Here is a 72,089-nt window from a genome sequence, read left to right as displayed (position 1 = left end):
TATGACAGTAAAATTAAAATAGATTGTCAAAACATCAAAATACAGACACTTCTGAATCACTGGAACAATTATCTGCTTTGTGCCTGATAAACAACTTCAAAAGAGAAGCCCAGTCACACACAGTGAGGAACATAGGAAGAGAGAAAATAGTCTGGTTAAAATTCTTTGCATGCTTGAAATGACCACCCAGAGAATCAATGTACTTCAGGAACTTATAATGAAAAATGTTGGTGTCATTAATTTTTAAGAGAGAAAGATGGGAAAAAAAATAAAGAAAACTAAAGAAGGTAACACTAACTAAGCTGGTAGTTCATGTGGCTTTAAAATAGTCTGCGGCTCTAGAAGGAAAAAGAAAAAAAACTGCACAGCTAGAACACTGACAAAATAGTGTAATTTGAATCTTAAAATGATGATTAAGAAATAGGAGAATATGCTTTTTCAAATACTCAAATAAAAGGCTAAAAAATAGATGTTTTCTTGTCCTTGTGCACTTGATAAAGCAGGTGGTTTATATTCTAAATTCATATTTACCAAGCTTGAAATAGATCTAGAATCACAGAATAAAGTAGAATGGGCAGGATCTCTGGAGGTGATATGATCCAAATTCTGCTCTAAGTAGACTGAAGCCACCTTGTTCGAGGCACTGTCCATTAATTTCATGAGTGAACATTGGTTCCACAGGTACTCTGGGCACTAGTCCCAGTGTCTGACTACCCTCATTAGGAATATTTGTTCATAGTATGTGGTTGGATCTTCCCTTGATTTAACTTGAGTCTGCTGCCTCTCATCTTGTTATTGTGCACAGTGGCTCCATATATGCCACCATAGCTACCTGGTGGCAGAGAATAAAGAAGTAAAACTTAATAAAATATTTTTTACTGTGAATAGGATTTATTACTGGAGTACGTTTACTATAGAGGCTGTGGAGTCTCCATCCATGGGGGCATTCAAAAACCCAGCTGGTCACGTCCCTGAACAGCTTCCATAGTTGATCTCCAGAGTGCCTTCTGCCCTGAGTGAGTCTGTGATTTTAAAATCAGTGTGCTGTAGTAAAAAGAAATTTGGCAGTTAGAGGAATCTGATAGTGATTGTCAACTAGGAGAAGAAGATCAAATTTTCTCACTTGTGTTCATCCTGTGGGAAACCACTAATGGAGATGATCTCTCCTCGTGTTTCTAACTGTGTTTAATTTTCTAAGACTTAAAAGCCTGGACTAAGGTTTTTCGAATTATGTGCCTCAGGCAACTTATTTTGTGCAATTCAAACAAGCATACTTAAATAATTAGGAAACTAAAACTTCACAAATTCATGCAGTGATGCAGCTGAGATATATACTGAAGTCTGGTTCAGAATTGGCTCTGATTGCAAATGTATCACTGTTATATTACCCTGGTTTGTGCCATGTGGAAAATAGTAATTGCCCTTGACAGCCTAAAGCTTAGAAAATGTTTTGGTTATGCTTAACAGAAGTTCACTGAGAACTTAAGTTTAGCAGATGTGTGTCATGTAACGATACACGTAATTAATACAGGTGTCTTTTCTGCTGAATCTGCTCAGGCCAAAGGCTTGGGTGGGTTATAAAGAAAACACTTTGAAACTTGATGCTACAGACTGAAGTGGCACATGTGCAAATAAACTGAGTTAGAATAATATTCCTGTTGTCCTTTCCATACCTTCATTTAGAAAATCTGGAGGAGGAGGAAGCAGCAGCCTGATAGAGACTACATTATTCCTTCTGCCTAGCTAGCAGGACAGTTCTGTTAGTTTTCATTATTTCTCCGGAACCTGTTATTTCACAGTAAGGAATATCTTCCTTGAGGTAAAGGTTTCTCTCTGCCATTTCTTCAGCTACAGCTCCTATAGTATCATCAGATTTTCATAGATCATTTCCAAAACTGCAGTTTTTTGTCCTCTTCATCCTAAGGGGGTGAAACCATAGCAGGAAACCTGATTACTTTATTAAAACTGCTAGAGCCGTTCAAACCTGCTCCAGCAAAGCTGAAGGCATTTTTTCCACATAGTACAAAAATTCCATGTCCCTTTATTGTTCATGAGAAACTCCATGCTAGAACTCACAGTTCGTATTAGAATGTGGTAAATACCTGGGTACACTCTTCTGAGGTCCTTGTCCACTCTTCTGTGGGTCTACAAATGAGTACAGTATTCAGAGTACTTGGGAAACTGATCTCTTTTCTGAACATAATTTCTGATGTTAAAATCCTCAAGCTGTCTATTCACCCATTTTCCTTCCACATCCATTAACTTGGCAGAGACAAAGTACAGAGACAAACCTGCCCTATAAGGTTTAGCTTTCTTCTCACTAAAATTGTGATATTACATCCTGGTTCTCCATACTTTGTTGCCCAGAGGTACATCATTTTCACTGTGACTCCCAGTTTCTTCCTGAAATTTCAGATGTGTTTAATTTTCTGTAAGTTTTTTATTTCATTACCTATGCCAATTATTTGACAGTTCTTGATGGTGAATATTGCACCTGTTTTCCTATTCTTTACAGATAATTCATCTTTGTATTTTCAACACAGATTTTATATTAATGTGTTAAAACATCTCTCAGCATTTCCAAGAGTTACTGGGTAAGATTATCACAACTGAGGAATGCTAAAACTAGATCTCTGTCATTTATCCCCAGGATATCGATCTCATTCAGCAGCAATAAAATGTAGTAGTTGATTATAAGGTAAAAACTATGTGTATATAGAAAAGGTGAATTAAAATTCAAACATTTTCTAGCTTCTGAGAAACTGACTGTAATATGTGTGTGACAGGAAGACACATGATATGAAGGTAAAAATAAAACACTGAGGCTTGAGACCCTGAGTTTGGAGTGTGACTGGCTTCTTGCACCCACATAGAGTTTTTTTAATTTTATTAAGATTTTTTTGTAACACACAACTCTGTAGACTTTATCATTTTCAAAACGTGGGGGATTATTTTCTACTTCCAAAGTGTGGCTCACTTTCTACTTCTGAATTTTGTTTGTGTGAACCAGACAGGTGTGGATACTTTTAAACCACAACATCAAAGTTTAATTTTCAGAATTCATTGTATGTTTCCTCATTGTAAGATCTTGGTTCATTTATTCATCTCCTTGTCCTGGAAATTCCATAATGATTAAGATGTTTTCCTAAACCTAATTTTTCCTTAGACTCCTTGAAGTACTTCCTCATCATTTTCTCTTTGAATTTCAGAAGCGCTTTCTCATTCCTAACATTCCATAAAGTACCTAGACAGAGAAGAAGACTCGTCAAATATATTTCAGTTTGTTTTTCATCTTAGTGCTCACTATTAATCATAAGTGATTTCCTTGGTCTTTTATATTTCTTGCATTTTATGATACACAGAGCTGTGTTATATCAACTCAAGAAAGTCATCATAATGATACATTTATCTACATTGAACTGTCTTTGCTGTCTATTAATCTTTTAAATGCACAGACTTCCTTTCCATTATTTACTGTTAAACATTGTCTCCATTTGACTAGCATAGTGCTTGTTCTTTTGTTGTCTTCTAACCTTCAGTTTTTGGAACAAATCTATGAGTGTACTTTAAATATTATTGTGTAAGTTATAAGCATTCATTTCAGATAGGAAATCCAGTTTTCAAAAACTTTAGTATCATGTGCAATTGGATCGGTTTGGGTTTTCCTTTGTTCTCTGGCTGTAGTTAAGAACATGATCAATGATAAGAAGATTGAAAAATGGGTGCTGATATTAATTTATATTTTGCAGCACCCTAGCAAGGTCTGCCTTTTATCTTTTTAAGGGAATTTATTTGGAACATGCATTTATTGAGTATATCTTTGAAAGTATTTTATGGAGAAAATGTGTAGTACTCTTTTGCCGAAAAAGAAAAGCAAGTAGAAAGGTTACTTCTTCAACAGACAGTCCCTATCAATTTTTAGTTTGTTCAGAAATTTAATTCATATATCAAGGCTGGTTCCTTTAGGATCTGTATTTATGCACCCAATAACAAGAAGAGGAATTTCATTCTGATACATCTACCAGATGAAGTAAAATGCTGCAGATTACCATTCAAGGCAGTCATGGTTTTCTGCATAGAAGGTAAACTGAATGTATTAATGCCAATATTACCTACCTACAATTAAGACTTAATCAGAAATAAAATCAAAGGATTATGAAATAAGTTAAGCAGTGACTTTCTCTGTGAGCAAAAGACTTAATGTCTGATGTAGTTATCAAAAGTGGCTGGAAGTAATACTACTGGAGAAGGAGCCCTGGCTTAGGGGCAACCGCAAGTTCAGACAGCAAATGAAGAAGCAGCAGCAGCAAGGCAGTAGCTCTTACACCATTCCCAGCTGCTGCCCAGTTACCAGCAACACTGGAGGGAATATGCCTCATCTTCACACAATAAACAGCAACAGCCCTTGGAGAGCATGTCCGGGCTGAGAAAATACGACCGCCTAATAAAGATGAATGAAAGCCTGGGCAATGATCTCATAACTTCAGTAGCTGTCTTGGGAAAATAAAAGCAACTGTAGCTTGCTTCCTTGTAGAGCAGTGATTACACTGCCCTTCTCACAAAAAAAAAAAAAGAAAAAAAAAATTATCTTTTCCTCACTCATATTTGTAACCTATAAGTCAGTTCCCTAAAAAATAAAAAGTAAAATTAGGTTTCCATGTAATAATATCAAGCTAACCTTTAACTTTTACTGTTTGAATCATTGGGCTGTCTTACACGTCCCATAGTACTTCAGCGATGGTAAAAGTATTTCAGTAAAACTGTTTGCTGGATAGGGTAACCATTGCTGCCTAACACAACAGAATTTAAATTTAATGCATTGGTACTTTTTGAAAGAGGATCCCTTAAGATAGGTATTCCTTAGTTACAATTCACAATGATTCCTGAGCATCTTTAGCAGGGAGATACATTGAACTATATTTGAATTAAACATTGAAATAAAAATATCTGATATTCCGTAATATTTTAGGAACTCTGAACTGCTCTGCTGACTCTTTACTAAATTTATATATGTATATATATACATATACACACATTGTGTATTTAGTTCAATATGTATACAGTTGAATTTAGAAATGCAGAAGTGCTGACCAGATGTTTTCAGATAGCATTTCAGATAAACTCCTGTATGCAAATTTTTGTCTTATGGAACAGAAGATGCAGAGCAGCTGATGTAAATACATCATTTGGTTCCACAGAGTATTGATCTCAAAAAAGAGATAGCAAGAACATTTGGTTTTCCTGCTCTCTCTAAGTTTCTACAATTCTTGCCATTTTTTCCAAGTGAATAAATGTGCAGAAAGAAGAAACCACATCATCAAACTATCTGGCTGGATAATTTTCACTATGTTTATATTTTAAAATAAATTGTGAGACAAACTGTCCATTGTTTTCTGTTATACACACAGCTTTATTGCAGTAGTTTATTTTTCAAAGCATATTGACTATTTGATGAGTTTCAAGTTATTTTGTGCGCAAGACTAGACAAATGATTTTTCTTAGTCACTCTGCTCTAATTAGTGCATTAGGAAGTGATGTTGTCGGGGTTATGAACATTGTAACATAGAAACAATGGCTACTGACACAGTGCCTAAATGCATATATTGCAAATGTTCTTGAGTTGCTGTCCTCTAATTAAATACAGTCTTCAGGTCCTAAGATGATTAGTTATCAAGTGACAATCTAAGAGGCTAAAAGTACATGCCTGTAGTGAAACTGGAGTTCATTACTGTTATTTGTAGTGCATCAACACAGTGCTATTGATGACTTTTTGACAAGACTTTTGCTACAAATCTACATTGTTGCTGTATATAATGTCAGAAATTTCATAATGCAGACTTAGCATGTCATAAATTTATTTTTGGTTTATTTAAATAGGAAATCTCACATAAATGCAAGCATTTCTAAAGGACTCACAGAGAAAACAAGAAATGATAGGAAAAGGAAAAGTAAAATTACCAGGAACCATTGGAAGAGGTGTTGTTTTGCTATGCCATGCCATTGTTGAACTTGATGGAAACAGGAAAAAAATAAAATCTCTAAGAAAGTCATACATCTTGGTTTGTGGGGTTTTGGTTTCTTTTTCCTTTTCTTTTAAGAAGTGCTTTTGTTAGAAAGAATACTATGATGCTAATTTTATGCAGAACAAAGATACTTATGTACTCAGAGTGACATTTTCAGTGAGAAGAATCCATTGCATGCACCAAGTTTAACCAGGCTGATATTTAGAGTGCAGTATTAAAATAGATTATACGCTTTAATGAAAATATATGTCAGAAAAAGAGAAACTGATCCCTCAACACTTGTTTCTACAGATTATGTAGAATTCAGGCATTAACAAGAATACACAAAAACGTTCCACACAGAAAAATTTCACCGCTTGAAATGCTTTACCAGTATTGCAGGATTGATCAAGACCAAAGAGATGAAAAATATGTTTTCCTCTGACCTGCAGGAGTATATGCTTTACTAGTTTTCTGCACATCATGAAAAGAATATATTGAATAATTACTAATGGATAGTTCTTACAGAGTTTTTAAAATAACACTCCATAGATTTTTTAAAACCAATCAGAATTGGTCAAGAATACAGAACTTGACATCCAAAGTGTTTTTTGTAACTTCACCCTGAAAGTAAAGGATGAGCTCCTACATCCAGCTGAACCCATTCCAATTTATAGGTTAAAATAATGAGGTAACATCTTCAAATTATATAGACATGAAATGCAAAACCAGTAGCTTCATGAGAACAATTGTGTTGCATATAGCCAAGGATTCTTATATGAAATTTATTTACATGTTCAAGACCATAAATTCAATAGAAAAAAAATATATCTGAAGCCTTCATAATGTTATATGAGAAGTATTATAGATTGTTTCCATTCTAAATCTTGTGACCTTGTGGACAAATTTGTTACTGGTAGAGGAGAGGCTGTGAATGGCAGTGTTTCCAAGACCTCATGTCTCTGCCATTGTTCCCTCATCAAGGCTGTGAAACTTTGCCCTCAGGGTAAGAACTGCTGTGCAGAGCAGAATTTGGGCACCCACCTCTGTTTACTACATCCCCACTGCTCATGAGTACCCCTAAACCCCCATTGTCATGCACACACATGAATGCACACACGTGCACACACACACAGCATAGCTGTCCCTCTTCACGCACCCTGAAGAGGACAGGGAGGAACAGCAGGATACAGATCCACTGCCCCATTTCCTCTCCACTCCCGTTCCTCAGAGTGGCCTTACTCTTACCTTGAGAGAAGGAAAGGCATTAAGGGTGGAGGGACATGAAGAGACTCTGCCAAGCAAAGAAAATAAGTTATGAAGTACAGACTACGCCAAAGAGGCATAAGCACTCACAGTTTTTTACATGGCTATGATTACATTCATTTATTATTATAATACTCATGGTACTAGACCACTATTTACCAATAAGCCACCGAAAATTTAAAATGAAACTCAAATCTAGAACAATTTATTCTACATTATTCCCTTAAAGCTTTATACATACGGAAAAAAAAATAATATAGGATTTACTTCTTTAATACTTGGACTGGGTAATCATGAGAGGAGCTGTTGACAGTTCTGATAAAGATTTTAAGCTAGGCATGAAAATGCTTTTTCATCAATGTTCCTTTAAATTTACACTTTTTTTTTTTTTTTTAAAGTACAAAGACCCTGGTCTGTGAAGGAGAGGAGCCTAACACATTTGTATCCTGTGATGGGATATTAAATGGGGTTATTTGTCCATTCCAGATGTAGCTATTTTCCCCTTTTTAGAGTTGATCTCTCCATTATCTGTGAAATCTTTCAGTCTGAATGAACTTAATGTGCTTCCATACGCCAGGAGCTGTTTAGCAGATTCAGGACTACAATATCAGCTGAATAACCTTCTCGCTTTACTGAGGACAAGATGATACATATTTGTTTTCCCCAAGGATATTCTCTGATCTCTTGCTTGAGTCCATCTCTAAAAGGTGTTTACAGCAGAGAAAGGGCACTCAGCCTCATACCAGAAATGATGCTGTGACTGTACTGTCACATCCGCAGGCTTAGCTGACGAGGGCAGGAGGGATCTTCTTCACATTAGGAGTGAGAAGTGTGGCAAGAAGGGTGTTTAAAAAATCAATGATGTTTTACAGCAGTTAGATGTGTGTCCTATATTTGTAGAAAGTTACTTTGCAAAACCCAGTTCAGGTTCCAGCTTACCCAAAACTCAGGGCTTGGACTGTGCCTAGAGGGTTTTCGAACAGTTTTCAATCTTGTTTTTCATTTGTAGCTGTAGAAATTATCTGTGCCAAGGAATTATTTTGTTCATGTATTCTGCAAGCCATAGAGAAATTTTTATTCATTCCATGTAATAATGATTGCATCTTCAATTAATTTATGAATCTGTATTTTACATATATATGCAAGCAGAGATAAAATAATCTTTGAAAGATTAAAGAGACAAGGAGGGTAGAGAGATGAGATAATGTATTATTTACCACACTGGGTAAACTTGTAGAATAGGAACTGAAGCCTTAGTACTTCATAGTGACATATTATTCAATGGTATTTCTAGACAGAAAAGGGTAATCTAAAACCTGTGAGGCTGAAACAAGCAGTAATATTTCACAGTTACAACCCACTACATCCTTGCTTTATGTGCCTTTTTAGACCTGTATGTATCAGCTTGCTGGATATGAGTGGGATTCTGAATGTCACTGAAGAATAATAAATAGTTCAACAATGTATCTGATAAATAATCATATATCAAGATTTCATACAGTCCTAATTAAAACTACAACTCACCTTTTATATATGGAATATTTTCAACCAGATTTTGTAAATTGAATTAGGATTATACATCAAAGAAAAGGTTTTCCATGTCTAAGGAGCAGCATTTGAGTCTTTGCACAATTATGTTTCTTATTTGGTACTAACAGATATGTAGGACAGTCTTATTGAATGAAATACATTGCTCTAGCTTCATGGTAGCAAACTGAAGCTGTGTAATTTTTAAATCAGAGAGTATCTGACCCATCATATATTCCTTTATTTCCTACAACTTTTAAAGAGAATGAAGTTCTTAATCCATCATTCAGCATGGAGAAGAGAAAAATATAGTATTGCCTTGACCTTTATGGCACTCTGGTAATACAATTTCCTGAGTGCTCGTCTTCTTACTGGAGTTCAGCAACCTATGTTATAGCAGAGAATGGGGCCAGACTCTCAAACCACAGTGTGTTCAAAGACTACAGAATAGGCAACTTTTTCTAGAATATCTCACTAGCAATTCTGAACATAACACTTGAAAGCTTTCATTACTCTCGTGGTCGTAACAAATAAAGTTTGTCTCAGTGTTAATCCATTCTTACAGACTTAACAAGAACTAACAAGTACTAGAAATAGTAAAGCTTAAACCCTATTATTGTTTTTCACTGGGGCTTGGCCCAAAACATGGAAAAGTTGCCGTGTTGTTTTGCAGCTGACAAAGAAATACTTTCCTTCATGCTCAGCTGAAAGTCTTACTTTAGAGACGTGTGCATCTCATCTGCCCTCAGAGAAACTGTATATGTGATTGTGATTGTGCTGGTGCTGTCTGTCACATCAAGTGGTTTAGATGTGTTTTTCAAAAGATCACTATGAATTATTTTCAAAATATTATTCATGTGGATAAGTTTAATAATTAGTATGCTAACAGCTTTGGAATGGCCATGTGGCCAATAAGAAGTTATAGTGAGGTGTGTTTGGTGCTGTACAAGCATTCAGAGCAGGACTGGCCTGATAAGAAATACTTAGGACCTTTAAATGGGGGTATTCTATCTTTACAAGATACAACTAACCTCTAACATCTTTTCTGCTTATTTACTCCTGAACTTTGAAAGGATCTCATAGCGTACCGGATTGAGTTATTCAGAAGTCAGAAAGACTAAGACTTCAGTGAAGCTAGGGAATAATTTTTGGTTGTTAATTTTGCAATGTGGAAAGGTTGCTGTCTTAAGGAATAAGGAAATAACGGAGACTATTTCATCAGAGCATTAGCATAGGTTTCTTCCCAGCATCCATTCCCTGCTTTATGCATGCTGAATCTCCTGAGCCAGTCTCAGCTTTGTGGTGGGTTCTTAACTCTTTTAGACCTCAGAAATTAAAAAGTGCTTAATTTTTAGTATAAAAACATTTTTTTATGTTGTTTGTGTTAAAAATAAGGTACAGAAGTTCTCAGATGCTTTACAACATGAGAATGAAAAAGCCTGGATAGTCTTAACAAATGATCATGAATCTTTCAAAGTAAAGATGCTTGTGAAATTGCTTGTTGCCATCCTTCCTGGGACCATATCCTTAATTGATATAAACTGAAATAGATCTGCTGAAGTCCGTTCCCTGAACTTTCTACCCAGGAATACAGAGAATATGCCATGAAGCCCCTTGATGGAAGGGTGCCAAGTGACTCACGTTCAAAGGTTGTTTATTTATCTCAAATATAAATTTAAAGGTTCCTTTCCCCTTGGAGTTTATTACAGAAGTATTTAATCATGGAACAACAGAGAGGACAAAAGCCCGTTAAGATTCCTGACATTTATTTCATGAAATATTTAGTCAAAGTTCATTAAGGATGAATGACTTTGAAATTAATGGTACCAATGCTCTAACGCAGTTGACTGCCTTAAACACAGTATGTTCACTGAGGATATTCTAAGAAACTACAGTGCAATGGAGTTCAGTTGCACCACATTCATATTGAATATTTCACGTTTCTGCAGATGAAGGATTGGAATCAGATTTTAATAGTAGAGTACTTACGTGCTAGCAAATGGAATTTACAGTATTCCATGTTATGTACTGAGTTGAAACATTAAAGTAAATAAGCAGAAAAAAACTTTTATAAAACGTAACTGCTATTTAGCTATCAGAAAAAAAAAAAAAGAAAAAAAAGGGAAAGGGGAGGAAATTGAGTGGCCTGTATGTCAACATGTATATTTTGAAAAATTAATGGACTTCAATATTTCACTTGGTCCTAGAGCTACTAATTGATTTTGGCTTTCCTGGTAAGATTAACTAATGAAGAGGAAAACCTAAAAGCTTAGAGAAATCACAAATAGCCCATGCTGAAACATACATGAACCAGAGCAAAAAGATTTAAGAAAAAAAAAAACATAAAAAACAATGTTCTTTTCATAAATATATCCTAGGAAAATTAAATTAATTATATGAGTTTATATTTAACAGTCCACTCCTCGGTTGGAGTTCTACATATTGTTTTGCTTCTCTTAAATATAGGATTGGTTTATCTTTAGGCTCTCTGGATTGATTTGTTTATGTTTTAAGTTTGATTTGCATCTATGAAAAAAAAATTTGAATAATCAGAACTGAAAAATATTGTTGCTGCTACTAATTGCAGAACATGAAAGGGATATAAAATCTTAAAATATAATACTATGGGTGTAGAGAATGCCAACAAACATATTAAATAAGATGAAATGATAACACCCATTACTTGATAAGCTGAAGTAACTTAAAAAAAAAAAAGAGTGGCTTTTTGAAAATTCTGCAATATCTTGATTGAGTGAGAGGTGGAATAAGAAACAATGGCAGGACTCAAACAGCCATGTAAGAGTGGGGTCAGGTAGGCACTGTATATTAAAATTCCAAAAATCTAATGCAGATTACAACAATAAAGCCATTCTGTCCTTGTCTGGGAAAAACCTAGTCTGTTTATCTGTTTTTTATTCTCTATGGTATTCCATGAATAACTAGTAGAATTTAGTCCTGTTGACTGTTTCAGGAGCAAGAAGGAAGTCCTGTTGATAGCCACCTTTGTTATTCTAATTCTTGATGCAGATCTGGAACATGTCAGCAGCATTGACATTGCAACATTTCCTTTGTTTGCTTCATCTTTTTTGTTTCAATTTCACAGTTTGTTTTTGATGTTAGGGATTTTTTTATGCTTTTTTTTACTGTTTTGGTGGAGTGTTTTTAGTAGGAGGTTAAGCACTCAGTAGAGCTCATATCAAATTGCATAAATATAATGTCATCTAAAAGTAGATTTTGATTTGATTTATCCTTATTATGATGTTTTGTTATTCTAAATGGACCATTATTTTCACATAATTCAGTTAACGAATTTATGTTACTTAGATAAAGATAATACATATATACAACAAAGAATTATCAATTGTTTTTAAGCTATCCAGCAGAAAAAGTGGGAAATTGTAGGAATCTGTTCAAAGTCCAAATAACTCATCTTGAGATATTTTCACCCTAGATAATGCTAATTTCAAGTACTACGGAGAAGTCAAAGGCTCTTATTCACCACTGTTTTGAATAGTGTTATATCCTTGTCTTTCCTTGGGAAAGAAAAGAAGCTTTAATGAAAATGTGTAAGTACATACTTAAGTCAACAAACTCAAGACTTAAATACATTAAGATTTTTCACAAACACTTCATGAACAAAAAGTATTTTTTCACACACATATTTCAATTTATGATTTTTATTCTAATTATTTTTATAATGGAAGAGACAAGGATAAGATAGTAGCATATCTTTTTTAGGAGAAACAGTGTGATGATTTATGTGAAAAACACACTGGTTATGCAAAAAAAAAAAAAAATTGTCTCACAGAAGTAAAAGGAATAACATCAAATATATTTCTATGACCTAGGAGTCTTCCTTGGTTTTCTTCAGCTTATCTCTCTGTTTTCCTCCCCCCAGTCTTACATGATCCTTATAATGCAAACAACATATTGCCCCTCTGCTTCTAGACAGGGAGGGATTTTCCTGAAACAAACACATTCCACTCTTTCAGCCTTTCTCCTCTCCAAAGACTGGGATGTGAGAACCCAGGTATTTCAGAACTAAGAGCCCTTCAGTAGAAGTAGGTCTCATCTCACAAGGGACATCAATCTATCTGCCTCCTTCCCTATGGAAAGAGTAGCTGCTCATCAACAATGCTACTACAGCTGCTGATTAATTTTCCCTTCTGTAGGTGAGGATTGTGTCAGCCTACTACAGAGTACTTCCAGCCTATTATTCCAACTGTTAGACTTACTGTGTATTTTGAGTACCAGTACTCCACATGAGTAGAAAACAAAAAGGATTCACTTACATTGCAGCATTATGGAGGCCTGGTTTCTTTTAAATCACATTGAACACATAAAACATTTTAAAGGCCAGCTCAGGGATGTGTAAGAATTGAGAGGCCACAGGGAGACTTATCTTAAAGGATTTAAGGAGTGGAAGAGGATCTGTGCCCCCAGTTACAGATTTCAAGATCTCAACAATGCATTTGATTTCAGCTGTAGAAAAAAATATGTTTTGAAGGATACAAATATGCCTGAAGACAAAGTCAAATTCATACGTAGTTCAGATTTCTCGATAAGGAAGTTTAAGCAGTGTTTTCTCACATCCTGTGCAAAACAAATGACTCAGAACTACTGAGCATCCACAGCACTTGTTACAGCCCCCAACATACAGAGACTTTCAACTGTTTCAAAATTGCATGGAAACTTAAGAGCAGATTTGAATTTTGTGTCTTGAAAATAAGTGTCTTTTCTATAATGGACTTCTGGGTTAGAAAGGTTGTTTGTTCTTAGTATTTGCCATACATTGTATGTATTGATGCTTTGAACCTTATCTATGAGGTTTTAAAAAGCCAAAACTTTTAAAGTTTGGTACCTTCCCAGCTTTTCCTTCTTTTCTTCTCTTTCCCACCATGCCCTCCCACCATCTTCTTTATTTCCTTTCAGCCCTAATTGACATTTATAAATTTGATGGTCAACTGACAAGGTTTATCAAAAAGATTAACTATTCAACTACCAGGCAGATCATATTCCTGCACATATCACCCCTTCAGTGTACTCCCGTCATTTTAATGAGACAATTCTTTTGAGCTGGCAAGTTGCATTCTACCACCCAGAGCCTCACTCTGAGGTATTTTTATAATGTCACAGTTTTTTGTTATGATCCATGCTAGTTGGCACCATTTGGCACATGCTTCCCTGCAGGCTATTTCTAATCCCATTACTGTGGAAGTGACTCAGTTTGTAGCTTTTTTAACACATTTGAGGTAACATCTGAGAGACACTTTGGTCTCCATCAGAAATGTCTGCATTTATCTGGAGTTTCCAGCTGTGTTTAGCTGAAATGCAGTGAGAAAACTGTATTTTAAGAGTAAAGAGTAGATAAAGCAAATTTAACGTATTCACCTTGATAATTAGGAATGCAATAATGGATGGAAAGCTGCCAAAAGTGTTTCATCATTTTTAAATAGAAGTATAGATCAGAATTAAATCATTTGGCTTTCTTAATTCCCAGTTGTTTTGGGGGGAAAAAAAAAATCCAAAACCTGCAATTTTAAACTAACATCCCCTGATGCTACTAATTGTGGGTTCTGTTTTCTTCTCTAGAAATACTTAAAGTATACTTGATACTGCTGAATTGTTGTTATTCTCTATTTTTTTCAGTCTTCAAGGTAATTTGTAATAAATTATATTAAGTTTGCAAGATTTCAAAGTTTAAGGAAATGGTTTGTTTCTAATTTTAAAGACTAAATGAACAGCTGTAGTCGCTCCAGCTGAAAGCCCAGTTAAACTGGCCTTCTGTTGTGCATGTGGACATTAGCAGATGGCCAGAGAAAGAGTATAACAGCAGAATGGTATTTCCTGTGCTATAACCTTCTGACTTCAGTAATTATGTTCTTTTCTGAAGTGGAGGTTATATCTATGTTTGTGTCTCGTACTGTTCACAAACCTGTTTTTTTTGTGAATACCTGTAGCTGCTTTTTAACACATTTTGGTTTTGGCATCCCATACATCCTGTGGCAAAATGTCCCACAGTTTAATTATGTATAATTTGGAAATAGTACTTCCCCCCCCCTCCACCCCTGCCTTTATTTTTGCGCTATTGTAACTTACTTTAATGCCCCTAGCTGCTATACTGCTATATTCTGAGGAAGATAAAATCCTTCCTGTTAACTCACCATATAAATTTTATCAGCTTCTCTGAAATTAAGCCAGGAGAGCCAAACATCTCTTTCTTTTTTTTCCTGAAAGTTCGGTCTTTCCTAAAAAGTTAAAAAGAATTTAATGTTATGACTTCTTTATCCTTAGATCTGCATTCTTTTTTTCTTAATTGCACTCCCAGAGCATACATGTAGCAATCAGAATTCATATATTAAAAAGATTTATTCATTGGTATGAACTTTTTTGCTCTTTCTTTGCTCTGTATTTGTTCTATATTTCCTTCTTAATTTTATATTCTCCTTGAGACTATAACTGAATGTTAATCTGGACAGTTATCCACAAGATTTTTAAAATCTTTTTTTCTGCCAGTTAGAAAATTTTATTAACTAGGCGTCCAGTATCATGAGAATATTTTGTGGCTTTTGATAGCCTATTTGAGTTTGGTCCCAACATTAATAAGTACTGTTTGTTCATCCCTCAATCTACTTTCTCTTCAGTACTATTTATGGCCATGCTGAACATTAAGATGCCTTTACATGAGAACTCTGCAGGGCTCTTCTAGTAGTTCAGCTCTCTTCACAATAATAACTGGATATTTTGTTTCTTGTGTTTAAACCTCTATTAATTCATGCTTTGGCCATACCTCTTGTGTGTTTTGTAGCTTATTTTCTTCAGAAAGGACTTTGTCAAAAGTGATGTGGAAATCCATGTGCTCTATATTGCTCTAATCACTCTCACCTGTCCACAGTTACGTTCCCCAAAGATTTTTAGTCAATTTTTTTTAGGATTTATTTCTCTATATAAAAGCTGGTGGTTATTGCGTCCCTAATATATTAAATTTTTTATCCAGTAAGCTTAATCTTTTATAATAGATTTTTTTGATTTCCTTAGTATTGAAGTAGGGCATGTATTTTCGTGGACATTGTTGAAACACCCCTCAAGATCTGCTGTCATTTCCCCATTCTCCTTGACTCCAGCGCAGAGGCTAAACAGAGTGGCTCTGGGAGGGGGGCCATCTGCACAGTGACAGAGGTCATGGGAAGATGAACTGGATCTTCTCTAAGACCACATTTATAAGGGGAGCCTTGACTCCTCCGTGTACTCCAGGGAGAGCGGTCAGGATTTACATTACGGGCTAAGTGCAAGTGGGATGCCCTGGCTCTAGACCCAGAAGGACAGCTGTGGTTGTTGACTGTGTTGCAGATGAGGGACTAAGAGCTGCATCCAGTTAAGTACCTGGACTGGCAGCACAGCAGAACTGGGAAAAGTGCCCAGGGATTGTGATAGGGGACTCCCTGCAGTGGGCGACAGAGACTTGACTTGACTGGCTATTGGGAAAGGTTTGCTGCTTGCTAGGAGCTCAGGATGTCATGGAGAGAAAGGTGAAGCTCATCTGGCCCTCGGACAGTTTCCCTGCTGCCCTCTCACATAGGCATCAGCAATACAGTCAGAGGACACCTAGGGTATATCAAGCTTGACTATACAGCTCTAGGCGTGAGGGTACGTGAATCTGTTGATGTCTCCTTAATACTGTCAGATGGGGGGAACGATTGAGGAAGAGTAGATGAATCCTGCAGGTCAACACCTATGGTGCAGGTGATCTTGACAAATCTGGCTTTTGTGACCACAGAACGCTCTTTATGTCTCAAGGACTGGGAGCCACGAAGATGGATTTCATAGAATCATAGAATCATAGAATGGCTTGGGTTGAAAAGGACCTCAAAGATCATTGAGTCTCAACCGCCCTGCCAAGTGCAGGGTTGCCAACCACTAGACCAGGCTGCCCAGAGCCACATCCAGTCTGGCCTTGAATGCCTCCAGGGACCGGGCATCCACAACCTCCCTGGGCAGCCTGTTCAAGTGCGTCACCACCCTCTGTGTGAAAGACTTCCTCCTAATATCTAACCTAAATCTCCCCTGTCTCAGCTTAAAACCATTCCCCCTTGTCCTATCTCTATCCACCCTCACAAACAATCGATCCCCCTCCTGTTTATACACTCCCTTCAAGTATTGGAAGGCCACAATGAGGTCTCCCCGGAGCCTTCTCTTCTCCAAACTAAACCCAGTTCCCTCAACCTTTCTTCATAGGAGAGGTGCTCCAGCCCTCTGATCATCTTGGTCGCCCTCCTCTGCACTTGTTCCAAGACCTCCACGTCCTTCTTGTGCTGGGGGCCCCAGGCCTGGACACAGTACTCCAGATGGGGCCTCACAAGAGCCGAGTAGAGGGGGACCACCACCTCCCTCTCCCTGCTGACCACTCCTCTTTTAATGCAGCCCAGAACATTGTTGGCCCTCCGGGCTGCCAGCGTACACTGCTGGCTCATGTCCTGCTTCTCGTCCACCAGGACCCCCAAGTCCCTCTCAGCAGGGCTGCTTTCAAGTACTTCTTCCCCCAGGTTGTATAAATACCTGGGATTGCCCTGGCCCAAGTGCAGCACCCTGCACTTGGCCTTGTTGCACCTCATTAGGTTCTTGTGGGCCCACTTGTCCAGCCTGTCCAGGTCCCTCTGGATGGCTTCCCTTCCTTCCAATGTATCGACTGCACCGCTCAGCTTGGTGTCATCTGCAAACCTGCTGAGGGTGCACTCGATTCCATCGTCTATGTCATTGATAAAGACATTGAAGAGCACCGGTCCCAGGACTGAGCCTTGGGGGACACCACTCGTGACCGGCCTCCACCCTGATTTGTGAAGAGAAATAATGTCTCATTAACCTGATTGCCTTCTATAGTGAGATAACTGACTTAGCAGATGAGGGCAGAGCAGTGGATGCTGTTTATCTTGACTTTACTAAAGCTTCTGGCTCCCATATGCTAATGGATGAAATATGGACTAGATAAGGAGACAATTAAGTGGACTGAAAAGTGTCCAAACTGTTGTGATGAGAAGATGGTGATCATTGGTGCAGAATCCTTATGGACAGCACTCTGGTCTACAGTACCACAGGGGTCAATCCTAGGGCCAGCATTGTTTAACAGCTTCATTTAATAACCTGAGTGATGGACAGAGCATATACTCACATCAAGTTCAGAGATGATGTAGAACTGTTAGGAGCTTCTGGTAGACCAGGTTGTGCAGTACATCAGAGGAACTCTAATAGGCTAGATAAATGGGCTGACAGGGACCTCATGAGGAAGTGCAAAGACCCACAACTTAAGAGGAACAGCCTCAGGCATACATATAGGCTGGGAGCTGACCAGCTGGAAAGCACCTTTGCAGAGAAGGCGTTGGGGGACCTGGTGGACATAAGCCAGCAGTACTTCCTTTCAGTGAAGAAGGCCAACAGCCTTCTTGGCTACTTGAGGCAGAGCATCACTAGCAGGTTGAGGGAGGTGATCCTTCCCCTCTGCTCAGCAGTAGTGAGGCCACATCTGGAGTGCTGGACCCAGTGCTGGTCTCTGCAGTATGAGAGAGACAGGGGACATACTGGCAAGAGTCCAACAAACGGTCACAAAGATGATTAAGGGACTCTTTTTTCCTATAAAAAGGAGTGGTGACAATCGCAAAGTTGTTTTTTAACTTTTTTTCCTGTCCTCTCTCAACTTTACAGGCTCCCTGCCTGGTTCCTGCTTCTAAAGAACATGCTTTTTTGGGCTTTTTTTTTTAATGTAATCTAGCAAATTATTCCTCAAAAATTCCATGATCTACCTGTGATTTTAAATCTAACTTGTTACATATTATGCCTTGTCTGTTCTCTTTGCTTTTCATTTCCATTCTCTTAATGCAGAAGGCTTTATTTTTCTTTTAGTAGGCCTGATCAGTTATTTGTGATTTTTCTTTAGTTAGCCTATGTAGTTTGTTTGTATTGTTTTATGTTGTATTTTTTTTTTAAGGCTAATTGTTGTAGTAATATATGAGTATATCTTGAATTCATAGTGTGATGTTTTCAGATAGACTCCATGCCTTTTACAAGGGTCTTATCTAATTGGCACTATTCAATTTACCCTTAACAAGATTCTTCATTCTTATATTCTTCCTTTCTTTGAATTTTAATATAGGATGGTGGATTTTTTGCTTGCTTACTTATTCAAAGATAATGGTAGCTAGAATATTTCTTCAATAACATTATCTTGAACCAGAGGCACTGTGATTTAATCAGAACTATGGAAATATTTGCTTCTCCCTTTGTGGTTTCTTTAACCAGTTACTCTTAGAAACAATCTTCTTGTCTGAAATTGTAGTTTCTATATCAAAACCTCTTCTGACAATTATAAGTTTCTGTGGGGTAGTTTTCTCAATATTGCCATGAGACTGAGGCACAGTCATACACATGGTCCCACATGTGTTAGAAGAAACAGGGTCAGAGAATGTTAACATATATGTCCAAACAGCTACCATCTTACTTAACAGCTCAGATGCTGCCTTCCTGCAAAGCTAATGCAAATTTTTAAGTCTGATAAAAGATATATTTTCACCTTAAAATTACGGAGAATGTTCTTATTTTTAATGAGTTCTACTTTACACCAGATTGTGGATGATCCCTTTAATTCTGCCATCACATAACTCAAGCAGAGACAAGTGCTGCTTTGAAGTGTCATTGTGTTGTGGAAAATCTGACATTAAGATCTGAGTGTAAGATGTAATAGTAAAGAAGTGGAAGATGTAGACTCCCAGACAAGGACATTTCTCTGAATTTTAATACACACCTGTACATATTCTTCCAGTCCCTCTGACTGAAACATTGTAGTATCTGTTTAGCATCAGAGAAATTCAATTTCCTTTCATTTACAAGTTCCACAGGAAAAGCCAAAAGTATGTTAGGAAAAAAAAATAATGTTCTGTTGTTCTTTTCCCAGTAAAACAGAGTTAGAGAACCACCTCTTTTGATCAATATAGTGACATTCCCTTTTGTGGTAAAAGCTTGAGAGGCTACCAAGAAATGCATTCTTTGGGACTTTTTAAAGGATATCAAATAAAGAAGTGAAGGATGTTGTTTTTAAGAAAGAGTTAGAAGAAACATTTAGGTCATTGGTCCAAGATGCACCATCTCTCTATTGTATATCAATAAATAATGCAGAGATATCAAATAAATGATGAAAACTGACCTCCTGTTTGCTCTGGCTAATAAATTACCTTAAAAGAATAACTAAAGAAACAATGCAATTGCAATGGAAAAGTTCCTGCCGGATAAGAAAATGTGTGTTTACCTCATTTATACTAAAGGGGACATTGCTGAAAAACAATTAAACTTAATTGTTAAAACTTAAGAGTCTAGCAAGTGAGGTTTATAGTGTTAGTATGATTTATAGAGCCTTTTAATTAAAGCAACTGAAGGAATTGCACACCTTTGCAAAAGTTTTCAAGTGGAGAAAAACAGTACAGGGTTTGCATTTTCCTGGAGTGGTCATTTGCGATATTTTAGCATGAAATGGAATGAGTGGATCAGAATTTGTAAACAAAGATTATTGATCAGTGCATACCTTTTTCTCATGAGTTCCATAACAAAAACTTCCAAAGTTTCAGTTTAAGCTCAAACAGTCTGAATGATATGAAAGAGAAGAAAGGAGTGTTGGCAGGAAGATGTGAGATTTCTCTCTTAACTTTGAGATTATCCTGTTCTGCAGTAGCTGTAGTTGTGGCATCTCTCTAAATTGTTCCTTTAATAAATATGCTATAGTTTTTTTAAAAAATATATTGTAATACAGCTATCTGTTTAGCCTAGAAAGACAATAAGTATGACAATTTTCATATGTGGGATCATTCAATTCTCAATTGCCATGCAGTTTCTTTAAGTCAAAATAAAAAGCAATATCATGCCGCACTGCACATCAGGAAATGGAGAACACAGTACTCATTTTCTTTTATTCTGAGCATTTATGTAGACAGCATAGAAAGGTCTGTTCTTTGACTACAGACATGGTCTTTCACTGGTATTAATTAGTCCATGTATGTCATTATCATTTATGAATCTAAACTTGATATCTAATGGCACATATCATCAGTACTTAGAAGTCTAAATTTGATGTTTAATGGCAGCAAGGTACAAATTTGGGGGAGTTAATTCCAGCTCTTAATTCATAATCTTGGCAGTTGTCACAATGATTTGTGGCACTTGGTGATGCCAATTATGGAGACCTAAAGCTCCCTTCTCCCCCTGGAACTCCATGCCTGACTACCCTAGCCACTATCTTCTGTAAGTAACAACAGGCATTGCCTTCACAGCCCCTTTTATTGACTAAGGGAGCATTAAATTAATTCCTCTTTCTATTTTCTTAAATCCCTATCTGTTTGTGTAAATAATTTTGGGGCATATTAAATTATTGACATAAGGAGTAATGTGCATTAATATAGTTTACCTAATGACTAGAGTTAACTGCCATTAGGTAAAAACCCATTTACTTAATGATTCTTTGTTTTTATTTTAGTATTGTCTAGAAAATAGCTTTTTAAATTATTATTGTGAAGTGCTTAATATGAATAGAGACTGAAGTACATAAGCATTCTGGGGAGAAACCTATTGGCAATTAATGGACTTTGTGGCTTAGAATCTTCCTTTCCAAAATGCTTGTCCTAATGACTATAGGGATCAGGCAAAAAATGTACTGTAACTTTCCACTGTCTTCTCTCTTTTGTTTCAGATTGTTTACTTATGTAGAATGAGCTGTAGACTGAGATAGCATTGTATCAAAGGCAGTTATATTTGTGTAGTAATGTATAGTTTTAAATGTTAACACCATCCTTTCCAAATTTCATCTGCAAGAAATAGAAGAGTTATCTCAAACAAACAGAACTTCTGGCTCCCAAACGGGAGTTTCTGTTTTAATATTTTGTCCAAGTCTCTTACTTGTAAAATAAAATGATAATCAAAAACAGTTACCTGCCTTCTATTCTGAAAATCATGACTATGGATACGCTACCATGCTTAAGACATGCTTGCATTCAGTGAACGTGCTCTTCGTGTTCATGGTAGATAAATGTATATATACGTATTTTTTTTAATAAAAATTAACATATTTTGATGGGAATTCTTTTATTCTTTTTATTCTTTTATAAATCACACATTTGTGGTTATACTTCATGCATTTCACTAGTTTGGGTTATACTGAGAATAGCAGACATGAAAAGCTATCATACTTTGTTCATCCTCCGATAGAGATTAAGAAACAGTGGTTTGATTGAAAGGGATCTCCTTAATCCATAAATAGAAAATAATTCAGGGGTTCTTCTATCAGTTGTGCACAGGCTTCATTCAGTTTAGAGTTTGTCTGTGTTGTGAACAATGATAAAAATATTCATGCTAAATCAGTTACCAAAGGTGGTTAGCAATTTATCTGTTAATTTTAACTACATCCATTTTAGATTTATGAATTTAAAATCCTGTTTGCTTTTAAAAAATATTTGGTGATATTTTCAGAAAGTAAGGTGACTATGCCTGACATTACGATTTGGGGAATATGACTGACATTTCTACTTCATCTGGAAATTATTTTTATCAAGACTCTTGAAACAGAGGGCTAGTGGAAAAGGTGTAAAATGAATTTCAGCTGTGAATTTGTTGATGAATGTTGTTTACAGGTTTACAAGGTTATCACAAGTAGGCGTAGAGATAACTTGGATTTAATATGAATTGCTGAACGTATGCATGACCTAGTGCCTGTTAGCATAAGCAGGTAGATATGTTCAGACCTACTGAAAACATTGCAAGAGGTAAGGACTTTTCAATTTTGGAAATAAGTATATGAAAACTTGCCAACCAGTATCATACCCAAGTAAGGTACAGAAAGAGCTCCCCCCAAAATTGTAATTCTACCTCTTTATTTTCTGCCAAACTATATTCACTTCATTTGTGTTGATCGTTTATGATTTCTAAACAAGTCCATTTTCATTTGTCCTCCATCTTTGGTTTCTGTGAGCACTGCTGCAGCAAGAAGGGAGGGATATTTTAAACTAAAGATACATTCTTATGTGGCTTGATTCCTCTTGTTTATGTCACAAGAAGTTTTAAGAGTAAGTCAGGAGAAAACAATGAGTTAAGAATCCTGAACATGCCTAATTTTTATTAAAAACAACCATTTCTGGTGCATAAACGTGTTGATATGTAGTTTACCAAAAGTATAAATAAAGCTGTGTACAAAATACTGTTCACATATGTTATTCTCAAGAAAAATAATAGATGCAAAAAATGTGTATTTTATACCATATGTAGGATATTAATTATTAATGTGACCTGAATATGTAATATGCTAGTTTGATGAAACAACAGATGATATTAGTCTTTTTGCCTAAAGACTCATGCTATGAAAATGCAAGAAAGGTTTTCAAGATGTTTGTCGCCTAACTTTTATGAGGGGGAGCCTGGGGCTGTCATTATGGCATGATTTGTCACTGCTACAAAAAGGAAAACACTCAAAGTTAACAACAGAGTTAATAACAGCCATTGCAATCCAGGTTTTCAGGAATCAATAAGGAATGCTTTCACCACTGAGGTGTGAGGAAATATTCTGAAATATTATGTTATGTATGTTGCAGGAACAGACAGCACAATGATGTTCATTGTCAGAGGAGAGCCTGGAAATGTAAACAGTTATATTAGAAAGATGAACAGGGGATATGACATCAGAAGTCAAAATTGTGGTCCAAAAACCCTGCTCAAAGGTTGAGATGATGCCCTGAAATACCCTGAATGCCCCATCAGATAGATAGGTAAACTCAGAACATTTCCGGAATATGTGAGATGAAAGTGGTTTCTTACAAAAAGCTTGTAAAATCTGTTTTTGAAAAAAAAAATAGGTATTTTGTTTTAAAACAATGCTTAAATGTTTTTGAAGTAAAGACACTGAAGGCTCTGTTAGATTGGAAGGCTCCTTAGATTGTATATTAATAGCTTTATTCTTAGGTTGCTTTACTAGGAAGTGGAACACCAAGGTTTAATTTTTCTTTCTGCCAAAATCCTTACCTCCAGCTTCTGAAAGTGTAGAGTAATAAGTTTTCCAATTTGGTCACTCTCCAAATTAAGGTAGAAAAAAGGGTTCTCAGGAGTAACAAGCCCTGGAGGAATGTGCAAACAGAAGGAGAGTGCTTCTTTAGCTTGACAGATTTTTCATGTTCATGAGAGATTCTAGATTTCAGCTCTAGGTCTCAGAATTACTACTGTTTTCAACAGTTTATAATGTATAAAATTAAAGAAAGTAAACCATAGACTCAAGACTCTCCCTCTGGTTATCTGTTATAACTAGCAGGTAAATAATAACTCTATCCTGTGGAGCATCCTCCGTTCTTGGCTTCAGTGCCCCAGACTCATAAAGACAGTTGCCTTTGTTTTAGAAGGTCTACAGTATTCGAGTACTGGGACAAAGAGGGAGATGCTTGATGGTGTATGCTCAGGCTTGCAACAAAGGACAGAAGGTGGGATTGCCAGCTCTACACAGTAGAACTGTGATTCTGCTCTTAGATTCATCTTTCTGAGGTGTCACCTCTTCCCAGTGTCCGTGATGGGGTGCGTGAAGCCAACTACAGTGAAGGAGAGAAGAAAAAGCACTCCACAGTTCAGTCCTAGTATCTGACATGGGAATGTGTGTCAATGAATCAAACTTTTCAGGATGTCACAGCCTCCTGACTTCTGGTAAATCTATACCTCGTATATATTGCCTAGATACCTAGCCCTAGGGTTTTGCTTTACATTGGGATGCAAGCACTTAAAATTTTGCGTGTTGCAAATCTTTTTGAAGTGAAGCCATCAACATTATGTAGAGCTGTGATTACAACTACAGTCTTCTGAGACCTCAAGAGTTGTTCTGGCTAGGGGTTTGCTCTACTCCATTTACTGTTACTGTATTTTGCTTTGGAATCTGTATTTTCACATCTGTGTGAGCACATCTTGACTTTGCACAAAAATTATGTCTTAAAATTTTCATGTGGTAGATGGAATCAAGTCCCTTTGTTAAGTATTTAAGGAATACAGCTGTTCTGTGTATGTCTTAAGTAAGAAACTTCCTTTCAGATGAAGTACAATAAAACTGCTGCCAATTTGAGAGATCCTAACTTCAGGCAAGAAGGAGTTAATGTGGACTTAAATATATCTGAAAGCAAACACACTTAATGATAATGACAAGTACTTATGCAAATGAACTGCTAATACTCATCCAGCCAGAGGTGATTAAGTCTTTTAGGCCAACTGGAGATTTCACCCAGCAGGGGCTATTTGGAAGCTGGTAGAAGACAAAGGCTTAAATAACTTCAGGGGTTATAACTCTAGTGCTGTACTTAAACCACATTTCTCTGAATTATCCTTTCTTTCATGCCCCTTCCCTTTCCTCACGAAGGAGGTCACAACTTTCAGTTACCTTGCAAATCTTTTAACCTATACTTTTCAGGGCGTATAAAAGCGCTGTAACCTGTCCCAGAGTGATATGCTGCTATTAAACAGACTGGAATAATGAGTGGACCTAAGGGATTGGCTAGTCTGATACTTAATTATGTAGACTAGGATCAAGGGGGGAATGGAGGAACTGCATCTGTCTCCTAACTCCTATAGACTATGTCCTCAGAAAACAGTTTTTGATACAATTTTGTTAAAAGATTAACAAAATTAAAATTTTTGGTGAAAGAAGGCAATACAGAAATGAGAGAGAATCAGGTCAACATAAAATAGTGAAATCTTTAAGCAAAACAAGCTACCCTATCTGAAACAGAGAAAAGGAAATTTATTAGCTACTGTAGTGTCGTGATAATAGTTTCTTTTTTATTTACAATATTTCACTTATTGTATCAGTGTTATATGCTGCTATTATATAGTTGGATGCTATTGGAAACGAATGTGTTTCCAATTACTAATTTTCCCTTTGTCCTGTATTTCACTGCTGAAAAAAGCTGTCCTTCCCTGTAGGCAGAGGCACAAAGACATCTGTAAAGCAAAACAGCACTTAAGTAAATAAGTAGATGAGGGTTATTCTGAGAAAAGAGGTTGGGTACTCTTGCAGATATGAAACACACAATAGGTTTGAAACAGGCATCCTCTTCAGATGTATTTATATTTACATACATTTGTATGTATGTATTTTAGAACAAATCATCCAAGTTCTACTTCTCATATAAAAGGCTATTTTCCCATATCTGTTTTCCAGTCAAACAGAAATTGGGTGTTTGATAAATACAGCCAATTTAAAAGAAGCCTGTTACTCAGAATTATGATCTGCATTGTGCTATTTTGGCTAGTATTTCGGGCAAAAGATAGTTGTACAGGCTTACGACTCAACAGCTTCAGGAAAAAGCCAATAGTTAACAGGTGTTACCAATCATTCCTCAATCTGGTCTTCATAGCTGGAAGAAGAGGATCCAGCTGTCTGAGGCTTTCTGATTAAAAATTCCTTCTTAATAAACTCCCAGTCTTTGCTTGTGCCCACACATGTTTTATACTTTTCCGTGGGCTTGGGGAAATGAATGGATTAGTAGTATCATGCCTCTGAGTCAGTGAGTTAATTAAAGGCTGCATGTATAAAATGGAACAATGAATTATTTAGTGGATAACAAACATGATCTAAAATTCCATTTACTCACCTTTCAAGTCAATTTTTATTTTCAGAATTTATATAGCAAAACCTACTGTTTTTGCATAGAGCTAAAAGTAAATGTCTGCAAACAATATGTTGCTAAAGTTTCAACTGAAAGTCTCTTGGGTACTTAATGCCTTTACATTTACGGTATTTGCTTTCCTTCCTATTTCTTGACACCAGTGAAATTTCAGGCAGAGGGGGGAAGATTAAAAAATTGTTTGTCTGAAGGTCAGTACTGAATATAATAAGGTGTGGATTCAGACCCAAATTCCAGACTCTATCTTGATGGGAGAAGCTCTGTTCAGATTTTGCTATGACTTTATAATGGAGCAACTGAAGATACAAAGATAAAAACTTTCCTAATCAGGATCTGAGTTTTACAACACAAAATACACCCACTCACCACATTCATCTGCTCATTTTTCATGCATTTAATTAAAGGCAATTCCTTTTCCTTTTGTGCTGAACCCTGCAGCACAATTTCTGTTGATTTCACCTGGACTTTTTCAAGCCCATGGTGATTCTAGACAGAATGTTATGCTGCAAAAGGCTTTTATTTCTTTCTCCTTAAAAAAAAAAGTTATTGACTATCTTTACTGTAACATGTACTTTTCTTCACCTTCGTCATCACTCTAAGTATGGAAGGCCCTGAAAATCTGCAAGACTGACTGTCAGCAATGCGTTTAACTTACGGTGTCCTAATTAGAAACAACTCCAGAGTGGCTCTTTTATTTAGAGCCAAAAGAGGCCTCTGATCTATTGTTCGTGATGACTGACATCCATTTGGCACCAGAGAATGAAATATCTACTTGCTGAATCTGGTTTTTGCAATGAAGTATTTATTTTAATAACGAAATAAATGGTAAATATTTATAAAGTATCTGACTGATGTAAGCATTAAACTCCTGCAGGCTCTCAAGGAGAGCTGGGACTGATCCCCTTACAAGGAAAGGGGACCGTGTTTTCCTTCTCTACTGCAGATGCTGTAAAGCAGTCCCAGAGGCCATGAGATCTGAACCAAAGACTTTTGAGATCTATTATGCAGTCCGTTCCTGAGAATCACAACTGAGCAGTCCTGCTCATCTTTTTTTTTTAATCTTTACTGTTATTTAAAAAAAAAAAAACTTAAAAGAAACTAATTCATCCCCAGTTTGTAAGAACATACTGAATTCAGCTAAGTTTTGGAGGATGTTGGAGGGGGCCTGTCCTCAGAAGAAAGCAGTGGCTGGCAACAGTTTAGGCACCTCTGTGGTCAATGCTTTTAATATCCAGTCTCCCAGAGAGCTGTTCTGAAGTTAAACATTTCTTTGCTCATCATGATCACATTCTCATTCTGATCTCTTTGAGGCACAAAACAATCCTTTATGAAATGTGCTCATTAATAGCCATACATATTTCTTGCAAAATTAGGGATTTCACCTTTGGCTATTCTTCAAAAATACTGAATTGACAATTACTGGGAAGACCACCATATTTTTACTTGTTCCTAAGATTTTTTCTAAGGATTGGATCTAAAAGTTTTGCAAGGCTCAGTTAGGCTTTGTTTTAACAATGCTTTGAGTTTCCATGCATAAAAACTTTTAAGCTGTGCACATACTTCTCAATTCTGAAGAGCAAAGCTTTCTTACCCAAGAATGGCAAAAGACTGCAGAGCTCTCTGAAACCTTACCTAGTATACTTGACTTTGGCAAGAGACTGTAAGGCAGAGTTAGACTTTGAAAGCAAATTTTAGTAAGGAGCTGCTGAAAGATTTTGCACAAGATCTTGTATCATCATTTTTTTGCTGTAAAATGGGAAGTGATCCATTACAAGTCTGGGGCACCAACAGATAAAATATACTTCTACACTTAAAAACCACTTCTATTTAACAGAAGCATCAAGTCTTCTTAATAAACATTTAAATGTATTGGATCCTTTTCAGTGCATCAACTCTTGGAAAAGATGAATAGGGAATTTAATCCTTTGTTCTTTTTTGTTCAAATGTTGATTTGCCTTTTTACTTGCGCTGCTGTGGTTGTAAGGATTTACGGCAAATATATTACTGATTTCTGTTATGTCATCTGCAGTTGTGATAGTAGCAGTCATTTCCCTCAAAAAAATGATACTTTGGTAACATGCAAAAATTGGATTTCAGAAAAAGATGCTCCCAGTTTGGACACTGATTACAGGAAACTAGCTGACTTGATCTGGAAAAAAAAAAACTTTTTAATTTTTATGTACTTATGATATATATTTTCAGTTAATTCCATTTTTTTCCTGCTTGATTCAAAGAAGTCTCAGTAAGTAGAGAGCTTCTAAACATATGTATAAAGTGTACACTTCATAGCCATACAACCCTTTTCCTAAATAAACCCTTTGGAAGAAACAGGTAAGTACTCTATTAACCAGCAAACAGTAATATGACTAAGACATTGGTACTTTCAGTGTTATAAAATGCGTTATTTAATTATACAACTTTTCAGTCAAAAAAATAGTTGTTCACATGTTGAGTTCAGATTTCTTAACGCACTACCTTTTTTTTTTTTTTTTTTTTTTTTTTGCAGTAGCAGCATTACACGTTATAAGGAATTAAGAGCTTTTTTTTTCCCCATCAGATTCTGCACTGTATTGGACTCACATTAATAGCTGCATAATTTGATATGAGTACATCTGAAGTGCACAGGTATTATTTTCTGTGCTTACGCATGTATATAAACCATACGTATGAAAGCAAAGCCAAAATCAAAATTTGATGCTGTTTATACTGAAAGGTCTTCATTATATCCTCCCTATCAGGGGGCAGAGAAAATTATATTCAGAATTCCATTTTTAATCGTGAATGAAAATGTCATGCATCTTAATGCACATTTTTCTGTCCCAATAATGTTATATCAACCTTGGACAGAAAATAATAGACTCCTATATCTCTGTCAATTGATGCTGAAGCAAAAGTGAGGTATAAAGCATCCTTTCAAATTTAGCAGTATCTTCTTTTCTTTCTTCTAGTATTTCCTCTGATAAATCCTTCTAGAAATGGATTGCTGTTGCCTAAATAGATAATTACTTAGTGTTTTTTTTTATTGCTGATTATTGACCCTCATTGACTCTTTTAACTACCATACTATGAAAATAATTTAGAACAGTTTTAATAGTGTTAATAAGTATGAAAAGCCCTTATTCTTTTAAATTCAAAATATTTCTGTAAATTTACACAAGCTTCTGAAGTAACAGAGACTAGTCCATAGGTAACAAACATGTGAATCTCAAGACTTTCCTTTTTCTTTAACAATTTATATGCCTCATCATGCTAAAAAAAAAAAAGAAAAAAAAAAAGAAAAAAGTGTGGGCAGAGGCAAACTTTCATAAGTAGGTGGATTTTTTGTCAGCTTTTATTCTTCTAGAGGAAGTGTCTGGGGAAAATAGATAATTACAACGCCAATTTTTATTATCAAAATAATGTGCAAAATTTATGACCTGATAAATCTGTCCTTGGATGGAGATTCTCATTTTGATAATCCCCCTAAAATGAGTAATAAAGCACCTCTGATAGTAATAAACCATTTTTTCTTTGACATTTCACGATAAGTGTAACAACAAATAAAGAAAGAACCTCAAAGACTGCTTACATCAAAAGCTCTATAAAGTCCATTTGAATAAAATCTGCAACTTTCATAAAAGTGGTGTTGAAAATGTCATGAATTAAATTAATGGCCTCCATTTCTTTGCTTCATATTGTCTGTATTTTAATCATAATTTATTCTTCAGCACATCCTGCCTGTTGTTGATTGAAGGAAATATTAAATCCAGCTGAGCTTTAAGCAATTTTAAAAGGAATGAATGAATATAATTATATGTTAATAGTCTCGAATCTGTTTTTTTTATTTACTCCTGCCTATAATATAACAGATCAGTAAGCTATGCTTTCTATACCTATCATCAGTCTTTCACAAAGATTCAAAAATACCCATTCTATAGTTCCACTGTTTCAGTTTTCTTACAGTAGTCTTGTCTCCATGTTCCTGCTGTGTGCTGAAGTACCTATAGTGAACTACTAACAATTGACCAACTACAGGAAAAAAAAAATTGACTCTAAAACCAATCTTTTGAGAAAGTAGTGTGGTAGTGTTGTTTATTTGATAGATAGTATGAGTAGCGACAATATAAACTTCTGTATTCAGTTCACTGATGTTCTTTAAAAATATATATCCACGTATGGGCTTTCTCTTTGGAAGAATTTGTTATGCTTACAGGAAAAATAAAGTATGTTGAGTTATATTCAGTGTGACCCTGGTCAACTGCAACTCTGAAAAGACGTACTTTAGGCAAGTTTATGTTACTTTTCTTATGTTACCCTTTGCCACAAAGGAAAAAAAATAATTTTATTATTGACATTGAATAAATGCTAGGGTAACTGAAGCAGTTAATACTTCTTAATAATTGCACAGTAGAAAAAAAAGTTCTTGATATAATAGTTCTTAAATATTGTACAAAAAGTATAGATTTCTTTAGAATAACTTATATGGTTAAAATAATTTAGTGGCTTCAATGCGGCTATATATTCTCTGCAAATGCTGTGTGCTTAAATGGAACTTGCTCTAAAGTTTCTCTCCTTACAAATTCAGAAACAAATTCGGAAACAAATTCACGAGCACAGCTGATTGGATCTGCTTTTTTCCTTTTTTTTTGACAATCATAGCCACAGATTTAAAGTGAGTCCTATTGAATTGTAGCATTGTCCATGTGTTTTGCAAAGGTTGCAGAGTTTTCCCTCTGTCCCGGTTTTACCAGTATTCCATATCATAACATCATGCAACAGGCTGTTGGGTTGGGTGCAGAAAACATAGTGCACTGCAGAGCTGCATTTCCTGTTTATTTCTAGCAGTCTCACATGAATTCTGACTCCTCAAGGGGAAGATACACTGGGATGTACTGCATTTCCCAGGAGCATCCACATGATTTCCAATTCTGGATGATGGGAGAAGAACTCAGTGTTTTGTTTTCTCGGAGGTGAGGGGCGGGGGGCCTGCCAATAAAGATTCAGACGGATTCTCTCTCTCTCCTCCAGTTTTATTTTTGGTTCATTTTGATTTATTACTCTTAATTATTCTGTATTATCTCACATTCCTTTTAATAAATTAATTTATCCTATCTCAATTGGGTTTTTTCCCTCTTCCTTTCCCCTCCTCTTTCTCCCAAGGGGAGAGAGGTGTGTTGCATGGTTAACTCTTCAAACTGCGACACCCTATTAAGTACCTTGCTTTAGTACCATAACTAGCAGTAGGTAGTCTGCTTACAATTGCCAGAGCTAACTGTCTAATCATAGCTGATATATTGATATGTGGAAATAAACTTAAATCAGTGAGACAGTTACTCTCTGCCATGATTTCAGCAAAGACAAGGTTTTGTCTGTATTCTCTATGCAGTGCTGGCTGGCATTAGCTGTTCACCAGGAACCATTGCCCCTTCTGGAACCTTGTCTGACCTACCATGTGTGTGACATACTCCCTGTCCTGTCTGTTCTCTTACTACTATTGAGACTCCGTATTCAGCTTGTCCATCAGCATGTTGTACCTTCTCTCTATCCCTGTCCACACCCAATAAGTATGCCTGTGGGAAATTTCAATCCATTTTGATAGAGAAAGGATTTATTTTTTTTTTAATTGTGTTCATACATATTGGTGAAGTCAAGAACTTATCTTAAAAAATGCATTTCTCAAAGAAATCATCTGAGTAGAGGACAAACCTTACTGAAGTGGGAATACAGTGGGAATACTTGTTCATTGATCTCCTGGGGAAAAGGGTTAAGAATGTCCTACTTGGGAGGACCCATTTTTAAGAAGGGTAAAAAGGACAACCCCAGAACTACCGACCTGTCAGTCTCACCTCTGTGGTGGGAAAGATCATGGAACAGATTCTTCTGGAAGCTATGCTAAGGCACTTGGAAGACAGGGAGGTGATACAGGAGAACCAGCATGGCTTCACCAAGGGCAAATCCTGCTTGACCAGCCTAGTGGCTTTCTATGACGGTGTCAGTGCATCAGTGGACAAGGGAAGAGCCACTGATGTCATCTATCTGGACTTCAGTAAGGCCTTTGACACGGTACCCCACAACATCCTTCTCTCCAAATTGGAAAGGTATGGATCTGATGGGTGGACTGTTCAATGGACAAAGAAATGGCTGCAGGATGGAGTCCAGAGAGTGGTGCTCAATGGCTCAATGTCTGGATGGAGATCAGTGACGAGTGGTGTCCCTCAGGGGTCAGCCCTGGGCAACCTGATCTAGCTGTGCATGTCCCTGTTCGTTGCAGGGGAGTTAGGATAGATGACCTTTAAAGGTCCCTTTCAACTCAAACAATTCTATAATTCTATGACTCTGTGACCCTTTTCTTGGAGTACATGCTCTGTCATACAGCAGTGAGTCTCACCATGAGCCATGCCTGCTGGGGAACCAATGTTCACTAGCCATAAGACTTCTAGGTTCAGCTTTCTCATTGGTTACAAAACTGCCTCTACCTTTCTATTAGAGTAACACATGTATGAGCCAATGATAACCATTGAGCTCCACCAAGCCATAGGAGCAAATGACAACAGGATAAACTGGAAGGTGAAGTGACCACCTTAGGCTTCATTTTGTAGCACCTGAAGCAGGTGAGCTGCCAGGGCTGACTCACTGAATCACTAGGGTGATTGCTGCTAAGGAAAAGCAGATTCACTGATACTTTCCTGAATGGTGCTACATGACTTCCTGGAGCTGGGATGCCACTGATTGTGTGAGCTACTAAGCTATGAGAGATGTGCATAAAACACCATTATAAAAATGCTATAATAAAAATGCAAATCCTTTTTTTTTTTTTTTTGTGGGGTATATGCAAGCATAAGCATGATTCAAAATCTGTTGTCCTGTATATATCTGATTCATAATCTTCCAATCTTTTCTGTTGATTTCTGTGTATTTTTTTCTTGTGTGTTATTCCTGGTTGTGATAGTATTTTTCTTTGTCAAGTTTTAATTTCATCTAAAATGATAAAAATTTGAAAGAAGAACTCAACTGCTTAAGAATGCTAGGCAAAACCACATCAAAACCAATGCTGTGTCATTTTTCAATAACAGGTATATCTTCTCACTACAATTGACCTCGTAATTTATCCTCTCGGGAGCTAGATAGTAGAACTACATCCTTTGAGATGATAATTATTGTTGAAGTAATGTTGGACAGATGCTTATCAGTGAAAATTCATGTTAGGCACTTGATATTATTGGCCTTTCCTGGAAGGAACTTAGATTTTAATGTATTATCCACAGTCTGTATTTCTGTCAACAATAATAACTTTGGACAAATTTCTGCAGAAGTTATATTCAGCAACAAAACTTCCCTTAAGAAACCCTAAATATCTGAACATGGTAACTGAATATTTGTGAAGTTGAGCTATAGATATACCAATTCCTGAATGTTTCTTTGAGATCGCATTGGTTTCCTCTTGGGATAGATGAAAAAGGTCAAGAGGCATAAAGTCAATGAGGGAATAACAATTAAGGAAGATAATCCTGTATGTCATCAAATAACCTTTCCTATTCTTATGTGACTTCTTTAAATAAACATGGTCAGATGTAGACATAAATATACCCATGTTTTTAGTACATCTAACAATAGCTTACAATAAGGTTTGTAACAAGGCAAATATGTTTATTGTTTGTGAACTCAATTGTTACTAAATATTGCTTTGTCTGCCATTGCAAAACCCTGTCATTCTTTTTGTTTATACTAAACTCTACTTCAAATATATTATAGATTAGATACAGGGAGGAAGAATGAGGCAAAGGATGAAGGTTACAGACTGTACAATTAAGCAATAAGGAAGCTTCAGGATTCTGAAGCAGCTCTTGACAAACATCTATATCAACACTTCTCTCAAAACCTAATGAATGTGATAGCTTAAAGAGAACAATTCAGTGTAGATACTATCAGTGCCACACACCTATACATTTGTCAATTTTGACTTTTTTTTCTCTTTTGAAGATGATGTTTCCATTATGACTACTACTTTAATGTTCATAATATAATTATCTCCATGAATTTCATTTGTTGATATTTTGCACAAAGACTAGGAGTGTAAATGTGAAGATTACACTCTTAAATGAAAAAGGATTGTAAAGGTATCTCCTAAGATAAATTTATGTTCTTGATTTTACATTCATATTTGTATTGTATAGAGATTTGAACATATATGAGAAATTTAAGAAATTTTATATAGTCAGCTGTTTCACATTAAAGGTGTTGCCAGCTGATGTAATGTAAGCACTTTGTCCTAATTCACATCATCCTGCCATCATCATTTTGTATTTGATAGTCCTTTAAAAAATCACTTGAGTAAACACTAAAACCAGCTAATGAACAGTGTGCTTTGAAATGCCAAAGTCACTTTTTAACAGGTATCAGTGTTAGATAATGCAGTGTTGTACTATATGCAGTCTCCAAAAGGAATTATGAAATGGTGGAATTATTTTCATACTTTGTTGTTTAAAAGTAGGCATATTTTTGATGACTGGCTTTTTTTTTCAAGTGTGAAACTCTGCACGTTTACTTATCTTGGCTCTGTATGAATAGAAAATGTGAAGAAATAGGAGGAAGAGAGATGTATATGAAAACTCAGAATCCAGAAGAATAGAAATGAGATTTGAGTAAAAGTTACACTTCACTTAAGTAAAAGTTACAGAAGTGTGTTCATGAATCTCAGACATTACATATCACCAAATATTTGATTTTTGAATTTTCTGCTATAGTAAGGGTTAGCGTTGAACTCTTAAATGACATGGAATAGCATGTCACAATATCACCACTAAATTAAATTAGAAGGTTTTACTCTTCTGTTCTCATGCAACTGAAACGTGAGGAGAAAATGTAGCCTGATTTTTGTGCAAGTAAGCAAAACCAAGTTGACATACAAAGAATCAAATTTTTGCAAGCAGAATAGCCTAAATAAGACAGATGAATACTGTGTGTTGAGTGATCTCTGCAAAATACACAGCAAAGCTGAAATACGTTATCATTTGGTCAGACAGCACTAGTTCAATCTCAAACATGAATCTTAAAGTAATATTAACCATAGTTAAGTAACGTATACTATCATCTATATGAACATTCTGCTTATGAGTAAATGTCTATCTAAATACAGTAATTATACCTTTCTCAACATAGAGTTATATTGTCCTTATACCTTTACCTAGCTTCAAGTATGGATATAAATATTTCCTTGTTAGGTGATAACAACAACCATTTTGCATGCCTCTCCCAGTTTCTATACCATTAAATACCTCTCAAGGTCACCAAGAATTGTGAAGAAATGTCCTCTCAAATGATAAAGGCTTAATAAAGACAATTGTAAAAACAGTATTCCTATTATAACATGTTTTGCTATATTAACTATTCTAGACTTGTATCGGTTTTTCAAAACTAGTAAGTCATTGCTGTCATTGAATACTTTTTAGATAGAACAGTTTGACAGTGAACAGAAAACAGCAGTAGTCACAGAAATTAAATAGATAGAAGGGTGGTAACAGGAATGTGTGCCAGAGTGGCCTGCATGAGTAAAAGACATGCTCTGGCAGTCCTGGGGATCATCCCTTCACTGCCGTGTGACCTCCCCCACATACCGCGGAGCTGTACAGTAACACAGCTGTCTAGACCATAATTCATACAGAGAGAGATACTTCTTTGAGATTTCATAGGAGATCACAGTAAACAGCTAAGGAAGAGGTGCTTATCACACTTGTAATGATATTCCAAGAGTGGAATAGTAGAGGGCAGTAAGGAAGCCTGTTATGACATATTGTATACAATGTGAGCATGATGGATGCATACATACTATACTCACTTAATGTCATAGCTATGTGGTGGAATGTTACACTTTTTAAACAGAAATCATAGTGAGAAACTAAAAGTGACAATGGAAAGCTCTTCATTAGAACTTTAATGTTTAATTTGATTTGCTCCGGAGGCACAAAAGTCATAATTACTCTGTGCTTAAGTTGATTTCTTCACCTTTTCCCTTTCCTTTTAATTGAGTTAAAATACCGGCTTTCACTGGACACAAAATAACTCCATTCTCAAGTTATAGTTCATAGAAATGAAAGCCTGACTCAAGTGAGGTTAATGAGATTTTTTTCAAACAATTTCATTAGGACTGTGGTTTCAGCTAGTTTTTTTTGTGTGTGTTTTAAACCTAATGCAGGGCATTATGGCTATGTGTGTTTTGCTGAATAAGAAGACAAGAAACAAGTCTCTGATCCCAGTGTTGATCATACTGCCTGGTTCACTGTCTAAGTCTAGGCCACTGTTAAAATGCTTTTCCCCAGAAAAGATTTAATTGGACAGAAAGACTTGAGTGACCCAAACAGAGCTAGTGAGTAACTTAACCAATATGGATGGTCAGGGGCTTAGACCTCTGCCTCACCCACCACTCCTCTTTTATTTAGCAAAATTTTACTAGCTGTGCTCTGTGCTTTGCATTTATGCCAACGTGTACTGGAAGGTTTACAGTCACTTTAACATTACAGTATTTCTGCACAATCCTTCTTTTGATTAGGTAATGACTCAATTTTCTACAGGAGTTAGATGCCTGTTTCGGTGACATACATCAGGAGATGTAATAGAGAATAACCTTGAAATAACCTTGCACTGAAGCAAAATGTAATGCTATAGCCTTGCTACATGCTTTTCCTTAAAGAAAAAATAAATACTTTTCTTTGGTATTTGGTTACCGTATCTACAGGAAAAAAGACATTTTGGAGGAAAGTAGGGCTGAAGATGAGTGTAAAATATGAGGCCAATTTCAGGTTTCTTTTGCCTTATGATAGTTGCTGTGTGGTTTTAGTTTAGTTTACTTTTAATATATTATTTAATATTGGCCAGACTGTAAAGTTCCTTTTGATTCTTTCATGATTTTAAATCTTGCATGAATATTAAAGCTTGAGTACATTTACTCAGCTTTGCAATCTGATTCTCCACAACCCCAGGCAAAGCCTGAGCACGTTATATCTGTGACAGAGCTCTTTGCTGTCATTCAAGTAGATCTTCACCATGTGGAGTTAGGCATAAACACAGAGTCCTCCGAGCGATGCTCTGAAGCTACCTTTGTCTTCCCATTCACTACACCAAGATATATTGCTAACCACATACTTGGAGTTATATTTCTTTCAACAGTAAAGCAACTTAAATCTTTGACAATATATACCACCTTAGAATCTGTAATTGTAAGATCCACATGTCGCATATTTCCCTAGATATGCTTATTTTTTCCTTCTTTCCAAGTGAGTTTAGGCTTACTGATGCCTATATCTTGTAAGATGTGATCTGTAGGTCCTCCTGGGTGAAAGGAGGGGGAAGGATTTGTGGTCTTGAAAGGAGTTGGGAGGCCATTGCACCGGTGAGGTGGCCCATTATCCAGGTAAGTCACGTGTGCAGAGGAAGCCCTTTGAACTGACAATTTTTCATAATAAATTAAAGAAAATAATTATCTTTCAGTCCATTGGCTTTTGGCATTCCTTTCTGCTAACAACAGCTATCATTTTTAAGCAATTTGTTTTTTTCTGCATCTTTTTTGATACAAACTTCTCCCCCTCAAACCACTCTATTCTGTTTCTACGTTAGAAAAACAATAGATCTCCTTTCTTTTACAAGTGACATAACTAATCAGATTCTGAGGGGAAAAAATCGAGACAGCTAACACATATTCATTACTATGAGTGTTGTGCAGTCTGCATTTTTTTCCTCACAAGATTGATTAATTAAATATTTATGAAAGAGAAACACCTGGCACACTTCCATAAACAAATAGGTCTCCTGTGGGTTTGCAACAGCTGAGGAGAGTTTGGAGGGACCATAGGGATCTCAGACTAAAGACTTCCTCACAGCTTGAGTTCTTATACATTACTGTCTCTCATAAATATGCACCAATACACAAATAATTTCTATTTTGAAGATACAAAACGTAATATCAACAGATGAAATCCAAATACAGCCATAGAGAAAGGTAAAGATTAAGCAGAATAGAAGTGCTGTATGTGGGGAAAATTATTTATTTTTATTTCTGTAAGAAAGCTCTACTGCTAAGGAGGCTCAAGCAACTGAGGCCCCTTTCTTAAGGCATTAGTCTGGGGTTGCTATTTAAATACTGGAAGCCTTAGATTGAAGAGATCTGTTGAAATTTAGGGGCAAGGGTTAAGAAATTATGCAAGACACCTAAAAGTGGGAAATTCATTCTGTTCACTATTTCAGCTGCTCTTCCAGATGGATCTGCTTTTTAGATTCTTGTCTGGCTCTTCATCTTCAGTGGGATGTTTTCACTGGTATGTCGCTTCTTTAAAAATAATAGTGCTACTGTCTTCAACTACAATTTAGCTGGCTTGATTGCTTTTATCGACCACTGCTTTGCTGTGGCTAGTCTGATTGTTTCAGTTCTTGGGAGTGGAAGTAATATAGCTGTTAGTGTCAAATTCTTGTGTAATATTTTTTACATGTGCTTATGTGCCATGTGCTGTCTGTATGTTGTATTATACTTCATCATACTGCAGCTATGATTTTTTTGTTAGGCAATCTTATAAACCTGCTACCTGTGCTGAATCTTAGAACTTAAAGGTTCGGACTATGTGGGGAAGTGAAAAGATCTACGAAATGCATTGTCTTTCTGAGGCGAAAATCTAGAATTAATTCTTCTGGTAAGGGTTTGTGATACTGGTCAAATATTAATTTATTTTTCAAGTTCAGACACAGCAAAATATTTAAGTTCTTAAGCTTTTAGATGTAGGTTTTCTTAAAATGTTCTTGAACTTCATTTTATTCTTTCTCAAAGCTGGATGAATATCAGGGAAAATCCTCTATTGTTTGTCATTAACTGGAGGGGGTGGGTGTTGGTCAAGAGACTGTTTTCTTGTTGTATGTTGTTTGAATGAGTACTTCTGAGCTGTGAATTGCCTTCAGTAATAAAGTTGAGAGCATCATAAACATGTCAGTCTGTATGGAAAAATCTCAAGTGAAGATTCTTTGAAGCTCTGCAAATCAGTCAGTACGACCAGTTTATTCTGATAGTAGAGTCTGGTACTGTGTGTAGAAATGTGGTGTGGAGATAAATCAGCATTGTATTTAATATTAAGAGTAGGTAGTACTTTGTCTTCTAGGTAACTTCAGTAAAGTGAAGTGATAGATAATCTTATGAAATTTGGCCAAAAGGCTATTGATATCAATAGAAGCTTTTTTCATGATCTACAGTGTACCAGAGATGAGGTTTTTTACATGTTTCTACATATACTTTGCAAAACATATTTTACTGTATGTGGTTTAGGGGAAAGTTTACAGAATGCCGAATCACCTTTTACATGCCAGCTCTTTTTGCCATTTTAACCAGTTGGTTTTTTTTCTTAATTATTTTCACATGATTTTTTCCATAAGTCATAATCATTAATATACAGTATATCTTGATATAGTAGTTATTTGAAGTGTTGATAGAAATACTTATTTCATATAGAGCTTTCTTCTTTGTACCTGCAGTTTCCTTTGGCTTTCCCTAGGCATCTGTAATAACAGGATAATACATTCCAGGTTTAACCTGTATCTATAATGAAGGTATTGAGTATAGATTCTATAAAAATCTAAAATCGTTCTTTGAAATTAATGTTAATACTACATCTCCAAGGATTGGAGAATTCAATCGCTGCCCATCAAAAATGTATTGTAATTGTATATGGTAGAGATCTTAAATGTCCTGACTGGAAGGAATATTAATACTGAGTGGTAGCAAATAGATCTTGATTTAATAAAATATCATTATTTCCTGCTAACAGAAAATGATCACAGGATTGTTTAAAAAGGATAAGCCATTGAAATCACCTTGTTAGATATAAATACTTAATAGCCTCCATTATAATAAGATAAAAAGTGATGGCTGTAAGGTCAAGTGTGAGAAGGAGAGAGTTCAAAGACAGTGTAGACCCTTCAACATAATATAACCTTGCTTTAAAAGGGAGAGGAAATGCATTGCTTGATGAGAAGAAAAGCCTCCGTGTTAGCTTGATAAATATTCAGGGTTTGTGTGTAATGAGAAATGGAATCTGATGAATGAAATGTCATGGTAAAATCATTTTAATCAATAATAGAATGTGACATTATCCAGACCATAGTAATATTTCTCCTTTTCATTCTTTCCCTGTAGTAAGCTTTATTTCCATTTTCTTTCTTTCTGTTTTTAATAGCTTTTCTTTTTTGTTAACTTAAGACTGGTTATGCTAATGTAATGTTGTTATACTTCTTGTAACCTTTTTTACACAGCTAAAATATTGAATGTGTAATGCTCCAGTTCTTGACGTAATCTTAGCTAAATGTGTAGTATGTAAAGACTCTGAATTTTTATATATTCAAAATATAATTGGCCATCTTCCCCCCAGATTTGATGCTTTTAAATGCAGAATTGCAACTGGATTACAGTAGATGCCAGATGTATAGGGAGTGCTTGTTCAGACACTTAAGTAATGTAATGATGACCTCATTGTAAATAACTGTGAATAAATCATGTAGAAATACATGCCAGTTGTCATTTACTTAGTAATGTTTACTTGAGCATAATAAAATTAGATTTATTTTTAGTTATTAAGATATTCTGTTATGGTGGTAAAAATGATGATTTTATAATGTCTTCTGATGATAATGCTTTATCATCCTTATGGATACTCTTATCTGGAAAGACTAAAGTTAATTTTGAAAATTGAGCAGATAGTCTGTCAGCTCATCATTTTATGGAGACATGAATGGAGTGACATCAGAGCAACGCAAAGTTTCTTTTTGGCAAAACCAGCACTAAGGTCTCTTGATTCCCACTTTTGACCTTCACTGCAGGCCTCTGTGAATACCCTGGTTCAGATTCTGGAGTATTCAGAACCGTAATCTGCATTCCTTTTCAATCAGTTGTAGTCTTGGTGATGATCAGAAGCAGCTGACTAGGAAGTACTGTGGGGTGAGTGAGCCTTATATTTTCTTACTATTGAAAACTTATTTGAGACAATAAAATCTATCAAGGACTTTAAAACTGTTGCGGTGAGTCACAGCTGAAACCAAACCAGGAGAAGTTAGAATGCAGTTTCTAAAGCAGGACAGGGAAACCTTAAAACCCTATTACCATGTGGTGGTGGTGGGTTTTGGTTGTTTTTTTTAAATTCTTGTTTATTTTTTCAGAACTTGATAAAAGTTAGGTAACATTCATTCAATATGTATAAGAAGATTCAGCAAAAAAAAATCTTGGTTTGTAGTATTTTACCAAATAAAAACAGTTGATTAAGAAGATCTTTCATTGGTTTTTGTTTTGATTGTTAGTAGCTTATTATTTGGCAATGCTTGAATTGATCTTTTAACTTTACTATAGCAACAGCATGGGCTGAATATAGTCCATATATTAATACCAAGTGTTTATATTTGTTTGGATCAATTTGGCTTAATGTCATTCATATCATTAACATTTTGCAGAAATAATATTGATGAAAATTATTGATCCCTCTTCCAGAAACCATTGTATCTGTTGTGCTGAAGGCTTACAATTGTTTGATCATATATTAGCCACGATTGCTTGATGTAGTCTATAGTCTCAACACAGCCAAACCCAAGTGATTGCTGATTGAGGTATTAGGGATATGAAACCCAGAACCAGAAATGGATTTAGAAGACTAAGCTTCTGTAAGAGTTGCCAGCCTCCTTAGGCAACTCTGGGCCTCTTTTCTACAACATTTTTTTCTGTACAAGACTAAAAAAAGATAATGGTAGCTTGTCTCTGTATTAATGGGTATATTGGTAGCTAAGGATTTTACCTTTGTATGATCCTTTCTTTCTTCATCAGTTTTTTGGAAACAGCAGCTGTAGTGGAAATGCTAAGTCACAGTCTGAAACAGTGATTGAGAACCTGGTGGGAAGGCAGAGCCAATGCAGGGGAGCTCAGGTGCAAGCAATGCACCTGAGTGACTGGAAAGGGTGGAGTGAGGATCCACCCTTCCCAGACCTCATTTAAGGGTTGGCAGTGGAGGTGAGAATATAGCTTGCTGGAGCTCTGCCTACCTGAGGTCTTCCAAAGGTAAGCAGCTTTTTTTTTTTCCTTTCATTTCCGCATTTGTGGCTGCTGCATTTGGGTTCATTCTCACTTGCTGTAGCCAAAGACTGCTGTTATCATCCCATTATAGCCTTACAGCAGCTCAGAAGGAGCCATTCTCCTCCCCCTTCTTTCTTTCTTTTCCAGCTTTAATTAATATTCTCCCCTGCGAAGTCAGGACATAGGAGCAGCAATAATATTTTAGTATGAGGGAGGGAGAGAGAGGTGAAAAAGATGCCCCTTCTTGCTCTCCCTGGCACAGCTTGGCCTGAGGGATTTTGGAGAAAAGGAGAGCCTTTCTTCTGGCTGCCTCCCCATGTGCTATCTGGACTTTTGATGGTAGATCTGAAGCGAAGGTGTCCTGGAGCTGGCCTCTTTCACAACAACAATCTCATAGTAGTTCCTTTTAGGTGAAGACTGGTTCTTTCTATCTGACAAAACAGTCCTTTTGGTGTCCTTGCTGCTTGTGTGCTAGTGCTGGGACAGCTGCGCTTACAAGTGTACCTAATTTTTTCTATGTCTCCTGAATACATAATTTTATGTAAGCATGAGAAAAGGAAAATCTCGCTTTTTAGAAAGGCACAGTGCCCCAGAGGGATGCAGTAATATTTTTTAGGTGGCTAATGAGAGATTGCAATGCCCACACCATGGTAAATTAGAGTTTTTCATGCCTTCAGGGACCTACACAGTCCACTAAAAATTTACTTCGTAATATCTTCAGGATATCTATAGCAACATATTCTCTCAATAGAAGATGTCATGAAAATGTTAAAAACTACTATTTGAGAGTCATGTTGCTTGAAGATTCCTATCACAAAATAGGTAGAGCAAAAACATTAATATAGGTGTTCTCGTGCTATTCAACAGGGGTGTTTAAAAAATCAGTGAGCCTTGCTGAAGGTTTCAGCACTCAGAAAGTCAGTTACTGATGACCCTTACGTCAAATAGAGTACATATTGGCATGATATAGTAATGCCTATTGCTTATTGCTGGTATTAATTTTTTATTTTAGATAGGTCAGGAATAAATGAAGTAGAGCTTCACTGTTAAGAAACGGGTATGATCTCTTCAAGTTCTGTTTCCATTACATGAAAGGTCATGTGTGACCTACTAGAACAATGAAAGTCTTTCCAACTCTAAAACGTAACTTGTTAATTTTTTCTCATTTTATGTATGGCTTTCCTGTTTCTGATACGGCAGTTTTTAAGGAGCCCTGCAAGCATAGGTTGAGGCTTAAGTTCATAGGCAGTCTACAGGAAAGCTAGCAAGTATTTGAGAAGACTGGCTGTACAGCATGAGTGCAGCTTCTGTATACTTGTTTGCATAAGCATTAAAGATTGCTTTTTTTTCCTTAATTTGAGGTTAAAAAGAGATGTAAATATCTTGAGATATATGGATATATGGATGACCATGTAGATATGGAAAAAATAAGTTTGTCTCTTTATTACATATAGTATACTTCTATGTATTTTAATGTCAGTGCATTAGACTTGTGTTCTGGTAGTATCTTGTGTTAACAGTCTGTTCATGATTGATAATAAGCTGTTGGCTGCCTAGGCTTACAGAATTGCTTAGTTGAAAATGTTGCTTGTTTTATTCGAGGTGCACCAACTGTTCAGTTTTATATTGTAGCTAAGAACCTTTTAGCATTACAAAAATGCATTAACTGGAAGGATATATTGTATTATATTTTGAAGTAAATGCAACATGAGTTAGGATGGTATTGGTACTTCTAATTGAAATTAATGGCAATTTTTGCATAAAATAACAAAACTACATTTACCAGGCAATGTGAATTGAATTATAATGGATGTTTAACTGCTGGCATGCTAGTTTCAATAAGTGTGAAATGATGTTTTATAAAGGACATAGTAGTTGTTACGTACGGGAGCTGAAAACTCCATTCAAATTCATTACACAACTGATCTGCTATCAAAAGGCAATGACTTCTTAGGGGTTCTTACAGAGTACAGTAATTACTAACCAGATCTATTAGAAATGTTTCTGAGGTGAGTAATAACTCTAACCCTTAATCCCTGTATGAATTCGATTAATCTTAAAATACTGGTCTGCACATATGTACTTCTTGATGAAGTTATCAGAAACAGCATTTAGGTTTAGAAGCTGAAAATGAGCCTGAGCATGACTTCATTAATTTTTTAGTACACCCTGGACAAAGCTTTTATCTGAATTTCATACACATATTTGAGTGTGTGGAAATATTTTGTATGTAACATTCTGCTTTTAAGAGTAGTTGTGAGGAAAATCAGAATGAATGTCAAGGAAGCTAATGGGTCACAGATCTCAAGAATATTCTGATAGGTACTCCCAGTAGCTAACATCCACTCGAGGAAGATGGTCTGTATTACTCCTTGGAAGAGCCTCTCATTTTTCCTGTTGTCTGTAGTTATTTCTTGCAAATCTTTCTCTGTACTTCATACACCCTTTAAAGAACAGCACAGAGGCAGAAGTGCTTCATTTGATTTTTTTCTTTCTCCTTTCTTGAAGTAGATGTTGAGGTAGAGAATTGGTTTACTTGAGCAAGGGGAAATATCACAGTTCTGAGGATAAGTAAAAGCTGTGTGATTTGTCTAGAAAAAAAACATACCATTTTTCTAGTCAGTTGTGGGTTCTGTGTTAAAGTAGATGTTTGATCTTATTTTCCTGAAACACCAAAATTATGTAGAAAGTGATGTGACAACACTGTCTGATTAGCACTATTGGAAGAAAAACTACAGCTGGTTTCACAAGTCTGTGACAGAGCAGCCCCTTGCCTAAAAGTGACCAGCTGTTAATCAAACCATTCCAGTGACAATGAAATAATGAGAGCCCACTTTAGTTTCTTTCATTTTCTAATATGTTCGTGTTGAGATTAAAATGTTGAAGATGGGCCAGCAAGTTTCAATGTCTGCAGTACTAAAAGCAGTGCTAAAGCATGTTGGATATCTGGTAACACATTATTGCTCTCTATTATCTGCTCTTGGTTAGATGAGTGATTTGTTCTTGGCTTCAGAATAAATAATGCAGAGGATCCAAAGAGGCCATCTCACAGTTATTTAATCTATCTTGAAACTGTGATGAACACAGATATTACTATTTGTTGTTCTTTTTTAAGTAACAAAAATAGGGCAGTAGTGTTATTTAGTGGCAGTTTTTGTTGGACGTAGAATGGTTTGTTCTGGGGAAAAAGATCAGTTCTACCAAGTTTTTCACCATGACTTCTGGGGGAAAAAAAGCTTTTAGAAGAAAAAGGGTCAGTGGGTTGAGGGGGACCAGTGTGGAAGAGAGATTCTAGTTTAGGTATTTTTCTGGTTGAGTATTATCAGATATTTCAAATCTCAAAATAACACCTTCTTTCAAAGTCTTCTATTATTATAAAAATGAGCAATACAAGAAAAATCCAATATGTGACTACTGTAGACTGCTTACTGGCACAGTTCTGTATGATTTTTCTTTTTCCTCTTGCACTGAGAATGTTACAAGATATTTTCTGATTTACACACTTGATGTATCTCATAACTAATTTTAACTTTCAGACAAGACTTACTATTTTGTTCCTCAACCCAAAAAATTGATGACATGAAATGCAGGTGCATTAACGGCTGCCTTTGAGGCTGGTTTTTGATTAAGGGGTGGAATTAGCAGATAAAATAGGCTGATTAAAGAATCTGTATCTAGTTAGTCTGTATATTATATAAAATCAAGTCTAAACTGTCCTTAGATATTTGTTTAGATGAATGTGTAAATTAATATATAGTGGTTTGTGGAAAGAATGTCCTTTCTTTTTCTACTTAAAATATGTCTTCCATTTTTATGGGAGTTTTAAGGAACAGAATGATAGAATCATTGAGGTTGAAAAAGACCTCTAAAATCATCTAGCTCAACTATCCACCAACCACCAATATTGCTCACTAAATCATGTCCCTAAGTACCACATCTCTTGAATACCTCCAGGGAAGTTGACTCCACCACCTTGCTGGGCAGCCCATTCCAGTGCCTGGCCACTCTTTCAGGGAAATTTTTCTGAAGAAGGGCAATTTGCCATGAAGAGTAGCAAAATAGTTTATCCAACAACTTCCAGATACAATTCCTGTGTATATATGTTTAAAAAAAAGATTGATGTCCCTCTAAGTTATGAATGTGTATCTTTCAGAACAACAAAATATTATTTTCATTTAATATCTAAATGACACTTCAAATTACCCTTCAGTTGTTAGAAAGGAGTTCCAGCTTAGTTAAAACTATGGGTCTATGTATTTCCCTTATATATGAAAGCTATTTACCAAGATTAGCAAGTCAGTGCCTGTTAGGAGTTACATTAATATCATTTGGTTTTATCCATTATGTCTAGCAATAACAATGTAGGCAATTACGGCCCCGCGATCTCTTATTGCCTTACCTGTATTATTTTTTGTAGCTGAATACCTATGATACCTATTAACATAGATTCTTGGTTCATTGGAGATGTATGATTCTTTGTCAGTGTGGTTTTTAGGCTTTGTTTCTGTTTTCAGGGAAAACTCAAAACTGGCTTATTTTGCTTTAATCTCAGGAAACCTACTTATTGGAGTAGACATAAATTCTGTATTTTCAGAGGGCATACCTACGCAAAATCAGGCTCTCGAGGGATTTATCTTTTATTAAGATAGCAAGTAGGTGTGCACAGGAAATCATTCCCACTGCCTAATTGACTCTCACTGTTTCTCCTGTCTGGTGGAACTTTTAAGCTCAGAATAATTCTTACCACAAATATTTTACAGATTAAAATATGAATTTAACCATACTAACAAAAGACAGTAGTCAGCAGGATGGAATTGGTTCCCTTCTTTTTTTTTTCCTTTCTTCCCACCCCCTCCACACTCCAACCTCCTGCAAGAAATTGGGATATTTTGTTTTAATCTTTGCAATCTGTATCCTTTCAGTTTTATAGAATTGTTATGTGAATAACTAACTAAAACAAAGCTCCCAAGATTTAGTATGCATTTTGTTTTGAATTGCTTGCATTGTTGGATTCCCTTGGATCTCTTTCCAATAGAAAAGATTGGAAACCTCATTAAGGGAAGAATTTGTGGGTTGCTTCACCCCTGAAACATCATACAACATATGTAGAGTTCTTATCCCGAAGTGAAGGCGATAGGAAGAATTATGTTCCCTGCCTTCTGAGGAAATAGGTTGTGCAATCTGTCTGCTGGCTAGTTTCCTCATTTACAATACAATTCTCAACATGGTAATGAAAATTCTTGTTTTTGTTTTACAAAAACTTTGAGTGGAGCATTTTATACCACAAAAAAAGTAAAAGAAAATCTGTTTCCCATAAAACCTAGAGGAAAAAAAAGCAACTTAAATTAACTTTTTTGTGGAATCATGCATTTATTATTTATGTCAGAGCAAGCAATTTGATAACGTTCACAACTTTCTGCGATGCGTAGGTCATAATTTCACAGAATTTTCTCATTACACCGATGACTTCCTCTGTAGTCTAAGTGTATCCATAAGAAGATGCACCTGTAAGGATTTCAGTTGCAACTGTGTCCCTAGATAATTGCTGTGATTTTAATTGTTTATGATCTAATTAAGAAACTTACCTAGTTTTTTCAACATGCAGCCACTGGATCTTTTTTCAGATTGGAAATTTTATCACTATCAGAAATACTTTGTTCTCACTACCCACCTGTGATAATAGAGACTGACTAAAGGTTTAGGGATTTAATCTGCTCCACCAGGGTGCAGTGTGGGAGATCATAAAGGACTGAATAAGAAGGGTGAGTAGTTTGTTAAACCTGCCTTTTTTTGGCATATTTTTGATTCATTGTCAGGGAATGAATTATATGCATCTATTTGCTGGAATACTTATAAAAACTTTTCAAGGAATCAATGCTCTTTGTAGACAATAGCATAAACATAGGTAGACAGTAGAAGAAGATCTGTTAGTGTGTGCTGATGACTCAGAAATTCATTATGAGTTTCTAGTACACAGATAATGGGGAAATATCCTGCCTAAAAATTAAGACAAAATTTGACTGTTTCTCTGTTGTAACTGCTTAATGACACTACCACCGAAGAACAGCAGTGGTGCATGAATTGCTGGCGTTTCTATCTTCTCTGGAGGTTAAAAATTAAATATTTGAGCTGAGACAAGGCCACATTTATAGTGAAAACAGAGAACCATTGTTTTAATAACATCCATCTGTAGAGTTGTTGTAATGTCTTGGCTCGAAAGTTTACAGAAGTCACATGCTCAAGTAATAATGTTTTCTGAAGATGGGAGGAGAGAGATCCTGTTGGAAGGAAGTGCTTGGAGGAGCTAATCCAATGCCAGTGCATCTGTTAAAATACTGTTAAGTTTAGGACAACTCCTATCAGAAAGCAGAAATCACTTCAGCAAGTGGCTGGGTTTTTGTTTATTTGCTTGTTGAGTTTTTTGTTGAAAATTTGTTTTCTTGCCCTAGGAAGGGGCTTCCTTAAAAATAGCAGTCTGGGCCTTTACCTCCTGTGTAAATATTACCAAGTAAGAAAAAAGGTTGTAATTTGCAAGCAGTAGCTATTTCAGCAGAGGACAAAAATCCAGGTGTTATTTTAGGAACTGATCTGCTTTATTCCTGTGTTCTTGGAGATATCTGTGAAGGGCAGTCAAGAATTTAACTATGGACAAGGAGGACTGAGTTATAAACAGCACTTCAGCATTGAACTGTGCAGATTCACACCAGATCTGGCTGTCTTCCCAGGCTGCTGCAGACTGGTGAGCTCTTTAAATGAAAACCTTACTTCACTGTTCACTTAACTATATTCATGAACTTGAATGTATGCATAAACATATGTTTTGGAAACTTTAGTGGATAATGTGGAAGTGGTTTTGTTCTTTTTTTTTAACAGGTGAAGAACTAGCCTATATCTACCTTTGCAGGTGAGGTGGTCAGATCTCTGCTTTGTCTGCACTACATGCTTTCAAATAAGTCAGTGCAGGTCCATCTCAAATACACATGAGTTTATACCCTGTCCAATGATAATCAAGTAATTTATATCACAGCTGGGAGCAGATCCAAGACCTCTTAACTTTTATTCTGTTTTATTAATGTATTGCAGATATCTGTCATGTCAAACTTTCCAGGAAGCCTAGGAGTTGGATTTAGTTTTTAATAGCAGCTATTACTCTGATTTCTTAGAATTAGGTTTAATCATTTTAGAAAAGCTGTATAGCAATCTGAAATGTCATCCTAATGCAATATTTTGATATAGCTCTTTCATGGCATATATGTTAACTCTTAATTGCAGGCTCAAGCAATAACAGCCCTAAAGAAACCAATGAGAAGTGTGAGAGAATCATAAAAATGTTAATGATCTTTCTCATACTACTAACTTCAGCTTAGTTTCTTGAGTGCTTTTGGTTAACTTCTCATCTATTAAGATTTCCAGGCATAAATGATGAGAACTCTCAGTATGCTGGTTAGTATTGTCTTTGAGTCCTGAGAACAAAGTATGCTTTCCTTAGTTTCCTATGAGAATTTAGCATCCTTCAAATCACGTCTTAGTGGTGAGTTATTAGTGTAACGTACAAGGGCTAAAGGATGAAAACATGACTCTTTGTTAGTCTTTTCATCTTCCTGACTCTGAACACTGTGATTCTACTCTATTTCCAATTTGAAATATTTAAAAAATGTAATCTTCAGTGACCTTCTTACATAAGGTGGCAATCATAAAATGGTACATATGAGAATTTGTCATGAGAAAATAGTGAGGCAGACAGATACAGATGAGAAAATAAGTTACGTGTGTTGCTCTGTGCAAGAATGAATGTAGTTAATGAGCATCTTAAAATTTATTCTAATGTGTATTTGGTCACCAAGTGTGTAGTGAATTAAAACTATGTTATATACATGCTTGATGTACATCACAGCTGCAAGAAATTCCACAGTGATAGACTTGTTGCTGCATGTGAAATGTACAAAAAAGTGAAAGCAAAATGGATTGCAAAATGAATTCCCTTTTTGTGAAAGCCTAGCATGTTGTCTGTCTTAGTATTAAGAACTCTTTAATTCATTCATCCACAATTTTTTTTAGATCTAGGTTTCCAGAAGAGAGAGTGGATAAAGTCAAATGGGAATCTAAGCAAATTTTGTTTTTGTTTCTCAGCTATGCGTGTTACTGTTTCCTAAGGTTCTTAAGCTAGACTAGATAGGATACCAACTTCTTGTTACTGTTGGCTTAGAAAGGCTGAGGTATCTCAGAGTTCTTGAGTGAGCAGCTGACTGGATCGTGTAGACAGCAGTAATCTCCCTGACCAGTGAGCAGGAATGATCTTACTCTTCCCCTCTGTGGAGGCAAGAAGAACCTTAAATCAAGATCAGGGTGTTCTGGGTTTTACTCTTACTGATCTCTGTGATGCTTTAATTTTGCACATTCAGAACTTCCAAGATAAGAAAATTCAGCCTAATTCAGGTATAAAAAGGCTCTTCTGATGTGATAGCTGTTCAGTTATTTGAAACAATTCATGATGCAGTTCAAATTAAATTTGGATGATATACTGCAGTTTTATACTTAGTCATCTAATTCATTTCCCCTGTGAAGACTGGGAAGGCACCTCTTTTCTGCTATGAAAACTGATTGATTTTAACTTTTGGATCTCTTTGCACCACAGGATTCTGCTGAAAATTAGTTCTCACTTGTAATGTTTTCAGCTCCAGCTGTGTTCACCCTTGAAATTAGCCTACTGTGTATAAGTGTCTTGGATTGAAATACATACATTTCTTCTTTCAATTTAATGAAAGATTTCAGTCTTCTTGGTTTATCAATAGACCATCATGCAGGCTTCACAGTTCTGCTCATTGATAGGAACACCTACTGATACATTTTATTAACCTCCTACTTTGAATTCTTATTAAATAATTAAAATAGCAATATTACAAAAGGTTATAAAAATGTGTGTTTTAAACTGTTCTCTTAGTTCCTGCTGGTGCTGCTTTCACTGCTGTTTTCAGTGATTACTTTCTGAATAAATGTCCAAGTCAGCTGTTACAGACCACTTCTTAGGTTCTGAATGCTTTTGAAAACTAAATAGCTGTTAGTTTTGCCTATATTCTTTCTAAGACATAATTGATTCAGGAAAGCCTAGAAAGCACTTAATCAGTATTATTTCTATGATTTCAGTTTTCTCCCCTGTTCTAACCAAATATTTATTCTCCACTGTGTATGCAAACAACATGGTCGTTCATAACAGTGGATGGATCTGGGTTTAGATTCTAAAAAATGGCACTGACATATCTGAAATGTTTCTTTATGTATGAGGGCTGTTCTGAAAATAATGCCTTTGATTTTTACTGTATTGGCCCAAGGCATCAGAGGTGGATGTTAGTGGTATGGCAGTAGCGATTGAACCTTCCCACCAATATCCCATTACATTTTGTTGCTGTGTGACAGATGGCAGCAGAGGGGTGGTCTGACAGAATGGTGTCTGACATGGAAGTACTTCTGAAGCAAAGGTGTGTCATATTCCTCCATGCGGGGGAAAAAATGGCACCTACTGCCATTCATTGAAAATTGCCGAATGTTGCTGGAGATGAAACAGTGGATGTGAGCACAGTGAGGTGGTGGGTGGTGCATTTCAGCAGTGGCAGCAGCAACAGTGGGTCACATCTGCTGGTGCAGATTTTTGAGTGAGGCATTCAGACTCTTGCTCATTGCTGGCAAAAAATTGTGTAGCTAACGGTGGTGATAATGTTGAAAACTACAGTTTTGTAGCTGAGAACTTCCTGTATCATCTACTGTTATTGTGCTCTGTTGTAATTTCTGGAAATTTGTGGAAATAAGTAGGAGACATTAAGAACTATGTAGGTCACTGGAAATCAAACTTGTATTGATGGTTAGGCTAAGAAAATATGCCATTTTTCTGATCTCCTTTGTGGGAGACAAGAGCTGAACTTGCTCTTGGGGAAACTTTTGGGGTCTGAAGAAGCTAGGATTGAATAACCATTGCAAATATTTTGGATCTAGGCTTCAGTCTATTCTGGCTTATCCTATGAATTTGAAAAACAGGAAGATTTATCTTTTTTTTGGTTATTTGTTGTTAGGAATTAAAAATAAATGCTGTGGAAAGTAACATGAAACGTGGTGGTTTGGGACAACTGCTGTACAACAGGATAAGCCTATATTTGTATCAAACTAAAAAGAGTGAGTAATGTTCATTTATTACCCGATCTTTAATAATTAGATATACGAAGAATATGTACCTGTTACAAACACAGAGATACTGTTTTATTATTTGTTTGTGGGTTTTTGTGCAAAAAATCTGATTAGTTAGATTATGTATGAAAAATGTTTGGCACAAGCACAACTTTTTTCTTCTAAAAATTGATTCCTTAAAAATGTCTTCAGATATGGTATTTCTCTGAAAGGTGAAGGAAGCAAGCTCCAAAACATTGCTGATAAAATGTCATAGAAGAAGTGAAATTAAACCAGTATAGTGCACAAGTATGTGTCTTGTGGAATTAGAAAACAATGGTAAAGATGTTAAGTAAATGCTACATATTAACGTACAAAGAATTAGTCAATCTGTTTTGTAATCTTGAACTTTTCTTTGAAATAACCTTTTTCATCTTTGAGTAGGGTTTCAAATGACTTGGGGAGATATATATATATAAAATCATTAATCGCTAAGCTTTTGTATGGAGTCTGAAGGCCATGAATTTAGATAAATGGATGTGTTGGATGGAATTTTGTTAAAACATCCTTTATCTCCTCTGTCTGCCTAGGTTTATTTTTCTTTTGAAACTGGTTATCATAGTTTAATCTTACTTCCAGTATATTTTCAAAAGAAAAACAGTCTTTTAAAATAATATGATATAAAGGGTTTGGGGAGGGGAAAAAAAAAACACTCATCTGTATAATTTGTATATACATGCACAAATTGGCTGGAGATATAAAGAGGAAAAACATAATTTATAATGCTGCCTAAAATAAAATATTGCACTTAAGTTTAGTTTCCTAACTTCTAATCTAGAGCACACTTTTATACTTTTGCGGAATCAAGAACATGGAATGAAAACGATAATAACTGTAGCAGCACAACCAAACACCACTGCAATGTTTTATTATGATAACCTATGAATTCACTGTTAACTTGAGATTGTATATTAAAAAAAATCATACATAAATGATGACTTTGTTTGACTCCACTGCTTTATAGGATGAAGATTATTGCAGGAAAAAAGAGCAGACTGGACTGATTGTAGGAGAAGTATTCTTTCCAAATGACCCGATGACCCATCAATTTAATTTATTTCATTTAAATTGTATGTATTGAGATTCCAGCCATGAAATTGATTGTATAATGGTGCTCCTCTGAGCCTGGGGGAGTCTTGCTGAAGCATGGGTACTGTAATATGCCTAGGCTTTTGTGTATGTGGAACCATAAATACCAGTGGAGCTCACAGCTGTCCTCACTGCCAAGGAATTTCTGCATCTTATTCATACATCTCTAGCTATTTATTGATATTTTATTTCTGGGGATTGCATCTTAGGAAGCGTGGATCTCAGTTACATGATCCTTAAGGTGGAATAGGCCAACTCCAGTGAGCCTTTATTGATTTTAGTGCTTACTGGGGAGGCAATATAGTGTCTGGTGTCATAAGGTGCTGAGATAGAAAATCTGCATGCTTCTAAGTAATGAGCAGTAACAAACTGAAGCTCTTTCTAAGTCTCCTTTCATCTCCTGTGTTATAAAGCAATACCTTAGTACAAAGAGGATTAAGTAAACAGATAAGATTGACTGGGTCCATAATCATTAGAGAACTGTATATTCCCCAGCCATTAGCAAGTGGAAGAACAACAGATAATGGATGTGAAGTATTTAGTGTTCTCCATCTTCTGTATCCTTTTTGCCTGATCTATGTTTGATAATCTCTTAGGATCAAAATGGTTCTCCTTGTGTGGATACTGCTTTTGCCCACTCACTAGGAAATCAGGAAGATTTGAAGTAAAACATATTTACTGCTGTTATCTGCGCTGGGAAGGAGTAGAGAAATTCATAGATAAAATCATGGTCATTGGAAAGAAGTGCTGGAAGAGGAATTTGTGTGTGTGAGATCCCATGATTAGTTTTACTTCTCTGTACACTCGTTTCATGTGTTTTGGGTATGGAAATACAATAGCTTATCAAATGTATATTACTTCTTTGCTACTCTCCATGTGTATTATCTAAGTCTATTTGAGTTGATAGAAATTGGGATTTTTTTCCTATTCGTTGTTCAAATGTGTGACAATATACTGCTTTACATTTCAGGGAGATATAAGCAAGAATCTTAAATAAAATCAAATTTTTTTTAAAAAAAAAGCAAGAAAAATTGATAGACCTGAAGATGATCAAAATTCACCTTCTCATTTTAAAGGTGAAAATGCTGAGAATCTGGGTTGTCAAACAGGTAGTTTGATTTTTAATAGTAGTATATATGTGCTGTGCAGTGTAGGATTGTGGGGGCAACACACTTCCTAACCAGTCTTACAAGTCAATTTTCTATCAGTGTTAGGGGTCTATCTGATGAGGACTGTATGCTATGACGTTTCTCCTTCATTTTAACTTCTCTGTGAGCTCCATTGTTTTCCACTGAGTTTGTCTGGTAAATCACAGCCTCTGTGATGGCTTTTAACAACAGTCATCAAACCACTCTAACTTCTTGGCATACACTGAAGTCAGAAAAATATATTTAACAAATTGACACTGTACAAATGCACAGACCATATGGCATCTTGTTGAAGTAACTAGATCTATTTTAGTATGCAAATAGTAACTTAATATTAAAAACAAGCATCTTTTCTGATGCGACTATACTTTGAGGTTGGGGGGGAAATAGAATTTTTACTTCTGCATAGTAGGTTACTTTTGATTCCAAACAGGACTGGTAAAGGGATGAAACTGTAGATTGAATCTGTTCCTCAGCATTGGTCAAACCGAAAATCTGGTTTTCCTTTCCCTCCTTTCCTTTGAAAGAACTTCTAGTTTCTTAGGAATTTATTTATAGAGAGAAATTTTCCTTTTGGTTTGAACTGGTATCAATTTTAACTGATATTTTATTTATATATATATAAAAAAGGACTTTTAAAATGCTCTAATTTTCAAGCCAATCTGTGAGTGATAGTTGAAACAGTCACATTGGATATTTTCATACTTACGATTAATCAACTGATTCTTATGCAACTTTTAAAATTCCTGGACAACCTAAGGTATCAGAGAAAGAGAAAACTCAGTAGTTGGCTGGAAAATACAGTTATTACCACAGTTACTAAGTTGTTCTGTGTTAAATATATAAAAACTACTGTATGGAATAATTCAGTACTTAATTATTTCTGCACCATGTGTCTACGATTGCAGTACTACTTTCTTTCCAGTAGCGCTCTTAAGGATAAAACTCATGCTCAAATGGGTACAGTTGTACTTTGTTCAACATCAGCTTAATGCTTAAGTAGATGGAAATACTTAGTCTAGCAATTCATAGAGAAAATTAGTATTATTTTCTTAGTAGCCTGGTTTTTTGTTGACTCATTTTTCAAACATTAGCAATCACCTACATTAAAAAAAAAAATCTGAGAATCTAATTAAAATGCACCAAGCTTTAAAAAGCTCAGTGTAAATGCTTTATTACCATTTGTGGACATTCAGTTAGGGCTGTAACTTTGAAAAGCACAGATTAAATGTAAATATCAATGTAATATTTGTGACTGCCCTACTCACTATATGAGTTTGAATTCCAGGGCTTTTAGATAGCCAGGAGTTACTGGAGAGGGAACACCAATTTTCATATCTACTTGCTGCAGAAATTTCTGTAATGAGCATTTGGTAATAAGGAATACTTGTGTGTGGTTTTTTTTTAGTTTGTTTGTTATTTTTTCAGCTCCTTCTCCATCAACATTTTTAGAATCTTTTAGGGCCTTTTTTCAACGAGAAGCCTTCAGAGAGAGTATCACAACTTCCTATTATGCATGCAAGCCTGTGAATCCTGACCATCTTATCCTATGCTGCCTATTTGCAGTCTAGATGAAAGACTGATTAGCTCTGATTAGCTAATGGATCTCTGATTAGAATGTCTAATTAAGAAAGCAAGTTATTTTATTCATGCAGTCAAATTAACTTCCTCCCACAAAACCAACATGAAACAGTTGTACATGCTGCGTAAGAACTTGATTCTGGAAGGTGAACAGTGTTTCCCAAGCAGTGAGAATTTAACGTTCATTTCATTAGGTATTGCAAGTTATGCAAGCTTATATCATGTTAATGAAAAGTATTTGTGCAAGTGTTAATTGTAATAAAAGGTTATTAACTGTCACATAAGTTTAAATCAGTATTTTTATTACAGAAACACAAATTTAGTGATGTTTCTCAAGTGATTGTTCAGTAACTCACAAATAATGATTTTGACTGATCTGCTTACCTTTGGTGATTGTATAGCGATGACTTGAAATGCACAGATTTCCACAGATTAATAGGTTTTTAGAGGTTTTAATTTGACTGCCCTAGAAGTCATAGAGAACAAAGTGGATTGATTATGCTCTCATAGTTGAAACAAATCTAGCACGAAGTTTAATAAATCAGTTGGACAACTCTGTCCACAAACTGACACATCCAACAACTAAGTCAGTAGTCTGTAAAGCTTGCTGTGTGTCAGCTAGGCCAAACTGAAGTCTGTATCCAGCTATAGAAAGCTTCATTTGATGCTTAGAAGTGATACAAGTGGTGTGCAAAAGTTAAAAACAAATATTTCCAGTTGTCAGTAATGGAATGTACTTTCCAACGTAACTCTGGAGATCTATCCTCATCTTGACAATGACAATGCTAAGTCATGGGATCTATAGGAGGAGGAAACAACTACTTAAGAAACACACAGTTAATTTCACTTATTAAATTCGCATGGTTCATTTCTTGAGGGCTTTAAGGATGTGAATTTACTGTGCAAGTGTGGCAGCCAAATTATCTATCCATGAATACAGGAATCCCTTAATACTCATAGGGTTGATGGGCCATAGTGGCTCTGAGGAACTATTAAATCCTTCAGGTCAGAAGCAACTTCACATGAGAAATTTTACACCTACAGTAAAAACTGTCTGAGATTCCTTCAACATCCTTACTGATAGAGCAATTGTTTTGGTGCTAGTGAAACTGCAGTGTTCAGAAACTATGTTCTTGCTCAATCTTTGACATATTCACTGTGTGACTTTGATTTCAATAAAAATACTGTCCAATATAATGAATGATGAAAGAATTCATCAGGAGTTCTCCAATCCACTGAAAATGTTTCTTTAGTGTTATGAAAGAGGGAGGAAAAAAAGTATAGGGCTATTAGGAGGAAAGTTCCATGAAAAGAAGTTGGAATCTAAGGAAAGATAAACCTGATAACCATTGCACAGTGGATTTCCAATGTGTAAAACTTCTCCTGGAAATAAGGAGGAAGAAATGAAAATTCATTTTACAACACCATCCTCACTTTTTTCTATTATGTATCTACTATATATCACTCCTTGGAGACCCATCTACTCCTGCTTCATCTGTCTTTCTAGTAACCCTTGTGCAGAGTAATGTCACAGAAAAAAATAAAGGGGCAAAGTGGAGCACCACTGATAGTGCTGCCTGAGGGTAATTTAGTGGGCCATGACAACATTCTTAAAAGGAATATATGGGTGCCTATTGTAGCAAGGGTATAAAGAGAAACAAATCATTTCTGTGGGAGCTGTTGGTGTGGGAAGCTTCCAATTCTCCATTACCTATGTTATTAGAAAGCTGAGGCAGGCTCATAATGATATTATGTCTTGTTTTGGGTGTTAGTCAAATCATTTAACCTTGTCACCTCCCTTTAACCTTCTATCTCAACCCAAGAGTGTTGACAAGGCCGAGGGAACATAAACACTTCATATTATCTTGATGGTGGAATGTGGTACAGCAGCAAGAAAATAACTTTTGCTTCAATTCATTTATTTTAACTGGGTACATTACTGGCAATACACAGAGATAAAAAAAACTAATAAAAAACAATAAATGAAAAATATTCTAAGATTTTGAAACAAGGTAAAAAGGATTCAGTGTAGAAATAACTGCTAATGAAAGAATGGGCAATATATACCAAATAGTGGCAAAAAAACAAACAAAACAAGAAACAGCACAATAAGGGAAAAAAAAAGTTGTTATCAATGTCCTTGTGCTAAAGTACTTTCATGAAGGAACAGATGCCAGAACAACAGAAGGAAATCTAAGAAAATATAATAGCAAGTTGGGAAAGGGAGAGAATACTTACCTTGGTTTAATTTTAAATCATGTAATATTGACAGCTACAGCCTTTCCCTGGACTGAGTGCACTAAGTGTGAGGTGAAGTAGTTATTGGCACTGTAAAATATCCATGAGACCTTTCCAAATAACACTGGGAAAAGAAGTTAGAAATAGAGTAATGGAGGACTTGTTTGTAGAAGGCTGTCAGTTTAGTGCTGCTGCAAATCTAACAGGCACTCTTCTGTCAAAGACAAAAACAAAATTAGCATTGGCTCTGTTCAGCAGCTGGAAGTGTCTGCTCAAACAAACAACTCTAGATGACACTCACCACAAACCAAGTTTGATGTTCTTGTTGTGAAATTTCTTAAAGGCAGAGGTGATTGTTCCACAAATTGATGCTACCTGCTTTAAAAATGAATAAATACATGGCTTTGTATCTGGGCAAATTGTGTACTTCTGTCTGTGTTGAGTTCATATGAATTCCATGGTGCAGTTTACTGTCAGTGAACTCTTACAGTTCCAGCTAGTGTTAGAAGTAGGTAAAAAACTTCTTATTTAGGGACTGTCTCTTAGAAGATCAGTTAATTTTTAACTATGTTGATATTCTTCTAGTAGTCATCTCTTAGGGTATTTTGAAGAAGTGAATGTGTAGAATTGAAAATAAAATGAAAGAAATACTTTAAAAAAAAAAAAAAAGAAAGAAAATGAAGTTAGCTCTCATAGCAGTTAAGCTAATTTTTGCCTTCATTCTCCCACAGCCTTGTTCCTTCTGAATTCAAAGCATTTAGAATATTTAAGCCCAGGCTGTTAATTTTTCAGTTGTGACCTGTTCAAAGGTTCTGGTGTAATACTGAAAGGTCACATTTTTTTTCCCCATAGAAAGGCACTGTTTCCTCCATATGAATACATATACGTTTTTCTACAAAATCACCAGGATTTGCATAATGAAATGCATTTTATTATGAACAGTATTACAGGATTACCAGGGCTGCATTTCCTAACTTGCTTCTGCAAGGTACACATAACATCCTCAGAATGTTTCTTAGCAGCATTATGTCTCATGGAGTGGATATTCCCACGCAAGTTTCAGAAGTCACTATAAGTCACTCTAAGAATAAGTCACCTCTAAAAGCTGCTATGGAAGCAGCTATTGAGGATATTTTGTCATTAGAGATAGCATGAAGATAAGGCAACTTCCCATCTGAAGACAAATGTGATTTTGCAGGAAGCGTTATTCACCTCTGTTTGCCTATAAATTAAGGGAGGGAGGGGAAAAAAGTATCATTTTTGTTTTTTTTTAAATCTTTCTTCTCTGCTTTCTGTCACGTATAACCATGGCTATTCTATGAATATGTCACCTTAATAGGTGAATAAAAAGTGTTCAATTATTGATGTAGTTTTATTCTGATAAGCTTTCAATTAAATCAGTGGTGATAGAGAGCAAGAGATCTTCCAATATCAGAAATATCTCCTTTATACGTACATATATATCTTGTCCTTCTTCATATCCAGCATTACATTTTGTCCTTTGCTGTCAAAATAACCTACCACTCCTCTTGCTGAAGAATTTTACAATGTGTTGAGCAAAACCAAAAGAGAAAATATGATACTCAGTGGGTAATAAATCCTCCTGAAAACCATATTTATTATATACTTATGTTGCAGAACTGAGTCTGGGAAAGATCTGCAAGTATTGCTTTAACTGTGTCATGTTACAAGCCAAAAACCAATCTGCATCAGCTTTTTCCACTTTAATGACATTAGAGGTGCAAAGAAAGTCAGTATTTAAATGCTAAATACCACTACAGGCTCCATATCTCTTTTTGTAATCATTTAACCGCACAGGTAATGACCCATAAGAAAAAAATCTATCATTATATTTACTACTTCAGCTGGGTGCAATTAAATTATAAATTAATGAGTTTTCTTAGTGACTGAGACTACAAAAAGAATTGCTTTTTTTTCTTTTGTTTTCTTCAGCAAGGAGCAGAATTTTTTTTTGCCCTCTCTTTTGATGGTTCTTTGTACATTCATTGCCCTGAAAATCTTTGATTTGGAAAGAATACAAATGTTAAGACTTCGTTTGTCAGTGGAAGTATAGAAATATTTCTTTCCCTTTGAAATCAAGGTACAAGTCTCTGTTCCCTTCTAGTGATGCTAACCATTCCTCCTTGAGGTTCACCTGCTTGTGTTGTGGTTTAAACCAGCAGGTGGCTAAGCTTTCTCCCCCACCTTCCTAGTGGTGTGGGGGAGAGAACTAGGGAGGAAAAAAAGTAGAACTCATGCGTTGAGATAAAACTATTTACAAAATAGAAGAAAGGAAAATAGTTATGACTATATATAGTCATAGTATATAGCAAGTGATGCACGAGCACTTGCTTACCACTCCCTGACTGATGCCTAGCTAGCCCCTCAGTGAGCAGAAAAGAGAGAGATGAACTCCAACCCCTTTAAACTTCTTCTGCTTGATGTCATACGGTATGGTATATCCCTTTGACCAGTTTGTCAGCTGTCCTAATTCTGTCCCCTCCCAGCTCCTTGGGCCCTTCACTGAGAATGGTCTTTGCTCTATACAACACTGCTCAGTAGCAACTATAAATGTCAATGTTATTAGCATTGTTTTTCTCCTAGTACCAAAAACATAGCATCATACTAGCCACTCTGAAGAAAAAATTGTCTCACCTGAAACTAAGATAGTGCTAGTGCTAAGATAGGCTAGATGATGTCCAACCCGACTTGGAGGAAAGCCTACGATATGCTTACTTGAAATAGATTATTTTCAATTTAGTATATTTCTCATGATTGGAGAGAAGTAGACAAACATTAAGAGGCTAGGAAGTCACAGAATTGTTTGAGTTGGAAGGGACCTTTTAAAGCTCACCTAGTCCAACTCCCCTGCAGTGAATGGGGATATCTACAGCTAGAAAGCAGCTGACAAAGTTTTTGAGAAGCTCTAGTGCTCCAGTATTCTGGTGTAAGCCAGTTCCTTTCCTACTCCTTATCTAAGCCCTTTCCTATGCCAGAGCTTTCCTAGAAGGAAGATCATCTGAGCCCAAACCCTAAGTTTTGATCTGCCTGCATGCTTACTTTACAAATATAGGCATACACAATCCTTTACAAAATTGAGTCCTACTGCAGACAATTGCATTTTCATGATAGTGAAATGCAGACAGAGGGTTGATGCCTATTATTAAAAATATAGGGTATGTGAAAATAGTACCCCAGCTTCTTTTCAGAATTTTTGAATAAAAGTCTTCCTGAAACTGAAAGGTAAGCCATGGCCTGGTATTTCACTAGTTAAATGAACTAATTCAAAATGCTTATTGGAGCGATGTGGGAGGAAGTCTTCTTTAAAATCTCATAAATCCATAGTTACATCTACTACTATGTAAGTAAGGACAAGATGTTTGTTTTGTATGTCCTTTCCTGCATCTGCTGTGTGGGGCATCCTTGAGCACAGTCAGCCTGTAGCAACTCGGGATTTGTATGTTGCATTTCAAACTGACAAATCCCAAATTTATATCTGTTTATATAGCCAGATACAGACACACTCACACCCTACCTCTTACTTACAGGAAATGTGGAGGAATTGACGTAAGTGGTAGGAAGTATGTTTTGTAAATTTGTACTGAAAGAGCTTCTCCTGTTTCTTCTGTGTGTTGTTCTGTGGTTGGTTGATTTGTTTACTTGGGGGATTTGTTTACTTGGGGGGATGTTAATTATGGAAGCTGTAAAGCCTTCTGGGAAGACACAATCTCTGGGAGAATGTTTTTATACCTCATAACCTCCTTCTGATAGAGATGGATAAGGTCAAAACTCTTGAAATATTAAAGGATGATGGACTCTACATAAAATCAGTGCATTTTCTCAGAAAGCAGCAGCAATGCATCTAGAATAAATTATATTTGACCAGGCTTGTTCAGCTATGACAATTTTAGCAATAAAAGAAAAAAAAAAGATAAAACTCTACCTGAAAAGCGCACTCAGGAGAATGCAACCCAAAATATTAGCATACGTAAAACTGCAACTAGGCCACTAGACTGTGGGTGCACAACTTTTTGGCTTGCCTGGGCTGCACTGAGTGAAGAGGAATTTTATTGGGCTGCATGTATTTAGGTCGCCGTAAAAGTAATGCCTCCTATTTATTTCCATGGAAGCTACAACAAATACAATGAGCACAGTAACACTGTTTAATAGAACAAATTCTCAGCTACAAAACACTGTTTTTCAATGTAGGTCACCACCATGAGCTATGCATTTTCATGAGCAATGAACAGGAGCCTGCATGCCATCATCAAAATCTGCAGCAAAAGAGGGGATTCACTGTTGTTGTTGACACTGCTGAAATGCACCACCCAGAGCTTCACTGTGCTCACATCCACTGTTTGGTCTTCATAAATATTCAGCGTCAATGAATGTCAGTGGGTGCCATGTTTTCCGCATGAAGAAATTCATTGACACTCCTTTGCTTCATACGTGCTTGCATGTCAGACTGCCCCTCTGCTCCCATCTGTTACATGGCAACAAAATTTAATGGGATATTGGTGGGAAGGTTCTATCTTTATTGCCATACCACCAATATCCAACTCTGGTGATGTAACCCAACGTAATAAAATTAGGAGGCGTTACTTTCAGAGTAGCCCTCATAAAATGCATAATATTGTTAATGTGTATAAGTAACAAACCTTTTTTGATTTTTAATTTTTTTTAATAAAAAAAATGAGAGCAACAAAGCCATGAAACCAGTGAGACATTTGACTTCGTTTCTGTAAAAGTCATGCATCAGGCTGTTTTGATGGCAGTAGCTGCAGTTCTTAGTTCTTGCAGTGTTCATTTGAGGTTTTTGATGAAATTTTACTTTTCTTGTGCTTCACCCTTGAAGACAATTGTTCACAAATGTACATACTGCCAAAAGTGATGATATGAACAAGGCATGATTGTGAAGAGAAGGACATTTGTCTCTGTTAAGATAGAGCTTATAGAAGTCCAGCAGAGACATGATCAGATTTTTGAATTAAATATCTGTTTGCAACTCTATACATTCCATTTGCAAATTTGCAGGTTGTGTATTTATGTTGACTGAAAATGAAGTTGCAAATATACAAAAAAAATTTGGTAATTTTTTAGCAATCCTGAATGAAACCTGTTCTCAAATTAATTTATCACATTGGAAAGCACAGCTGCATGGCTTTTGCTATTCACAGGAATGTGTTTAGCCAACATATCAAAATACATACAATTATTTGCCATCACTTGAGCTGGCACTGCACTGAGCCCTTCCCATGCGCAAGTTTCAACACTCACGGGGTTAACAGCACACCAATATTTGGTTGGTGCTGAGTGACAGTTAGCCTAGGGTTAGGCCAGGACAGTTGGTGGGAAGAGCCACTGCCATGATGGCATGGGGCATGGTGTGGCTGCAGTGTGAGCTGTGCTGGGCTGCATCGGCCTGTGGGTTGGACATGCCTACACTAAACAGTTAATTTTTACATAATTTTTCTCTGGGAGTTTTGTTGAATGAAAGGCTTCTTGAAGAGGACTGCACATGAAAACTGTCTTGTTGTGTGCTTATTAAAAGAAACATTTCGGTTAAATGCTGTAGATTATTAGATACAGATTTGGTTTTGGAGGTTATCAAACAGTTTATAGGGGTTCATCCTAGATTCATTGTAAAGAAAAGGATTTAATAACAATGCTGTGGTATTAATGATTTGCTTTCAAAACTGGAAGGCATTGAGATTCAAGTTTGTTCAGCAGTGGACGCACCAGACTAAGTCCTTCTATCGTACAGTTCTGCGTGTTAAAGGACGGATAAGAGGCTTTCTTATGGAAACACAGAAGTTATAGACTTAACAAGGAAACAATTGCGTGTCTTTGTAGATGCATACAATCTTCCAGTTCCACCAGTCTTGCATGAAAATGCTATAGGGATTTTGTTTAACTTAATTAGTTTTGAGTGTGAGTAGAACTTTTCCTTTTTCTGAGGCCAACATTTTACCTGTTTTATTGTATTCCTTTGTTTCTTCCCCAAGAACCTCACCATTACTTTTTCTTCTTCTCACCTTAGACAGTCTCCAAAACTTACTAAAATCAATGGATTTTCTTATGCTTGTTATTAGATGAATTCATTTTAAAGACAACTGAGAAAAGCATAAAACTGTTGCAACATTATACCAGCCTTATGAATTCATGAAAGGACAGCAAAGTTATTATGCATGAAAGCTTGTATTCAGTAGAGATCTGTATTATAAATGAGTTTAACTACAGTTTATTGGCACTGAACAGTTACTACTTGTCCTTGCCCCATCTTTGGGGATGGCAAACCATGTTTGGTATTATTATTCTTGCTTTCCAGCTTTAGCTCTTTGAGTGTAATATTATCCCTTCTGGAATTATTTAATTGGATTTTATATGGTTGTGAAATTAGATTTCACAGTAGCAGTTGTGTGATATCTGTTTTAATCTTGTGTTTTTTTCATTATTGAAATCTTTCTGGGCAAAACGTGCAACATTTCATACATTTTAATACATTAAAACATCACAGATTTCACCACAATATATTACACACCCATAGATAACTACTTGGGAGCGTGAAAGATCAAGTGTACTCCAGAAACTAAACAAACTTAATACATGAAAAATATATTTGCCCATGTGTGCAAGGAATTTTTTTCCATTTGTACAGAGTAGGAGTATACTCTAGATGTTCAATAGGAAGTAGGAAAACATCCTGAGGGGTTAAGCATTATCTGTAGGAGGACCCTAAAAGCTCCCGTTCCTGCCTTTCACTCTGTGCTCCTCCACCAACACTCTCACATCTGTAACTCATCATATTCAACTTACACCAACATCCAAAATATTGCACTTGATCCTGTTTGACTTGATCTGAAGTCAAGTGGGGTTACTCTTCTGTGGTTTTGTCTACTAGAGGTTCCTGCTAATTCTTTGAGTGCTCTGGAAGTAAGCACATTTGCAACACCTTAAATTTCACCTGGAGACTTGACTCCACTAAGCACTTGAGTTGAGATCCTTCTTATGAGATGGTGTCCCCTCTGAAGCTCCAAAGCTCTTAGTAAACTCTTGTTTTAAAATAAAATCAGGCTCTCTTTGTCTGGGGCCTTCTTGGGAAGTGCTATTGATTAGATTCTGTGTTTGAAATTGAAACATCCCAAATTTCTCAGGAATTTTAACTTTAATGTGACTATTTGCATAGATCTATTAATTTTTCTGTAGCCAAACTGATGATATAAAGCATAAGATTTCAAGATAATTTAAATAGTGATGTATCAATAGTGATGTATCAGTGTTAATTCCAATTTCAAGGCTCTTTTGTACTAAAACTTTTTGAATTTCATAACAATTGGACAGGAACAACAAGAGAAAGCATAGAGTGTCTTTTCTGTTTCAGTTATTCAACCGTATTATTTTTTTTTATGCAATTTTACCACAAAATAATTTTTGAGTCAAAAACTAAATAGGTTTTGCATCAAAAAGCACACACATAATGATAGGTTTCTAGGCTTGTTGCAATGCATTAAAAGTCCCATTGTTTAATTTTCCATGCCCACATATGTTTTGCTAATCTATATTTGAATACTTTGCATAGATGTACTTGATTCTATATATATAATTCTCCCCTAACTGTATAAGCCCTTGTTATCTTTAAAATTGACTTAAATATGACTTACAGTTGCACTTCTTCAATTTGATTACAGAGAACCCAAAGTATGTATTTTGCCAATCCATATTATATAATTATTTGGCACTAATAATTACTCAGTTCACAACGTTTGCCCACATATTCAGAATTTAAACCTGGTCCTGGCTGACACCATCTTACTGCATCTAAAATTAATTTATATTCAATCAGTCCTCTAGGTCAGAATGCTTATCTTTATCTAATCCATTCTTTATTTTCACGCGTGCACATGCATGTAGTTTCTTTGAGCATGAGGCAGAGAAACAGATGGCTTTAACAGCAAGATTTTCCACTGACTTTTATTTAGTACATTATTTTCACAGAAAAATAATCTCTCGCATGATTTATTAAGTATTTCTTGAACAGAAAATTTTATAAGTATCCAAGTCATCTTCATTTCTTTCCCAAATATGTATTATGTCATCCAAAGACAATACAGTAATTTGCTGAGGAAATAACTTTTTCTAGTTGTAATATGTATAAGCATCTTGCTTTCACTTTTTAGCTACGTTATTTGGGGTTCATCACACACATATAAAACAGAATTCATTTTCTGTATTGTTCCCTGTAATGCACATAACAGTGGTTTGATACCAGAAGGAAATTGTCTACAGTGGGCAATTTCGAAGCAGAAATGTTCATTGAAGATGAATCCATTCTGATGCCAGTATTCTTCTTGCACATATAGATGCATGAAAGTGAAGGAATGACTGAAAATATATGATTTATTGTAGTGGCTTTATTAAGAAGCATAGGATGTGCATTGCTAACTGTCACTAGTAGCTTTATCAAGCTGCAGTGCTGACATGTGTTTTTAATGATTTAAAACAAACTAATCCCATTATTCTGTTCTTTGCTTTTATGGTTGGTGGAAGAAGCCAACACTATGAAGACCCAATCTTACTTGTTAAAAGAGAAGCACGGATTCAAGGCTGGATGTAGCTCTGGGCAGCCTGGTCTAGTGGTTGGCAACCCTGCACTCAGCAGGGGGTTTGAAACTTGATGATCTTTGAGGTCCTTTTCAACGCAGGCCATTCTATGATTCTATGAAGCATGAGCCCCATGGAAACTCCACTCCAAAGGATTGAAGGGACTTGGCACATGCAGTTGATGGAGGCAGGTCTAGAGATTAAGACAGGCATTGCTCTGAAGAATCACTATTTCTGGCATGTTTCCATATTCTCCAAAAGGAAATGCAGTCAAATGTTTAACCAACGTTATTTCCTTCCCTGATTATGACTGTTCACATAAGGCTGTAGCAGAAACAAATACAGTATAGCAGTTCCCTTACTCCAGTCTATAGAGAAACAGGTTTGACACAACATAGATGAAAATCCCAGCAGTTCTGAAAATTCTATTTGCTTTCAAAATGCTATTATTTATGACACCATAATGTCCTTCTTCCCAGGAGCAGCAAGAAGTGTAACTTACTGTGTGCGTATGTGTGATAAAGCATTTTAATGTTAAAGGCTAATAGAAAGCACTGTTTAAAGAGAAATGTTCTGCCAGGGTAACTCATTTGGAATAGTCCAAGTCATACCTATAATATCATTGTTGAGAATAATAACCATGAAAGAATTGAATACCAAAGTTTTACTCTGATTTAGTTAAACTGAAAGGGCATTGCAATGGAATTTTTGTAAGAACTTGTGATCTCCAGCATATGTTTGGTTTTTTGTTTGTTTCTTTTTTTCTTTTTTTTTTTTATCTTATGTGAATTGAAATAAGAACCTAGAATAAGCAATGTTTGATTTTAATGATTTAGTTAAGTAAATGCATTTTATCTTTTCATCAGGCTTATAGACTTTTTTTCTCCGTTATTGAGCTCTGCAATACAAATATTGGTTTTGCAGATAAGGAATTCAATTAGCATTTCAAAGGGGTCAAATTCACTCCCTCCCACTGCAAGTTCTTATTAGCTTATTTGGAAAAATGAAATTAGCTTAACAAATTTAAGGTACATAAGGAAAAAGAGGCTAATTTTTTGCTTTGATACAGTACAAAAGGCCTTACTACAAATCATTCTAGAAGCTTTCAAAAATTTAAGGGAACAGAGTATTCATTAATATTGGTTGTAGTATCTTAGCTAACAGAAGTAAGAGAATGAATTGATACGTAGAATTTTCAGATTTCAGGACATTGTCAAAACTTGGAAAAGTATCAGTATATACTTCAACTTCTATGCTTCTAATTAGAATTTCATTTCCAGTACATTTATTTCTTACAAGAGAGTTAACTTTCCAAAAACTGAACTTACTCTGTTTCAAATATGGAATATTTAGGCATGTCCATGAGTCAGTCTTTTGTGTCTTGTTTAAATGAAGTTATTCCTGACAATATTTTTGATGTAGTAAAAAGAAATGGATTACAAGAGGTTACCTAAAGAACTGCCGTGCTTTCCAGAGGCTTGATGTGCTCTGCATGAAGGAGCAGGATGGTTCTGCTCTATGTTCCAGCTTAAACACCTTTGTGGCTTTTGACTTCCTTGCTGATACAAGAATGTTGGCTGACAGGGGAGTAAAACAGAATGATGCTGTAGGTGTCTATCCCAGGAGAGAGATGCAGATGCAGTTGAATGTTGCCTAACAAATGCTGTCATGCATTGCACAACTTCTGCTGTTCTCATTTGCCCTTTAAAATCTTGGTGGAGAATACAGGTAACCCCAGAGTACAAAGAGATTGACTGTCCTAGCAATAATCGGGCTTGAAATCAACAGTGCTGGGACTTCCACATGTTGCAGCAAAACAAGCTTCCAGATTTATCTACTCCATCAGAAAAAGGATGTACCATCTCAAAGTGGGCAAAGCTGCACTCTGAAGAGTGTCAGCTTTTTAATTATTAATAGTAATTATTATTAATAATAATTTTATTAATTATTTTTTGTAGCAGGGAGATTAAGGGGAGGGGGAATGAGGAGCTGTTCCTGGAGAAGTTTCTGAAAATCTAACTATAAATAAAAAAGCGATAGTACTACTCAGAGTAGATCTTTTCCGATTTCACTTCTCAGTAAAAGTGCATTGTATTCAAATGTGTATTTTACATACATATAGCTTCAGTAGTTAATAGGCGTCTAATTTCCTCCCTCCTGTCTGCCCTGGTAATATAAATCCATATGTCATGGAACCTCTTATTTGCAGTTCTGATCTCCATGTATAAGGCATCTTTCAATCATCTCTGAATATTATCTGCTGAATACGAACCTTTTCCTCCAAAAAGATTTATGTAACTGCTTAGTTTATCATGCGTGAGGTTTGGTTTGGCTTGGCTTTTCCCTTTGCAATGATCTACCCTCCTAGCCTTGGATTTAGTTAGTAACAGCATGATAACCCTGTTAAAATGCAGAATATTGCAGCCTGTCTTTGGTGTTGACTTCAGGTTAAATTCAACTTCTGTGTAGGAAGATGCAACTCTTGCAGACTACAAAGCAGAATGCAGTCCTACTGGTTCTTGACTACTCTATAATAGGAGTTAATGTCCCAAGTTTACTTCAGAAGTTCTGCCTTGAAGACAGCAGATGTGTTGCTAAAGCCATCTGGCTCTTTTTTGAATGTAATTTGTATGTCTATAAATAATCACCATGCATATGGGCTGTATTTCAACCGTGTGTTCCTCAAACTATGTAAAATAATTTATTTCTTTTACAAAGAGTTTGTGCTATACGTTCCTGGCCTCTTGATAATATTGTAAGTTTTTGGAGCAAAAAAGCAGTTAGTGTGTACTAAGAAGCCAGGAAAGTTGATTAGACAAGGAAAACCAAAATACCCCCTTAGGCTCAAGAAATCACTTTCTTTTTTTCCAGTGTTTTCCATCATATGAAGTAGCAGTGTAGAGTCCTAGAGTTGATTTCAGCCTCAAGTCTCCACGTGTGTGTCATTAAGAAGAAAAGTGTAGGAGAAGGCATATAAACAACCTCAGTCAGAGGCATTATTCTTGTTTCTGCGTAGTGTGCAAAAACCTAATATGTGAACTTTCACTCACTATTCCATTTGAGATTCTCTTACTGATCAGCTGGAAAGCTATGTCTGATACGTATAAAAGATTTCCTAAGCCAGCCCTAAATTTGGCTTTTCTCTGAAATGAAAAAAAATCCAAAAAACTTACATCTATATAGTAATCCTCATCACTTGTACTCTGTAGAACTTTCCACTATCCTGAACAAGTATACGGTGACTCTGCTGTCTATATTCTTCAGTAAAAATTTAATTTGAATATCATTAGTTCATATATGAGATTGCCTTTCAGACTATCATGAATACAGAAATAAAAAAGAAAGTTATTTTAAATCAAGTGAAAGGAAACTCATTTTTTGTACTTGATAGCATCAGCAGAATTAAGAAGTCACATGGGCTTTTTAGAAGACTGTTTGAAAATTCCTGTTATCCTCCAGAAAATAGGACAAGACATTGTTACACTACTACTTCTGAATGCAGAAATGATTTATATCCTGCTTACCATAATATAATCCAGAACTAATTGTGTTAATAAAATGGCTATTTGTTCCCACTTCTGAGATTGTTAAAGATACACCTGACATTGCAGATCTGCTTTAGATCTCTGTGAGGATGAGAGATTTCTTGTTATTGTAGAGGGGAAGTATCTTCAATTCTGTTGCGAGGCTCCAAGTCAGCTTCAATTTATGCACATTCTTAGATTATGTGAGCGGTGTTTTGATTTAAAAAAAAATGTATATACAAACTTAAAGCATTACATAACCAAGAATTTTGTGGAAAGAAAAATGCAATACTTAGTATTTTACAAGGTAGTTTAGATATTTAGCTCTGTGACTTCAAAATCATTGTTAATTTTGTATGCACACTTAAAGCTCATACTTGCAATGTAGAAGAATGTTATAGTACATGTAACATTTCATTTTCCGTATAGTGTACTGATTTTGATCAGTTGAGGCTGATTAGGAGTCTCCGGAACAAATGCTTACGGATGTTGATTCAATGGAAGTGCAACATTTTTTTTTTTTTTTTTTTTGCATAAATATGTTTCTCTGTTTCAAGAATTCTGAAGTACATGATAGCATTCCTTTTGCTTTTTTTTTTTTAACTAAATATCTTGTAAATAATTGGGCAAGATAATTGCCCTACTGATACATTAGCCCATCAGAGAGTCCTATACATTCTTGATCTTGATCTTACATATCATCCTATTCTCTGTAGACTGAAAATTAGGAGATGCTAAATAAGATTTTCATCCATTTTCAGTGATGGATTGTACTACACGGTTCTCATCAGTAACTGGCATGAACATGCATCAATTATTGTGGAGCATTTTTATAAGGAAGTCATTTGGGTTGGAGATGGGGATGAGGTTGGGGAAGCCAAAGCTTCTAGAATTCTGAGGAAGCATTAGTTTTACTGCAATATATATATATATATCATTTGGAGATTTACTTTGTCTCAAAAGTTAATATGCAGTATGTTGTTAGCTTTGATCTAAACCATCTGTTATCTTTAGCTATGTGTTTAGAATGTAAAGTCCAGAAGCTATTCTGAAAAACCAAGCTTAATATTGGTTGTAAACCTGGAATTGTGCCTTTAGCCTTAACTTATTCAAGTGGCATTTAAAAAATATATATATTTTTAAAGTTCTGAAATTCTATT

The 72,089-nt window shown here is 35.9% G+C and overlaps 1 long non-coding RNA gene across 5 annotated transcripts; it reads left to right on the top strand.

Moving 5' to 3' along the window:
• On the top strand, nt 38,291-55,543 carry LOC110401761. Of its 5 annotated transcripts, none has more exons than XR_002440581.1 (5): nt 38,291-38,441; nt 38,687-38,757; nt 41,297-41,414; nt 52,598-52,697; nt 53,713-55,543. It is a non-coding gene; the product is annotated as an uncharacterized LOC110401761 (long non-coding RNA). The 5 variants fall into 5 exon arrangements; XR_002440591.1 differs by lacking the exons at nt 38,291-38,441; nt 38,687-38,757; nt 41,297-41,414 and adding exons at nt 42,463-42,518; nt 49,147-49,272; nt 49,407-49,437; XR_002440585.1 differs by lacking the exon at nt 41,297-41,414.

Source organism: Numida meleagris, chromosome 1 (assembly GCF_002078875.1).
Source record: "Numida meleagris isolate 19003 breed g44 Domestic line chromosome 1, NumMel1.0, whole genome shotgun sequence".
In the NCBI taxonomy this organism is placed as follows: domain Eukaryota; kingdom Metazoa; phylum Chordata; class Aves; order Galliformes; family Numididae; genus Numida; species Numida meleagris.
Note: the sequence above shows the minus strand (reverse complement) of the source record. Positions and strands in the feature narration are given on the sequence as shown.